Below are 72089 nucleotides of genomic sequence, written 5' to 3' on the forward strand. Positions count from 1 at the left end.
TTTTTCACTGTGTGCGGCGCAGTGGGGGGCTATTTACCAGGATGAGGGGGCTATATAGCATGATGGGGGCTATATAGCATGATGGGGGCTATATACCAGGATGAGGGGATATTTATCATGATGTATATCATGATGGGGGCTATATACCAAGATAAGGGGGCTATATAGCATGATTGTACTATTTACCAGGATGAGGGGGCTATATAGAATTATAGGGGCTATATACCATGATGAGGAGGCTATATAGCATGATGGGGCTATCTACCAGGATGGTGAGCTATATACCAGGATGGAGGGCTATATACTAGGATGAGGGGCTATATACCAGAATGAGGGAGGCTATATACAAGGATGAGAGTGCTATACAGCATGATGGGGGCTATATACCAAAATGGAGAGCTATATACCAGGATGAGGGGGCTATATACCAGGATGAGGGGGCCATATACCAGGATGAGGGAGGCTATATACCAGGATGAGGGGGCTTTATATCAGAATGAGGGGGCTATATACACAGGATGGAGGGCTATATACCAGGTTAAGGGGGCTATATACCAGGATGGGGGACATATTTACCAGGAAGCAGCCAAGGATGGAAGACATTAGTACAGGATGGGAGACATTACTACACAATGAAGGGGGAGGGGGGCAACTTGTATGTCTTTATAGGATTTAGAATGCTGCAATGGCCCATTCATCTAACAAATATATGGGGGGGCCCAGGCTCAAACTCTGCACTGGGGGCCATCAGACTCTTGTTACGCCACTGGATAGTGTTATACTGGCGCTGGAATGCTAATGCTATACATACCTTTAGTTGTGAGATCGGATGTATAGTTTCTGAAATACAGGCAAGTAAATCTTGTGAAATGCACTGTTACTTGATTGATAGGTGCTGCAGAATATCTAATAGGTGGGTGCGGTTTTGCTAGTTATTCCCGCCCCTGTCTGCCTGCATGTCCTTCCTCCCCCTGTCCGTCGTTCCTCCCTCCTTCCTCTGTAATAACAGAGACAGGGGGAGGAAGGACAGGCAACAAATAGGGGTGGGAATAATTAGCAAACCCACCTATTAGATATTCTGTTGCACCTATCAATCAAATAACAGTGCATTTCACAAACTTTACTTGCCTGTATTTTAGAAAGTATACATCCGATCTCACAACCAAAGGTATGTATAGAATCAGCATGATAGTGCCGGTATAGCACTGGCTTTAGTTTATATAGGAAAATCCTGGTGATTGGTCCTCTTTAAGTGAAATGATGGGAACTTCAGTATGAATCTACAATGCACATAGCTGTGTCAGTCCTGGAAGCTTCAATCCATTGCTCATTGGAGGCGGCGAATGTGACACCCCTACCAATCCCATATTGATGACCGTTCCTAAACTTCTGCAGCATAGGTCAATGTTCATATAGAAAAAATGTGCAGTGTATAAAAGAAATGGGTTGGTCACTATATGGTTTAGTGATCTACAGTATAGAAATAAAAACACAACTCTGACCAAGTATAAGAAAACACCATGTAAAATAACACTGCCATATAGACAACTAAATAATAATGTATACAGCGACATCACCACTATATTTAATAAAAGTGCCTAAGTAGCAGTTTCCATAATGCCAAAGTATATATATAAATAAATATATATATATATATATATATATATACATATATATATATATACATACATATCCTCCAATATGAGCAGCTGGTATATAATCTTGTCTCAACTCCAGGGTCAGGCTCTGCTTCCTTCTCCTATGGCTGTTGCCCTTTGCTGTGCTCCACAGTCTTTCATGGCCCACTTAGACACACATGAGGGATTTAAGTATTTAGTTAATGTTATCTTCAACAACGCTTGGCATTATTCAGTTTCTGTAGCTACAAGTGTCACGATTCCTCTGTGCAGAGCATCTTGCACTAGGAGATGCTCTGCTGGGTTTTCATGGGCTTACTGGCTGGCAGGATGATTGACAGCGCAGGACTCCATGCTGGTTCTGGGAGGTGCTGATTGCTCAGGTATTCCATCTTCTGGGTAATTGCTCTGCTTCTTTACTGAGCATGCTCTCTCAGAACCTTGCCAGTCGTGCATTCTGGTTCTGTTGTTGTGCTGTTGGCCTGTGTCCCTGTCTGTGCTCTGATCTTTGTTTCCTGACTCCGGACTGTTGACTGATTCCTCTCTGCCCACTCCCTATTCCTGTTGTGACCTCCTGGCTTTTGACCTCAGGCCATTACCTGACCACATCTCAGTTTTCTCCCTGAATCCATAATGTGCCTTCCCGGAATTCTGACCCTCGGACGGATCGTGACCTGACTACACCTCTGTGTACTCCCTGTGTACATACGTGTCCTCCTGTTACCAGACCCCAGCTTTCCTGACTACTCTACCATTTTTAGTACTCATAAGTAGTGACTAGCATCACACAATCATCTCTTCTACCTCCTGTGATTTCTACAACTCGCATCTACTGATCCTCAGACTTACTGATTATCCCATCGTTTGCTGTAAGAATTTGTTTGCTGTAAGCATCACATTCTGTTATTACTATTCACATTATGCTATAATTATCTCTCTAATCTCCTGTGGCTTCCACTGTATCCTAAATAAGCCAAAAGAAAAAATACAAGCCCATAGGAGAGAAATATGAAATTTTGTTTAGAATCATTTAAAATATGAAGAGATCCCAAACGCATAGCACATACAAACAAAAAGAAAAACAGGCAGATACCTGACATGTAATAAATAGGTGAAAATAATTTAGATCATATAAGTATAAAAGGGTATACAAATATATAGTGTGTTCTAAAATTTATATGTAGAAAAAATATATAATAACAATAAATATGTTCAAAGTTTTTGCCTAAAGAAATAGTACATAACACACCTTTATATAAGGAAGGAGGATATCCAAGCACAGGCATATCCCCTTAGTTCAATATATATCAAAGAAACATGTGCATAAATATACAGAAAGCCACACTATATATTTAAAACCCATTCAATTGAAGTACATTGTTGGGGGAGACCTCCAGGGGGTCTCTCTCAGGGTCTTGGAGGAGGATTCCAAATCAGAACTGCGCAGATGAATCAGGAGAAATGACCACACAGATGTGTCTCTATCTGGGAGAAGCTCAATGCTCTTCTGATCCTTGTATTCAAAACATAGCATATACTGTATATACAGCTTACTCAGTACATCCACATTATCTATTAACCAATCAGCTAGCTTGGGCATAGTTCATTCCTTGTTTGAACAGTCTTAGCAACATTCGTTAGCAAAACATTCAAGTGTGTCTAGACATAGACGAGAGTGTATGAATAGAACAATGTCAGTTACTTATTTGAAACTACAGATGAGCATCTCTTCTATTCAAGAATGTTAGTTACCTATTTGAAACTACAGATAAGCATCTATTCTATTCATGAATGTCAGTTACTTATTCATGAACTAAAACCTATTCTACATAGACCTAAGGATAATTCGTTTTGATTATACATTCCATTAATATTTCAATTAGGTATATGTGGAGAAGCAATACATAAAACATTCAAACGACAGATCACCTTATTATTATGCTGGACAAACGATTTATAGCCTAGGCCGTCACAACATCACCTAAGATAAGTAAATAAAGGCGCAAGGTCCTGCCTTACCCGACGCGCGTTTCACACCAAAATGTTTTGTCTTGGAGATTCCAGTCTATCCTGCTCTATGTTGTGGCTTGCCATCCAACATGGCCCATTTTCTGACCATCACTCTCTGTGTCATCGCCATTTTTCTGTGCGTACACTCCAACCTGCTACTTAGGGAATCCATCGTAGTAGGTGAGTCCAACAAACCTTATGTCTGGACCTGACCATAGTTGGGACTGAGACACCATAAGGAACTCCCTGCATTGTTATTCTATGCACCCAGTGTAGAAAATAAGTTTATAGAATGGGATTTGTTCTACACCAAGCTGCTTCTGCTTAATACTGTCCACATTATCATTACTAGGCTGAGTGGCTTCATATGGAGATTGCATTTTCAGGTTTTTCAGCCATTGGTATGTGAAAAAAGACAGTTCATTAGTCAGTTGGTGGGAGTATAAGGTTGTGGTTTTCTGTGTTCCCTTCGTCAGCTGGTCCATGTATAACACACACCCCACCCCGAGGCTCGTATCTGTAATCATTGGGCATATTCCAAGCCACCGAGCTTCTCCTAAATTTTTGGGGAAAGTATAATTAGTGGATAGGGAGATCCCAGCACATCTCCATCGAGAATGTGAAGACACATCTCCAGATATGAAGCATAGCCGCTAAGGTGGCGCAACAGCTTGGCTTATTTACATTGTCATTCAGTTCAAGACCTCCGAAAATTAATTAACACACAATAAAGTTCAGTGACTCTAGTAAATCCCATAAATCACAGGCGAGAGGTTAATCAGCCAAGAAACCTCGAGAGAAAATGTCATAGACAGAACTGAATAATGGGTACAAAAGGGTTTTTTACTGGGGGATTGTTCTTTTTCTTTTCGTTTTTAGTAATTTTCATTATTTTTTTAATATTTAACTATTTTTTACTGTTTTAAAGAAGTAAGAGAAACACGGTAACGACCCCAATGTAAAGTGTTGGCTTCATCTACAAGTGAGCAGCGCTGTCCTCGGAAACTTTTATCAAAAAGTTCTGAAAAAGTATAAAAACTTTTGTTAGGAGAAGAGTCAGCGACATTCCTGAATGTATACATACTTTATCCCTATGGAAACTGTAATGACCCTCAATCAATAGCGGGGGATTCTTTTTGTTGGCCCAGCTTTGCTCTTCTTCTAAAAGCACTTAGCTGCAAACTGCTGCGAGCGAGATCCAAAATTCTGAAGAGCAAATATAAACAGCACATCGCTCATTACACTTCGGCTGTCAGACCACTGTCAATGGTGTATTATATGGAAGCACTCCGGGGAGGGTGGGCACTTACATCTGGCGCACTGTTAGTCTTAAGTCTTGTGCATTAAGGGATTCCTGTCTGTACTAATAGATGAATCTCCATGCAAACTTTAAAGTATCGGGTGTACATGGCCAAGCATGGATGCAAAGATATATACATTACATGATCACCAAATCATTTATACCCCTATCATAACTTAGCCCTGTCATCTGATTGTAAAGTGGGGTGGACTAGGAGTAAAAGCAGTTCAGCCGTCTGTACAGGAAAGACAGTAACAGGCTGTGTATGGTAAGAGGGGTGATAACATAAAGAAAAGCTCCTGTATTCTCCCTGGGGTCTCCGAAGTCTGTACAGGAAAGACAGTAACAGGCTGTGTTTGGTAAGAGGGGTGATAACATAAAGAAAAGCTCCTGTATTCTCCCTGGGGTCTCCGAAGTCTGTACAGGAAAGACAGTAACAGGCTGTGTTTGGTAAGAGGGGTGATAACATAAAGAAAAGCTCCTGTATTCTCCCTGGGGTCTCCGAAGTCTGTACAGGAAAGACAGTAACAGGCTGTGTATGGTAAGAGGGGTGATAATAACATAAGGGTATCTGAAGTCTGTACAGGAAAGGGAGTAACAGGCTGTGTTTGGCAAGAGGGGTGATAACATAAAGAAAAGCTCTTGTATTCTCCCTGGGGTCTCCGAAGTCTGTACAGGAAAGACAGTAACAGGCTGTGTTTGGTAAGAGGGGTGATAACATAAAGAAAAGCTCCTGTATTCTCCCTGGGGTCTCCGAAGTCTGTACAGGAAAGACAGTAACAGGCTGTGTATGGTAAGAGGGGTGATAACATAAAGAAAAGCTCCTGTATTCTCCCTGGGGTCTCCGAAGTCTGTACAGGAAAGACAGTAACAGGCTGTGTATGGTAAGAGGGGTGATAATAACATAAGGGTATCTGAAGTCTGTACAGGAAAGGGAGTAACAGGCTGTGTTTGGCAAGAGGGGTGATAACATAAAGAAAAGCTCCTGTATTCTCCCTGGGGTCTCCGAAGTCTGTACAGGAAAGACAGTAACAGGCTGTGTTTGGTAAGAGGGGTGATAACATAAAGAAAAGCTCCTGTATTCTCCCTGGGGTCTCCGAAGTCTGTACAGGAAAGACAGTAACAGGCTGTGTATGGTAAGAGGGGTGATAACATAAAGAAAAGCTCCTGTATTCTCCCTGGGGTCTCCGAAGTCTGTACAGGAAAGACAGTAACAGGCTGTGTATGGTAAGAGGGGTGATAATAACATAAGGGTATCTGAAGTCTGTACAGGAAAGGGAGTAACAGGCTGTGTTTGGCAAGAGGGGTGATAACATAAAGAAAAGCTCCTGTATTCTCCCTGGAGTCTTGGAAGTTTGTACAGGAAAGACAGTAACAGGCTGTGTATGGTAAGAAGGGTGATAATAACATAAGGGTCTCCGAAGTCTGTACAGGAAAGACTGTAACAGGCTGTGTATGGTAAGAGGGGTGATAACATAAAGAAAAGCTCCTGTATTCTCCCTGGGGTCTCTGAAGTCTGTACAGGAAAGACAGTAACAGGCTGTGTATGGTAAGAAGGGTGATAATAACATAAGGGTCTCCGAAGTCTGTACAGGAAAGACTGTAACAGGCTGTGTATGGTAAGAGGGGTGATAACATAAAGAAAAGCTCATGTATTCTGTATTCTTCCTGGGGTCTCCGAAGTCTGTACAGGAAAGACAGTAACAGGCTGTGTATGGTAAGAGGGGTGATAACATAAAGAAAAGCTCCTGTATTCTTCCTGGGGTCTCCGAAGTCTGTACAGGAAAGACAGTAAAGCGGCCTTTACACGCTACGATATCGTTAACAATATATCGTCGGGGTCACGGTGTTTGTGACGCACATCCGGCGACGTTAACAACATCGCAGCATGTGACACGTACGAGCGACCTTAGTCGATCGCAAAAGTGGCCAAAATCGTCCGCCACGGACAGGTCGTCCTGAATCAAAAAATTGTTAATTGCTTATTAGCGATGTTGTTCGTCGTTCCTGCGGCAGCATACATCGCTATGTGTGACACCGCAGGAGCGACAAACATCTCCTACCTGCGTCCACCGGCAATGAGGAAGGAAGGAGGTGGGCGGGATATTACGTCCCGCTCATCTCCACCCCTCCGCTTCTATTGGACGGCCACTTAGTGACGCCGCAGTGACGTCACTATGACGCTGAACGCACCTCCCGCTTGAGGGAGGTATTGTTCGGCAGTCATAGTGACGTCGCTGCACAGGTAAGTGCGTGTGACGCTGCCGTAGCGATAATGTTCGCTAGGGCAGCGATCACACAATATCGCACGTACGACGGGGGCAAGTGCAAACGCACTCGACATCGCTAGCCGATGCAAGCGATGTCGCAGCGTGTAAAGCCCGCTTATCAGGCTGTGTTTGGTAAGAGGGTTAATAACATAAAGAAAAGGTCCTGAATTCTCCCTGGGGTCTCTGAAGTCTGTACAGGAAAGACAGTAACAGGCTGTGTATAGTAAGTGGGGTGATATAATGAAAAGTTCCTGTATCTCCATGAGGTCACTGGAGGCTCTACAGGACAGATAGTAACAAACTGTACTTGGAAAGAGGGATGACATCATAAATAAAGGTTCCTGTATCTGACTCATGGTTGGTTGCCTAATGCAGGTCATGAACCGCGAATTGTCGCCCTTGGTGTACGTGTGTCATGCGGCTGACCTCTTGGATGGCGGGTTTGTACTTGTTCAGTGGCGCCAGGTAAGAATACTCTTCCTAATTATAAAATAACACGCAGCTGTCATGTCTCTATATAAACCACATCCCTCACCTTTCCACTTCCCTCCCTGACAAAGCGGTAGCGAAACGGCCGTTGGAGTGGTGTGTGTGGGTCTATGGTCTGCATCATTTGGGTAACTATTTCCTTGTATTGTTATTTCTTCATGATTTTGGCTTTCTGCCTTTTAGGGTAAATTCTGTTGTTATTCTTGATTAACATATTTGGGAGCTGATTGGTACATTAGGGCATACTTACTTCATTGTAATGTAATTGCATATGAACTAAATGTCGAGGCAATTCATTCCAATATGTGTACATGTGGATTAATTATATTATATTGACCCATGCAGATCCATGTCCCTCACCCCCTTTTTCATCTTTCTTGTTTTTAATTCTGCTGTCTAGTGTTTTGTATCACTTGTGTTTTCTATATACTAAATAAAATGTGAGTTTTTATCTTTTTTCTTGTTTACTTGCTGTACAGGGAAAATATAACAGTAACAGGCTATGATTGGTAGGAAGGTGATTACATGAAGAAAGGTTCCTGTGTTCCTTCTTTCCCTGTAGTAAGATGGCCGTAACAGGCTGGGATTGGTAAGAAAGTGATAACATGAAGAAAAGTTCCTGTATTCCTTCCCCTGCAGTAACTAGTGGATATACAAGGAAGAGATGACAGTAACAGGCTGGGATTGGTAATAAGGTGATAACATGAAGAAAGGTTCCTGTATTCCTTCCTCTGCAGTAACTAGTGGATATACAAGGAAGAGACGACAGTAACAGGCTGGGATTGGTAAGAAGGTGATAACATGAAGAAAGGTTCCTGTATTCTTTCCCCTTCAGTAACTAGTTGATATACAAGGAAGAGAAGACAGTAACAGGCTGGGATTGGTAAGAAGGTGATAACATGAAGAAAGGTTCCTGTGTTCCTTCTCCTGCAATAACTAGTGAATGTACAAGGAAGAGATTACAGTAACAGGCTGGGATTGGTAAGAAGGTGATAACATGGAGAAAGGTTCCTGTATTCCTTCCCCTGCAGTAACTAGTGGATATACAAGGAAGAGAAGACAGTAACAGGCTGGGATTGGTAAGAAGGTGATAACATGGAGAAAGGTTCCTGTATTCTTTACCCTGCAGTAACTAGTGGATATACAAGGAAGAGAAGACAGTAACAGGCTGGGATTGGTAAGAAGGTGATAACATGGAGAAAGGTTCCTGTATTCCTTCCCCTGCAGTAACTAGTGGATATACAAGGAAGAGAAGACAGTAACAGGCTGGGATTGGTAAGAAGGTGATAACATGGAGAAAGGTTCCTGTATTCCTTTCCCTGCAGTAACTAGTGGATATAAAAGGAAGAGAAGACAGTAACAGGCTGGGATTGGTAAGAAGGTGATAACATGAAGAAAGGTTCCTGTATTCCTTCCCCTGCAGTAACTAGTGGATATACAAGGAAGAGAAGACAGTAACAGGCTGGGATTGGTAAGAAGGTGATAACATGAAGAAAGGTTCCTGTATTCCTTCTCCTGCAGTAACTAGTGGATATACAAGGAAGGGATGACAGTAACATGCAGGGATTGATAAGAAGGTGATAACATGAAGAAAGGTTCCTGTGTTCCTTCTTTCCCTGTAGTAAGACGGCCGTAACAGGCTGGGATTAGTAAGAAAGTGATAACATGAAGAAAAGTTCCTGTATTCCTTCCCCTGCAGTAACTAGTGGATATACAAGGAAGAGATGACAGTAACAGGCTGGGATTGGTGAGAAGGTGATAACATGGAGAAAGGTTCCTGTATTCCTTCCCCTGCAGTAACTAGTGGATATACAAGGAAGAGAAGACAGTAACAGGCTGGGATTGGTAAGAAGGTGATAACATGGAGAAAGGTTCCTGTATTCTTTACCCTGCAGTAACTAGTGGATATACAAGGAAGAGAAGACAGTAAAAGGCTGGGATTGGTAAGAAGGTGATAACATGGAGAAAAGTTCCTGTATTCCTTCCCCTGCAGTAACTAGTGGATATACAAGGAAGAGAAGACAGTAACAGGCTGGGATTGGTAAGAAGGTGATAACATGGAGAAAGGTTCCTGTATTCCTTTCCCTGCAGTAACTAGTGGATATAAAAGGAAGAGAAGACAGTAACAGGCTGGGATTGGTAAGAAGGTGATAACATGAAGAAAGGTTCCTGTATTCCTTCCCCTGCAGTAACTAGTGGATATACAAGGAAGAGAAGACAGTAACAGGCTGGGATTGGTAAGAAGGTGATAACATGAAGAAAGGTTCCTGTATTCCTTCTCCTGTAGTAACTAGTGGATATACAAGGAAGGGATGACAGTAACATGCAGGGATTGATAAGAAGGTGATAACATGAAGAAAGGTTCCTGTGTTCCTTCTTTCCCTGTAGTAAGATGGCCGTAACAGGCTGGGATTAGTAAGAAAGTGATAACATGAAGAAAAGTTCCTGTATTCCTCCCCCTGCAGTAACTAGTGGATATACAAGGAAGAGATGACAGTAACAGGCTGGGATTGGTGAGAAGGTGATAACATGAAGAAAGGTTCCTGTGTTCCTTCCCCTGCAGTAACTAGTGGATGTACAAGGAAGAGATGACAGTAACAGGCTGGGATTGGTAAGAAGGTGATAACATAAAGAAAGGTTCCTGTATTCCTTCCCCTGCAGTAACTAGTGGATATACAAGGAAGGGATGACCGTAATAGGCTGGGATTGGTAAGAAGGTGATAACATAAAGAAAGGTTCCTGTATTCCTTCCCCTGCAGTAACTAGTGGATATACAAGGAAGAGATGACAGTAACAGGATGGGATTGGTAAGAAGGTGATAACATAAAGAAAGGTTCCTGTATTCCTTCCCCTGCAGTAACTAGTGGATATACAAGGAAGAGACGACAGTAACAGGCTGGGATTGGTAAGAAGGTGATAACATGAAGAAAGGTTCCTGTATTCCTTCTCCTGCAGTAACTAGTGGATATACAAGGAAGGGATGATAATGGGAAGAAAAGTTCTTGTATTTCCTCTTGCATTATCAGAGACTGTACAGTTAAGATATGATAGTAATAGGCTGTGATTGGTAAGGGGGTGATAGTATGAAGAAAAGTTCTTGTATTACTTTTGGGTTTATTGGAGACTGAACAAGGGCGATCTGACAATAATAGGCGGTGATTGGTAAGAGGGTGATAATATGAAGAAAAGTTTTTTGTATTTCTTCTGGGATTATTGGAGGCTGTAGAAGGGAGATCTGACAATAATAGGCTTTGCTTGGTAAAGGATGATAATGTGAAGAAACGTTTTTGAATTTCCTCTTTCATTATTGGAGACTGTACAGTTGAGTTTTGATAGTAACAGGCTGTGATTGGTAAGGGGGTGATAGTATGAAGAAAAGTTCTTGAATTCCCTCTGGGATTATTGGAGACTGAACAAGGGCGATCTGACAATAATAGGCGGTGATTGGTAAGACGTGATAACATGAAGAAACGTTTTTGTATTTCTTCTGGGGTTATTGGAGGCTGTACAAGAGAGATCAGACAATAATAGGTGGTGATTGGTAAGGGGGTGATAATATGAAGAAAAGTTCTTGAATTCCCTCTGGGATTATTGGAGACTGAACAAGGGCGATCTGACAATAATAGGCGGTGATTGGTAAGAGGGGATAATATGAAGAAAAGTTTTTGTATTTCTTCTGGAGTTATTGGAGGCTGTAGAAGAGAGATCTGACAATAATAGGCTTTGATTGGTAAGGGGGTGATAATATGAAGAAAAGTTCTTGAATTTCCTCTTGTATTATTGGAGACTGTACAGTTGAGATATGATAGTAACAGGCTGTGATTGGTAAGGGGGTGATAGTATGAAGAAAAGTTCTTGAAATCCCTCTGGGATTATTGGAGACTGAATAAAGGGCGATCTGACAATAATAAGCGGTGATTGGTAAGAGGTCATAACACGAAGAAAAGTTTTGTATTTCTTCTTGGGTTATTGGAGGCTGTACAAGAGAGATCAGACAATAATCGGTGGTGATTGGTAAGGGGGTGATAATATGAAGAAAAGTTCTTGAATTTCCTCTTGCATTATCGGAGACTGTACAGTTGTGATTGGTAAGGGGGTGATAATATGAAGAAAAGTTCTTGAATTTCCTCTTGTATTATTGGAGACTGTACAGTTGAGATATGATAGTAACAGGCTGTGATTGGTAAGGGGGTGATAGTATGAAGAAAAGTTCTTGAATTTCCTCTTGTATTATTGGAGACTGTACAGTTGAGATATGATAGTAACAGGCTGTGATTGGTAAGGGGGTGATAGTATGAAGAAAAGTTCTTCAATTCCCTCTGGGATTATTAGGGACTGAAAAAGGGTGATCTGACAATAATAGGTGGTGATTGGTAAGAGGTGATAACACGAAGAAACGTTTTTGTATTTCTTCTGGGGTTATTGGAGGCTGTACAAGGGCGATCTGACAGTAATAGGTGGTGATTGGTAAGGGGGTAATAGTGTTTCATTGCTGTACATGGGAGACAGTAACAAGCCGTGATAACGTAAAGTAGGATTTGGGTCTGCAATATTATACAAGATCTACATGAAATAAGTAAAACCTGTAAGGTAGAATAAGATAAGCTATAAAGGGTCGGCAGGATGACGCACATGACAACAGAAGAACAAAGCCTCCCGCTGTCCTGGCTCGGTGGTGACTGTGCGCCGCCTCATTATCTGCCCGTTGCGACACAATCAGGTCTGGGAAGCAAATTTAGAAATTAATTGTATTAAAGCCAGAAGTTGTCTCTACCCAATTAGATAGTTATTAATAAGTGTCGGATGTAGCGACGTCTCATTAAGGACGAGTGCTGGAGTCTTCTCGCTATAATTAATTGTACTTGTCACAAACCTCAACGTCTCCTCCTCAAACCCTCGTTACTTCATCGTTCATGAGGCGCCTTGTGCCAAAATTCTTCAATCACATTTATAAGGGCAAATAAACAAACAATACACATAAGTGTAATCGGAAGAGAGGATTTTAGGCTTTGCTGAGGAGGTGGCTCTGTTCACACCGGTGTTAGGGTCCATTACACAACATGTGCACCCCGGCAGTAACCGATGGTTTTTGTGCCTCGAGCTGTCGTTTTTATTGGCACCATTGTGTTATAGCGGATGCCAGGGCAGAAGGACGTGACGTAAATACCGTGCTCAGTGATTGACAGCTGCATTTAAGCGGTACAAACAGCAGCTCCTGAGCCCTCTGCACACGCCCCGACCTGCTCCATGGCGGATACACAGTGAAGGGGTTAATAGACGTGTGATCGCGCTCCGGTTTGCGATTATCCAGGCTCCTGACGACTCCAACATGTCTGTTTTATATCAATGTGTTTTGTCTTCTGTGACCCTCCAACCATTGGATCAATCATTCCTGCGGCCTGCAGAATATCACTCCACAGTAGCCTCCATTACAAGGAAGGTGAAAATGTGCGATAGCGACGGTGTAAAATAAAGCCGATAGGTCCGTGCAGAGAGCGGGGTGCTGCACGTGACACGTAGGGTCTCGGAAGGGACACACCATGCCGTTTGCTCTCTTTGATGCCCATTTGCCTATCTGTAACATGGATGGAGGACTCGTACATTTTCGGGTGCAGAGGTAGCAGATGCACCCAAACCTTGGCACCTGCCAAAGGTGACCCTGGCACATGGTAAGTGGTGACCCCTCAAAACAGTTTTGCATTTGGAAAGAAATCTTGCTTGAAAATTGGGGACCCTCATTCTCATATATGTGGTTACCAAAAAATTTGTGAGAGGCGAATACCTCTTTAAGTTATCTGCCGATATATACTGTATGGGGGTAGATCACCTTTAAAATAAACATATAGAGCGAAAGATGGTGGCAAAGAAACCACTGAATAGATGCATTTGAAGACCTAGTGGCGTAATTAGAGTCTGATGGCCCCCGGTGCAGAGTTTGAGCCTGGCCCCCCCATATGTTCATCAGATGTATGGACCATTGTAGCATTCTAAACCCTATAAAGACATACACGTTGCCCCTCCCCTTTCATTATGTAGTAATGTCTCCAATCTTGTTCCTGGTAAATATGTCCCCCATTCTGGTAAATATGCCCCCCATCCTGGTAAATATGTCCCCCATCCTGGTAAATATGTCCCCCATTTTGGTAAATATGCCCCCTCAACCTTGTATATAGCCCTCCATCCTGGTATATAGGGCCCTCATCCTTGTATGTAGCTCCATCATCCTGGTATATAGCTCTCCATCCTGGTTTACAGCCCCCTCATCCTGGTATATAGCCCCCATCATGCTATATAGCCCTCTCATACTAGTATATAGCCCTCCATCTTGGTGTATAGCCTCCATCACACTATATACCCCCTCATCCTAGCATGTAACTCCCTCATTGTGATATATAGCCCTCCATCCTGGTATATAGCACTCAATCCTGGTATAGAGCTACCCATCCTAGTATATAGTCTTCCATCCTGGTATACAGCCCCCATCATGCTATATAGCACTCTCATCCTGGTATATAGCCCCTATCATGCTATACAGCCCCATCCTGGTATATAGCTCCCCATCCTAATATATAGCCCTCCAACCTGGTATATAGCCCCATTATCCTGGTATATAGCCCCAATCATTCTGTATAGCCTCTCATCCTGGTATATAGCCCCCATCATGTAATATAGCACCCTCATCCTGGTATACAGCCCTCCATCCTGGTATATAGCCCCCATCATGCTATATAGCACTCTCATCCTGGTATATAGCCCTCCATTCCGGTATATAGCGCCCTCATACTACTATATAGCCCCCATCATGCTATATAGCCCCCCCATCATGCTATATAGCCCTTCATCCTGGTATATAGCCCCCCCATTCTGGTATATTACCCCCACCACACTGCACACAGTAAAAAAAAAATGATTGTACTCACCTACCCTGTGCTCCCCCAGTGTCCTCCTGCGATGCTGTCATGCCAGCAACTGACCACCATTTAAGCGGTGCAGCGCATGACGTTAGTGTCATGCATGGCCACTTACAGCACCGGCAGCTGTCAGCATATTCTCTGCTCCCCATGCCCAGGATTGCGTGTGTGGGGAGCAATGAATATTCATTGGCGGCCAGCACATCTCAGTGCAGGGACCCGACGAGTCTATGCACTGCGATGTACCTCAGCTGGATGCATCTGAATTAGGGACTGGGGCAGGCGGGCCCCCTGCAATCCCGGGCCCGTTCGCAGTTACGACCTCTGTGACCGCGGTAGTTACACCCCTATGAAGACCCTTCAGGAAACAACCGCCATCATTTTCCTTTTTGCTTTTGGAAACTTGGATGTTCTGCCAGTGTCTTAAAGACCCTAGGACCAATCAGTAAATTAAAAAGTTCTGCAAAAACTGCACAAAAGAGACGCTTCTCCTGGAGCAGATTCCACTAGAAAATTCATCATCTTTGATCATCTCCAAAAGAGGAAAGCTCCATGTCCACGCTCCCTAAGGGCAGGTTCACAGTGAGTTTTCCAATGAGTTAGAAACTGAGAAAAAACTCTCCAAAAACTAAAATAAAATCATCAAAAAACTTGATGTTTCTGCTCAGTTTTTGCTCCAAAACTCACTAAAAGTGTCGGAGTTTTGACGTTTCAGCGGCCGGCTCCATGTCTCCCATCCTGCATTTGTTGGAGGAGAGTTGAGATGAGTTTGCTCGGAGCCGTCCTGCACAGCGCGGCGATTGTCACCAGAGCAGATCTATCCGCTCCATGGATTTCACACAATCGGTTGACTGCTGCCAGCGTTATCTGTGCTGCTATTTTAGGATCTGTTCCATTACAAATCTTGCGAAATCCAGAAGGAACCTGTATCCCGCCGTCCCAGTCCGGAGAGAGTCGCTCATCCGCTTCCTCTTCACTTTACTTGCTGATTTCTTAAATTGTAATAATAAGAGATGAGCAAAACAATTTGAAAAGATCTAAAAAATTCAACATTTTTTGGATTTATTTTGCCCAATTTCAGCAGCATGGCGATCAGGCTGGCGTCAGTGCCGCGCGTCGCTCCCCGGTGACCCCGTCAGGACTGGTCAAGGGGCAGACCCGGAACAAGAAGATTTCCAAAGAAGAGTCCATGCGGGAAGATGGTATATTATTAACCGTTTCCTGCCAGATTCAACTTATTCGATGACAATCAAATCTTCCCATATGAATTGAGAAAATCTGCCCGAATCAGCTTTGGAGAGACCGGCTCATGAGTAGTAAAGTTTCTTACTACTGTATATATTCATGATATAAATAATCCCAATTATGTCCTTAATGAGGGGTCAGGTCAGCGTCACGACATTAATGTCATGCTAAGTACGGGGAAGTATCAAGTGCATGACGAAAGGGAAGGGAAACCCTGTGTCTAGAGAAGGGGAAGATGGTGACCCTACTGACTGAACCTACGCTGGTGTGATGCCCTGGACTAGCCAGGTAGTCACAGATAGCGCCCCGCACAACACCAGTCCCCTCACTAGGTAACACCAGCCAACCACATAAACCCTAGTCACCTCCCTCAGGGCTGGATAGACACACCATGGGGCGGAGCCAGGCAGTTGGACACGCCCACCGAGGAGTTCAGAGAGCCTGAGGCAGGAAACCACAGTTAGGCGGCTTTCACACTACGTTTTTTTAACACGCGTCATGAACATTTTTTTAACGCAAAAACGGATCCAGTGCAAATGCGTTTTCATTTCAATGCATTTGCAATGGACTCGCGTCAACATGCGTTCACCTGCGTTTGCGTGCGTTATAGTGAGGATCCAGCGACTTGCAGTTTTTTAACTTTTTTCAAAAACGCTACTTGTAGCGTTTTTGAGCTTCGTCCAAATACTGCAAATTGCTGGATCCTGACTAAACAGCATGCAAACGCATGTGAACGCTGGCATGATGATAGACAGGATCCTGCTTGCTCTACTGAGCATGCCCATAAACCAGCCTGGCGTGGTCAGTCTCTCTCTCCCCCTCCCTCTCTCCCCCTCCCTCTCTCCCCCTCACCCCTCTCCCCCTCCCACTCTCCCCCTCCCACTCTCCTCCTCCCACTCTACCCCTCCCCCTCTCCCCCTCCCTCTATCCCCCTCCCTCTCTCTCTCCCCCGCCTGAGAACAGTGGACGCTCGTAACCAAGGTAAATATCGGGTAACCAAGCAAAGCACTTCTCTTAGTTACCCGATGTTTACCTTGGTTACGTGTGCAGGGAGCAGGCAGCCCGGCTTCTAGAAGCTGCGGACGCTCGTAACCAAGGTAAATATCGGGTATCCAAGCAAAGCACTTCGCTTAGTTACCTTATGTTTACCTTGGTTACCAGCGTCCGCAGCTTCCAGACGCCGGCTTCCAGTCTATCACGTTCAGTTCCCCTCACTCCCGATCACATGACTTCAATGCCCGCCCATAAACTTCAAGTGACAGGATCCTGCAAAATAACACACGCGTTTTTCTTTGTAAAAAAAGGATCCATTTTTACAGCAAAAAAACGTTCATGGCGCATGTTAAAAAAACGTAGTGTGAAAGCAGCCTTAGTTCAAAGTGCAGTTTGAGAGTGGAGTGGAGGAGGTCAGGCCTGTGTGTCAGACCTGTGACAGACTGACAGGTGCCAGGGTTGGAGCCCGGGCACCTTTGGCTAGGAGGCATACGGAGGCCTCTGTCTGCAGGAGCCGGGAAGACGGCTCGGTGGAACAGTGGTGGACTGGGACAGGGTAGTGGCCCGCCGGTACCGACCCGGGGAACCGACTCGGAAACCGGAGCACAAGAGGGGGTACTCAAACCCTGAAACAAGGTCTAGAAACTACTTGACTGAGTTAATTAACTGATTGCGGTCTGGACTTTAGGTCCTTTCCCACCCAAAGTCCCTCATAGAAGACAACAGCCCAACGAGGGGGATAGAAAGCCACCGCACAGGCAGAGAGATCCCACGGGCCAGCGTCTGCGGGCAAACGGGCTCTTCCGACATCCACAAGCAGGGGAGCGGACTCCTGACACTGCAAGTAGTCCAACGACTCAAACAGGTGCAGGAGAAAGGCAGAGACCACCAACCGGGTGGGGGAACCCTACTACAGCCGGCTGCGGGCACCAACCACCATCATCTTGGTTTACCAGAGACTCGAGTGTTTCATTCTAATAGTGAGTACACCAGTGCCCTCCGGCCGCCCATCTCCCTGCACCGCCAAAACACCCCCAATGGGTCCCCGGGGCCACCATCCCTGCCCACGGAGGGGTTAACAACTTGCTGCATACCATCTCCCCTGGGTGCCCCGTAACTGCAGCGGTGGTGTCCACCTTCACCACATCCCGTGGGTGGCGTCACGAACTTAAAACACGGCTGCGGCCGTACACCTACGTCCCCAAACAGCCAACCCCTTTTTGGTCGGAGTGACCACAGGACACCCTCCGGAGACCCTCGAGCCACCCACTGAAGGTCCGGACCCGAGCGGCTCGGTTGCAGCCGAGCACGGGGCGGCACACTGGTCCCTGGGGTCACTCACCACCCTAGATAGGTTCCGCACCTATGCGCTGAGACGGATACCTGACCCTAGCTATCCCTAGTGCTGGGCCCTAAATAGCAAATGGGTGGGATGAGCTCTTCGTCAACCCCACTAAACACTAGAGAAGACACAAGGAGGACACACAGGGGAAAATGCTTGAACCTCTTATCCACAGATGACTCAGGTAGACGTTCAGCAGAGCTTTCAGCAACGATACCACAGAGGAGTACAAGTCACCTGCTTACAACCAAGGCTTGAAAGAACTAAAAATATCACCAGCACCAGTCCGAGGAAGGAAGGGGTATATAAACACCAAGGGAATACTGACAATCAAAACAGTTGGGTGGAGGGCAAGCTTCTGCTGGGTCTGAATCTAGAAGGAAAGCTACCTATACCGATGAATACTGACAGCAGGAACAATGGAAATCAGGGAACATTCTGTGGAGCCAAACGCTGTGACCTTCTATGGCCAGAAACCACATGACTGACTGTCACACATGACACACCGGTGACACCGAGTTTGGGTCGGGGTGCACACACCGGCCACCGATTTCCTGACTCAAACTCATCATCCTGGCGTTGAGTTTGGGACAGAAGACCCATGCCCGGTCAGTTCATCCTTATCCATACTCAGACCATTAATTTGTGAAGCATGAAGCCAGCCTCGGCAATAGGAGTCTCTTCTTCCATATCTCTTGGTATCTTAGATCTACCGGGTCATCAAATTCTACAAATGGAAGAAGAGTTGGCAACAAGTTCCCCAACTTTAGCTCTTATTGTAGCCGGTTCTGGAGGTTTTTCTTAAGTTTCATCCCCCAGAAACCACAAATAACGGACGATTCTGCCTCATATATATTCTTGATCTTTTTTGTTACCGGCCTCCATTACAGAAGAGGCTTTGGACATCTCTAGAGACCGGTTGGATGCGCTACAATTCTTGCGTCTTAATTTTTGGGTGGGAAATTCTCTGCCAAAAACGTGCCGAGAAACGAAGAGTCTAAAAAGCCTTAAATGTTTAATGAAACCCAATTATTTTTGGCGCGTGAACTTAAATTTTCAAAAATTGTCATTGGAAGCTTCAAATTCCATTTTTAATTGGGCTTGAAAGCCCCTCAAATGGAGGCCACGTGGAAGGGCTCTAAAGAGGAGGATATCTACAGTGGGCGCAGGATCTTCATAGCACACGGGTCCTGGAGCTCAGGGGGGCCCATATGGGTCCATAGGAGGAGACGGATACTGCTGAAGAGCATTGATAGTTGGGGCCACGCTGGAGACTTTACATTAGGGGCCACAACCTTTACATTTACCAGTAAAGCTCCAGGCGTAAACTCCAGACTTATCCACGAAGCTTCTTCCGGCTGACCGAGGTCTTCTGGCCTCCAATGGACAATGATACATCAATATACTGGATAGAAAACTGTAAGTCTGTGTTCACACGTAGCTTATTTGATGCATTAAACAATGTAGACTATGGCAAGAAAAGCACAGTGGACATGACGTGCATTATTGGTGAGTTTTTTATGTTTTTGTTATGTTTTTTTTTACTATTAAGCCAATCTCAAAGGGGAAAAACAGTAGTAAAAATGTGCCGTGTGCCTATTTGACAAATGTTGTTGTTATTGTTAAATAAATAATCTAAATATTCCGTATAAAATCACCATTAGAAAGTCATGAATATCAAAAAACCTTTAAAATGTAAAACTAATACGGGTTCAAAATAAAGTGTTCATTTCATGATAAAATATTAATATTATTTAAATTGTTAAAAATAACATATATTACATATTCATCAATAATATAAGACTGGATCAATTTGCCAATACTACTAGCAGCGTTTTTTCAGGTAATAAAAGTGCCTAGTGCAGTGACCAATCATATATAAATATCAGTTGATTCTATATAACATATAAATAATAAAGTGCTAAGTGCAAAACTATATGTAGTAATATATAATATTAGATGAAAGGTATAAATGATGTGAGTTATTGCAGTAAAGTGCTTGTGAAGTGCAAAATTGGTTAGGAGTTTAGTATACCTTTAAATTGGTCAGTTTCCTGCGTGCCGCTATGCCCCGACGCACGTTTCAAGCGTTCTTTTCCTTAGGGGGTGCACCGAGCCCGGTATATGTGCAGTGCTCCATCCTCGTTCTGCAGCTCAGATCACATTCACTTCAATAGCAACTGAGCTGCAGTACCAAGAACGGCCACTACACGGCGCTATACTGACCCGGTTCTATAAATTGGGGCCCTCCAGGAGCTGCAAACAACTGATCAGTGGGGGGGTGCCAAGTATCAGACCCCAAACAACCTGATGCAGATGACTTATCCCATAATATGTAACCAATAGGGGTGTAGCATGGGGAAAAGTGGGGTAAGGTCAATTGCAAAATTCATAGGGGTGGAAAATTTGGATAGAAAATAAAAAAAGTGCACATTCCCCAGACTTCTGGCCGAATGCCCTGGATCTCCAAGCAAACATCACCTGGGTCATCATGACACCAATATACTTGGATCCTGTCGTACCGCCCTCTATTCCATAGGCTGCAGGACTACAAGATGTCGGCAACACTTGGTCATTGCATTGTGCCGCCGGCGCTCTCTGTGTACAGCATGTTAGGAAAGAGTTATTTTTTTGAGGGTGGCATAAAAGTGGCACTAAGGCGGGCTTTACACGCTGCAACATTGTTAGCATTTGCTGGCGATGTCGAGTGCGATTGCACCCACCCCCGTCGCACGGCCGATATGTGGTGATCACTGCCGTAGCGAACATTATCGCTACGGCAGCGTCACACGCACTTACCTGCTCTGCGACGTCGCTGTGACTGGCGAACCGCCTCCTTTCTAAGGGGGCGGTTCGTTCAGAGTCACAGCAACGTCACAGCTGCGTCACTGAACCGCCGCCCAATAGAAAAGGAGGGGAGGAGATGAGCGGCCGGAACATGCCGCCCGCCTCCTTCCTTCCTCCTTTTCCGGTGGACGCAGGTAAGGAGATGTTTGTCATTCCAGCGGTGTCACACGTAGCGATGTGTGCTGCCGCAGGAACGACAAACAACATCGTACCTGCAGCAACACCGATATTATGGAAAGGAGCGACATGTCAACAAGCAACGATTTTGCGCTCGTTGATCGTCGCTCATTTGTATCACACGCTGCGACGTCACTAGCGGCGCCGGATGTGCGTCACTAACGACGTGACCCCGACGATATATCGGCATCGATGTTGCAGCGTGTAAAGTACCCCTAAAGGCCACTTTACACGCTGCGATATCGTGACCGATATCACTAGCGTGCGTACCTGCCCCCATTGGTTGTGCGACATGGGCAAATCGCTGCCCGTGGCGCACAACATCGCACGGACCCGTCACACAACTTACTTAGTTGCCTAGCGACGTCGCTGTGACCGGGGAACTGTCTCCTTTCTAAGGGGGGCGGTTCGTTCAGTGTCACAGCGAAGTCACAGCAGCGTCACTGAACACTGAACCGCCGCCAAATAGAAGCGGAGGGGCGGAGATGAATGGGACGTAACATCCCGCCCACCTCCTTCCTTCCTCATTGCGGGCGGCCACAGGTAAGGGGAGGTTCCTCGTTCCTGCGGTGTCACACATAGCGATGTGTGCTGCCGCAGCAACGAGGAACTACATCGCTAGCTGCAGCAGCAGCGATATTCGAGAATAGGGGGGCATGTCACCGATGAGCGATTTTGACCGTTTTTGCAACGATTCAAAATCGCTCATAGGTGTCACACGCAACGACATCGCTAAAGCGACCGGATGTGCGTCACAAATTCCGTGACCCCAACGAGATCGCTTGAGCGATGTCGCAGCATGTAAAGCAGCCTTAAGGCTCATTAATACTTTTAATACTTTGTGGTTCAATATCTTTTATTGACTTTATTGGAATAAACTGAATCACAGCAAATATCGTAAACCAAAATCCACCATCAAGAGATCAGGAATGCAAAAAAAACAAAAAAAAACAGTCCACAGGCATTTATTAATCAAGTGCATCCTACAGATAAGTGGGAACAGATGTAAAAATTTGGAGGTCATGGATTAGCCCAAGATGAAAATCTCCAGAAAGTAAAAAGAAAAACAAAAAGTTGGATAAAGTCAGAGGAAGAAGATAAGACAAAGGTCAAACTGATAAGGACATGATTACTGACTGATTCAGGGTTGGGATCCCTCATTCCAATCTGGGACTTCACATTTTAATGTGGCTTCTTTTCTTTCAGTATATCAGGAGTTAATGTCAGTTTTTTTTCTCCAGCAGTTCCTACCTGAGTGTGCTTTGTAGCCACGTCCCTTCAGGATTAAATAGAGCTGTCTTCCCAGCAATCCTTACTGAAGATACAAACTCACTGTTCTCTGACCGCCTTGGTGGAAGGTTCTGCTGAGGAGTTGTCTTGAACATGGACTTCATCCTTTTTTTGTGCTGTTTCCTCAGTTTGTTTTTCCTTCCCTTGTGTCTTATTAGTGCAGCGGTGGGTCTAGTAAACCTCACCTGCCTCTCCCTAGCCAGGGCCACTAGAGGGTTTTCTCAGGGTCTCAGGTTCCTGTTCGGCGACAGTTGGGGAGACTGTATAGGGACTAGCTAGGAAGTGCCCATCTACCCCTCTCACTAGCTCCAGGGACCTCCATTGTTATCATGTCCCTGGTGTCCCCTTTATTTGTTGTGTTTTTTGCTGTGCGTCAGACGCCCGTATGTCTGAACACTTGAGCCATGCTCGCCACATTTGGCAAGTTTGACACTAACGAAGGGTTGGGGAAGACCTGTCCTCCAGCCAAGACCAGCAAAGAAATCTTCTACCCACATATCATCATCCACTTTAATCTCTTCCGTGCACATTATTACGTTTAGCACCTCCACCTACAACAATCTGGGAAGATTTTAAAATTTGGGAACGGTTTGGGGTGTTGCAAGTATGAAGTACCAGTAATGTTCTGGTAATTGTGTTGCAAGTATGAAATTTAGTAATGTTCCTGGGGAACATGGAGAGCAGAGCTATTTTAGGGGTCACATGTAGCGGCAAACAATGGGGACTTTCTAATGTGGGCATTATCACTGAGTGCAAAGCTTGGTCGTCAATATATTAGTCTCCAACATCCCTATTATCTATGAGTTTTCAGGTCCTACATCAGGTGATGATGATACTTTGTGTCTTTTTGGATTCTCTCCAGTGCACAATGGCACCTCTTCTAGAGTCTACTGACCACACCGGACCCAGCACCCACACTAGGGTCACAATGCACAACCAAGCACCGTACCCCGATAACTCTATGTACTCTGCTTATGGAGAAATGATCGGGACCCTGGTGCACATACATTATGGCTCACCGACCCCCCTCAGCCTCACTGACAAGTCAGAAGACGCTTGGAGGTGCACATTCCCTGTAACCACTAAGCTCCTGTAATGAGAAGATGGAAACCACAAGACGTGCCGACTGTTCAAACACAACCATCACAGACGGCAAATATCCAGACACTAAAGACCCCAAATCAGGAAGCAACGAATATCGACCACAGAAGAGGCTGAAATTCATCATTTCTGAAGCCTTTCATGACCGCAACCTCTAATGTCATTTATGGATTAAAGTCTGCAGACTGATACATTGTAACAAAGCAGCAGAGATCTGTGCAGCCGCTACTGATGTGTTTTCTCACAGAGCGTTGTCTGCATTGGATACAATGTATCAGTCTGGAGTCCGGGGTGTTTAGCTCACAGAGCATTGTCTGCACTGGATACAATGTATCAGCCTGGAGTCCGGGATGTTTAGCTCACAGAGCGTTGTCTGCACTGGATACAATGTATCAGCCTGGAGTCCGGGATGTTTAGCTCACAGAGCGTTGTCTGCACTGGATACAATGTATCAGTCTGGAGTCCGGGATGTTTAGCTCACAGAGCGTTGTCTGCACTGGATACAATGTATCAGTCTGGAGTCCGGGATGTTTAGCTCACAGAGCGTTGTCTGCACTGGATACAATGTATCAGTCTGGAGTCCGGGGTCTTTAGCTCACAGAGTGTTGTCTACACTGGATACAATGTATCAGTCTGGAGTCCGGGATGTTTAGCTCACAGAGCGTTGTCTGCACTGGATACAATGTATCAGTCTGGAGTCCGGGATGTTTAGCTCACAGAGCGTTGTCTGCACTGGATACAATGTATCAGTCTGGAGTCTGGGATGTTTAGCTCACAGAGCATTGTCTGCACTGGATACAATGTATCAGTCTGGAGTCCGGGGTGTTTAGCTCACAGAGCATTGTCTGCACTGGATACAATGTATCAGCCTGGAGTCCGGGGTGTTTAGATCACAGAGCATTGTCTGCACTGGATACAATGTATCAGCCTGGAGTCCGGGATGTTTAGCTCACAGAGCGTTGTCTGCACTGGATACAATGTATCAGTCTGGAGTCCGGGATGTTTAGCTCACAGAGCATTGTCTGCACGGGATACAATGTATCAGTCTGGAGTCCGGGGTGTTTAGATCACAGAGCATTGTCTGCACTGGATACAATGTATCAGTCTGGAGTCCAGGGTGTTTAGCTCACAGAGCATTGTCTGCACTGGATACAATGTATCAGTCTGGAGTGTGTGATGTTTAGCTCACAGAGCATTGTCTGCACTGGATACAATGTATCAGTCTGGAGTCCGGGGTGTTTAGCTCACAGAGCATTGTCTGCACTGGATACAATGTATCAGCCTGGAGTCCGGGGTGTTTAGATCACAGAGCATTGTCTGCACTGGATACAATGTATCAGCCTGGAGTCCGGGATGTTTAGCTCACAGAGCGTTGTCTGCACTGGATACAATGTATCAGTCTGGAGTCCGGGATGTTTAGCTCACAGAGCATTGTCTGCACGGGATACAATGTATCAGTCTGGAGTCCGGGGTGTTTAGATCACAGAGCATTGTCTGCACTGGATACAATGTATCAGTCTGGAGTCAAGGGTGTTTAGCTCACAGAGCATTGTCTGCACTGGATACAATGTATCAGTCTGGAGTGTGTGATGTTTAGCTCACAGAGCATTGTCTGCACTGGATAAAATGTATCAGTCTGGAGTATGGGATGTTTAGCTCACAGAGCGTTGTCTGCACTGGATAAAATGTATCAGTCTGGAGTATGGGATGTTTAGCTCACAGAGCATTGTCTGCACTGGATACTGATGCCCCCATGGCTGTTATGAATCCTGTCCCTCTGGCTGTTATAACCTTTTGCCCTTATAGTGGTTATTACCTGTTGCACCTATAGCTTTTATGATCTGTGGACCTCTGGCTGTTATGGTCTTCTATGCTTCTGGCTGTTATGACCTGCTGCCCCTCTGGCTGTTATGACCTGCTGCCCCTCTGGCTGTTATGACCTGCTGCCCCTCTGGCTGTTATGACCTGCTGCCCCTCTGGCTGTTATGACCTGCTGCCCCTCTGGCTGTTATGACCTGCTGCCCCTCTGGCTGGTATGACCTGCTGCCCCTCTGGCTGTTATGACCTGCAGCCCCTCTGGCTGTTATGACCTGCTGCCCCTCTGGCTGTTATGACCTGCTGCCCCTCTGGCTGTTATGACCTGCTGCCCCTCTGGCTGTTGAGATATACTGCCACTTTGGCTGTTATGACCTGCTGCCCCACTGGCTGTTATGACCTGTGTATATAGTTATTATGACCTGCTGCCCCTATGGTTGTTATGAGCTGCTGCCCCTATGGCTGTTATGACCTGCTGCCCCACTGGCTGTTATGACCTGTGTATATAGTTATTATGACCTGCTGCCCCTATGGTTGTTATGACCTGCTGCCCCACTGGCTGTTATGACCTGTGTATATAGTTATTATGACCTGCTGCCCCTATGGCTGTTATGAGCTGCTGCCCCTATGGCTGTTATGACCTGCAGCAGACAGGATGAATTGCCAGACACCAGCTTCGGGCACTTTTTCTGGGGAATCCGAGCCCGTTTCCCATAGGCAATTGCCACCTAATGGTGACTAATATTTTTGTGTCTGTGGCTACAAATGTCTGTTTTTTTACATTGCGACAAATATTTTCAATGGGGGTGAAATCAGGTGCCAGTGACGACTGCTGCAGAATCTTCTGGGACTTATTCTTAAAACAAGGCTCAGTGGACTTTCCAATCATTGTCTTGTTACTACATAAATTTGGGATTTTAAGCATTTTTAATTCTACGGCAATTTTTTTGTTTTTCGGCAGCATTTTTATATTAGCTTTATCAGTCATTTATGGGGTTTTTACTCAACAATTTGAACGAGGTTTTCATTATCAAGCTGTTTTTGGCTATTTTATCATTTGTAGAAATAGAGTGCAAAATCTGATGTCTTTGGTTTTTTGCATCATATCCATTAAACATCATACGGATTTTGATAAATTTAGTGTAAAATCCCCCAGCAAAAACAGAGAAATGATGATTAAACATTGCAATTGATGAATCAGGGCCCCGGTATAGTGGGAAATTGTAGAATTTTCAATTATATGGTGATTCAATTATATTTGTGTGAATCCAGTCTTTGGGTAATCATCCCATGCTGTCCAGTGTCCGCCCAAGGAACTATGTGCAATTAAAAGGATAGTAATAACGAAACAGGCGAAAAATGGAACCATCAGATCCCTGCTTCATTCTTCCGTCTATGTAGAGACTAATGGACTTCCAAGTCATATGACGTTCTGCGTTCATGTAAGCGGGCAGCAGAAACCAGTTGTCGAAGGAGCAGAAATGCTTACATAAGGGTATCATACTGCATGTGGGGTGATGTGGTGGCATCATACTGTGTGCGGGGGCTGTGGGGAAATCATGATATGTATTGGAGAGCTGTAGAAGCTTTATAATAATATGTATTGGGGATTGTGGGAGCATCATACTTTGGTGGGGGCTATGGAGGGCAATATACTGTGTGTTGGGGGTGTGGATGCAGTATTCTATTTGGAGACTGTGGGGGCATCATACTTTGTTGGGGGCTATGGAGGGCAATATGCTATGTGTGGGGGTTGTGGATGCAGTATTCTATATGGCGGACTGTTGGGGCATCATACTTTGTTGGGGGCTATCGAGGGCAATATATTGTGTGTGGGTGCTGTAGATGCAGTATTCTATATGGGGGACTGTGGGGGCATCATACTTTATTTGGGGGCTATGGAGGGCAATATACTGTGTGTGGGGGCTGTGGATGCAGTATTTTATATGGTGGACTGTGGGGGAATCATACTTTGTTGTGGGATATGAAGGGCAATATACTGTGTGTGTGAGGGATGTGGATGCAGTGTTCTATATGGGGGACTGTGGGGGCATCATACTCTATTGTGGGCTATGGAGGTCAATGTACTGTGTGTGGGGGCTGTGGATGCAGTATTCTATATGGGGGACTGTGGGGGCATCATACTTTTTTGGGGGCTATGGAGAGCAATATACTGTGTGTAGGTGCTGTAGGTGCAGTATTCTATATGGGGGATTATGGGGGCATCATATTTTGTTGGGGGCTATGGAAGGCAATATATTGTGTGTGGGGGGGCTGTGGATGCAGTAATTTATATGGGGGATTGTGGGGGGCATCATACTTTGTTGGGGCTATGGAGAGAAATATGCTGTGTGTGGGGGCTGTGGATGCAGTATTCTATATGGGGGACTGTGGGGGCATCATACTTTATTATGGGCTATGGAGGTCAATGTACTGTGTGTGGGGGCTGTGGATGCAGTATTCTATATGGGGAAGTATCATTCTTTGTTGGGGGCTATGGAGGGCAATATATTGTGTATGGGGGCTGTGGATGCAGTATTCTATATGGGGGACTGTGGGAGCATCATACTTTGTTGGGGGTTATGGAAGGCAATATTCTGTGTTGGGGTTGTGGATGCAGTATTCTATATGGGGGACTGGACTGTGATGACGGCATCATACTTTGTTGGGGGCTATAGAGGGCAATATACTGTGTGTGCAGGCTGTGTATGCAGTATTCTATATGGGGGACTGTGGGGGAATCATACTTCGTTGGGGGCTATGAAGGGCAATATATATTGTGTGTGGGGGGGCTGTATATGCAGTATTCTATGTGGGAGACTGTGAGGGCATCATACTTTGTTGGGGGCTATGGAGGGCAATATACTGTGTGTGGGTGCTGTAGGTGCAGTATTCTATATGGGGGATTGTGGGGGGCATCATACTTTGTTGGGGCTATGGAGAGCAATATGCTGTGGGGGGGGGGCTGTGGATGCAGTATTCTATATGGGAGGTTGTGAAGGCATCATACTTTGTTAGGGGCTTTGAAGGACAATATATGTGTGTGTGGGGGCTGTGGAAGCCGTATTCTATATGGGGGACTGTTGGGGCATCATACTTTGCTGGGGGCTATGGAGGGCAATATATTGTGTGTGGGGGTTATGGATACAGTATTCTATATGGGGGACTGTGGGGGTATCATACTTTTTTGGGGCTATGGAGGGCCATAGACTGTTTGTGGGGGCTATGGATGCAGTATTCTATATGGGGGATTGTGGGGTATCATACTTTGTTGGGGGCTATGGAGGGCAATATACTGTGTGTGGGGGCTGTAGATGCAGTATTCCATATGGGGAGTTGTGGGGTATCATACTTTGTTGGGGGCTATGGAGGGCAATATACTGTGTGTGGGGGCTGTGGATGCAGTATTCCATATGGGGGACTGTGGGGGCATCATACTTTGTTGGGGGCTATACAGGGCAATATACTGTGTGTGGGGGCTGTAGATGCAGTATTCCATATGGGGAACTGTGGGGTATCATACTTTGTTGGGGGCTATACAGGGCAATATACTGTGTGTGGGGGCTGTAGATGCAGTATTCCATATGGGGAACTGTGGGGTATCATACTTTGTTGGGGGCTATGGAGGGCAATATACTGTGTGTGGGGACTGTAGATGCAGTATTCCATATGGGGAGTTGTGGGGTATCATACTTTGTTGGGGGCTATGGAGGGCAATATACTGTGTGTGGGGGCTGTGGATGCAGTATTCCATATGGGGGACTGTGGGGGCATCATACTTTGTTGGGGGCTATACAGGGCAATATACTGTGTGTGGGGGGCTGTAGATGCAGTATTCCATATGGGGAACTGTGGGGTATCATACTTTGTTGGGGGCTATACAGGGCAATATACTGTGTGTGGGGGCTGTAGATGCAGTATTCCATATGGGGAACTGTGGGGTATCATACTTTGTTGGGGGCTATGGAGGGCAATATACTGTGTGTGGGGACTGTAGATGCAGTATTCCATATGGGGAGTTGTGGGGTATCATACTTTGTTGGGGGCTATGGAGGGCAATATACTGTGTGTGGGGGCTGTGGATGCAGTATTCCATATGGGGGACTGTGGGGGCATCATACTTTGTTGGGGGCTATACAGGGCAATATACTGTGTGTGGGGGCTGTAGATGCAGTATTCCATATGGGGAACTGTGGGGTATCATACTTTGTTGGGGGCTATACAGGGCAATATACTGTGTGTGGGGGCTGTAGATGCAGTATTCCATATGGGGAACTGTGGGGTATCATACTTTGTTGGGGGCTATGGAGGACAATATACTGTGTGTGGGGGCTGTAGATGCAGTATTCCATATGGGGAACTGTGGGGTATCATACTTTGTTGGGGGCTATGGAGGACAATATACTGTGTGTGGGGGCTGTGGATGCAGTATTCTATATGGGGGACTGTGGAGGCATCATACTTTGTTGAAGACTATGGAGAGCAATATGCTCTGTGTGGGGGCTGTGGATGCAGTATTCTATATGGGGCACTGTGGGGGCATCATACATTGTTGGGGGCTATAGATGGCAATATATTGTGTGTGGGGGCTGTGAATGCAGTATTCTATATGGGGGACTGTGGGGGCATCATACTTTGTTGGGGGCTATAGAGGGCAATATACTGTGTGTGAGGGATGTGGATGGAGTATTCTTTATGGGGGACTGTGGGGACATCATACATTGTTGGGGGCTATGGAGGGAAATATACTGTGTGTGGGGGGCTGTAGATGCAGTATTCTATATGGGGGACTGCGGGGGCATCATACTTTGTTGGGGGCTATGGAGAGCAATATACTGTGTGTAGGTGCTGTAGGTGCAGTATTCTATATGGGGGATTATGGGGGCATCATATTTTGTTGGGGGCTATGGAAGGCAATATATTGTGTGTGGGGGGGCTGTGGATGCAGTAATTTATATGGGGGATTGTGGGGGCATCATACTTTGTTGGGGCTATGGAGAGCAATATCCTGTGTGTGGGGGCTGTGGATGCAGTATTCTATATGGGGGACTGTGGAGAAATTATACTTTGTTGGGGGCTATGGAGAACAATATATTGTGTGTGGGTGCTGTAGATGTAGTATTCTATATGGGGGACTGTGAGGGCCATCATACTTTATTAGGGGCTATGGAGGGCAATATGCTGTGTGTTGGGGCTGTGGATGCAGTATTCTATATGTGGGCTGTGGTGGCCATTATACTGTATGGGCTGGCTGTGTAGGGCAACATACTGTGTGTGGGGCTGTGGGTTCATTATAGCGTATGGGTGGCTGGGGGAGCTCAAACTGTGTGGGGGGGCTGTGGAGGGCCACATACCGTCTAAGGGTCAACCAGTGGCATACTGTTAATAGCGACAGACTATGCATCCGTAATGGGGCATGTTGTGTCCCATGAATGGGAACAACCTGTTGTACATATTTCTTGTATTGCATATTTTTCTTCCTATCAGGAAATTCCTTATTGTTACTAGGTAGGTTTAGACTGTATGAAGTTTGTCCCTATGTTCCTCCCTTAGTTGGCTTCTGTATGGAATGCTCCTCCCTTTCTTCCTCAGTTTAGTCTAGAGAGGAATCATTGCTGAAGACATGTTTACAGCCCTGTACAGATTATTCCTTTTCACCTGCCTTTACTTTGTACTTAATACAAGATTCTAGAAGAAAACTACAGCGTTTCTCCTGGTCTTTCTACAAGTCATCGTTTTAGGCTGAGTTAAAACTATCTGTTGATACCAGTAGTGTGAGTACAATCATACAGTTATCTAAGGGACTGATAATTAGAGTGCTTGGGATTCATAGCTACCAGGAAGAAACAAAATAGGGCACATGAATTTGGGGGCCAAATGCCAGCACCGCCCCCCCCTGGAATGAATTATGATTTCAACTGTAGCTGCAACACAGATACAGATACAGTTGAAGGCGATGATGATCAAATTTGTTACAATGTTTTATAGTTTTATAAATCTTTGTATTTGCCAGGACTGGGAAAGGATTGAAATGAAAAATTATATAGAAAAACCCCTTTATGCTCCAAATCTGCCCAAACTAAATGTTAGGAGACATAGTGCTTCCACAATGGTTGCAAAAAACGCGCTCTCGTACCCATAGCACAATCTTGCAGACGTTCACATCCACACAATGTTAATGCAGCAACGTTCTCAGATTTCTTTGCACTAACTTCAATAAGGAAAAAGCCAATTTAAGGAAAAACTGCGAATAACATTGGAAATCTACCAGTATCGTCAGCATCACTGCTCCATCTGGCGACACGGCAGAGCGCAGTCTCACCGCGGCCTCTAATGACAATTATAGCTGCAATTTTCAATTAACATAAATGCAGTTGGGCGTGAAAACCTTCAAAATGTTAATTAGCGAAATCCGTGTGTCGCCGGCAGTCTGAGCGCTGGTATCGGAGGCTCCTGCCGGCAGACCTTTTTGGTCACCAGTTAAATTTAGATCTCTGGATAATTCCAGTGGACAAAACAGGATTAAAGCAAATAATGGGAAATGAGTCACCCGGTGTCATGAGGTTTGTAAGGCTGAGAAAGCTAAAAAGACGGTAATGATAGAACTATTTGGTAGGAGTAATTAGATTGGACGATAATCTGTAAAATCGGTGACTGAAAATTTCTAGGATTGATGATCAAGAAAAATGCTCATTTGTTGGGTTGTGGCCCCCATAATGTCTTCCAGCTATGGCATCACATTGTATAGTGCAGATAATCAGGAGGGACTATTGTAGTCTGTATAAAAGCAAAGACAGGGAATGCAGCGGCCACTTTATGAAGAATCTGGATAGTGAGAGAGTTCATTGATAGGGAGAGAAATAGAAGAAGCAGAGGGTTACACACATCTTTTCAAGGCAATTCAAGCTTTGGAGTAGTTTCACTTTGTAATCAATTCATTGCAAATAAAATACGAGGGGCTGCTGATAAGTCTTTGGCTTTATCAGAAAGAAACGAGCTAGGATGATGAAACTTTCCATTTATTCCACATACTCTCCACTGATGACAACACACTTCTTACATCGGTATTCCAAGTTCTGTAAGCCTAGCAAAAAGAAGGATTTCTGTTGTACCTTAAACCAGGCATCCGTAGCAGCCATGGCATCAGAAATGGTGTGACATATGGTACCCTTGAGGTGTTTCTTCAGGTTTGGAAACAGATAATAGTTGGAGGGAGCTAGATCTGGTGAATAAGGTGGGTGGTCACCAGCTGGAAGCCCAGCTCTGCCAGTTTTGCCGTGGTCTCTTGTGCAGTGTGAGCAGAGGCGTTGTCTTGCAGGAACAAGATTCCTTTGGACAGCTTGCCACGCCTTTTGGCCTTCAGAGCCGCTGTCAATTGGTCCAAAAATTCAATGTAATATCTTGCATTGATGGTGGAACCCTTTTGAAGGTAGTCCACTAGCAGCACGCCCTCCTTATCCCAGAACACAGACGCCATCACCTTAGGGGCTGATTTTTGCACCCTGATCTTCTTTGGATGAGGAGAACCACTGTGCCTCCACTCTTTTGACCGCTCCTTGTTTTCAGAGTCATACAATTAAATCCAAGTCTCATCCATAGTGACCAGTCGATCCAGGAAGCTCTTATCAGTCCGGAAACACTGACAAATGGACCGAGAAGTTTTCCCTCGCTGCTTCTCTGATCTGTCGTCAGACAATTGGGGACCCACTTTGCAGAAGCTTCCTCATGTCCAAATGTTCATGTATAATGACACAAACACGTTCACGGGAAATCCCCATGATGTCTGCTATTGCTTTAGCTGAAATTGGTGGATTCTCCAGTATGAGGTTGTGCACAGCATCGACGATCTCCGGAACAACAACCACTCTCGGGCGTCCAGGACGTTCCTCATCATTGGGGCTGAAGTGGCCCGTATTAAATTTAGCAACTTAGTTCTTACCTGTGGAATATGAAGGGCATTGATCCCCCAATGTCTGCGACATATCACCATGGATATCCTGTGCGGACTTTCCTCGCAGAAACTCTCAGTTGCTGTGAATATCGCATTAGACTCCGCCATTCTGTTTCCCGCGTGCATAGAACACTGTTGCCGTAAGCAACAAACACAACATTTTGAAAACATATATTAGACACATAAGGCTTTCATGTGATGTAACATTAGTTACCATAGAAACAAACAAAGATCACAAAGCCAAAGACTTATCAGCAGCCCCTCGTATTTTGGAAAAGTTCATCAAAGCTCCCGAATCTGAAAAGCTTTGTTCATCTCTATAGGAAGGTAATGTATTTACAAAGTAATTGTTATGAAAAATGGAAACTGTATCTGCAATTAGTCTGATGTTATCTAAACTAAGAAGCAAAGATTTCCATGGGGTTTATCTGTAACACCAGTGTGTACTTTCCCAGTTGGGTTCATGGTTCCCAGAGTCGTCACCAGTTGGGGACAGGTACAATGTATTAAACCTTGTAACCATGTGGAGTCAAGGTGAAAGATAAAAAAATACCTTAAATATAATATAAGACAGAATAATAAACCATCTGTGTCTGAAAAAAGGAACTTGATAGTTTAAAGAGTCCGGTGATTACAGCAGCATCAGCAAGTCAATGTCATGGATATGTCCCGCTCTGGGGGGATCTCTGGCAAGTCTAGGACCAGAAGGTAATGGCACCTTATTGTGCACAAGTCTCCATCTGATGTTTAAATGTATTTGTTTTCCTTTGGTGCTCCAGGGGTTAAGGACTCTTTCATATCTGGCTATCCTTTGCAGCCTTAATTTCAGGTGCAGTGCTTTGTGACTATTCCCTTTTGCTATAGTCAAGTGCCTTAACATCTGATGTCCCACATCTTAAGCCTGCTTTGCACGTTGCAATTTCGCATACGATATCGTATGTGATTTGCAACGCCCCCATCGTATGTGCAGCACGTTCAATTTGTTGAACGTGCCGCACATACGAGTAACCCCCGTCACACGTACTTACCTGTCCATACGACCTCGATGTGGGCGGCGAACGTCCACTTCCTGGAGTGGGAGGGAGGGACGTTTGGCGTCACATCGACGTCACGCGGCAGCCGGCCAATAGAAGCAGAGGGGCGGAGCTGAGCGGGACGTAAACATCCCGCCCACCTCCTTCCTTCCGCATTGTGGGCCGGGAGCCGCAGGAGGCAGGTAAGATCTGTTCATTGTTCCCGGGGTGTCACACACTGCAATGTGCGCTACCCCGGGTACGATGAACAATCTGACGTTCAATTCGTCAGGAATGAACGACGTGCGTGCGATGAACGGTTTTTCGTTCAATCGCAATTGCACGACGCTGTCACACGCTACAACATACCTTACGATGCCGGATGTGCGTCACTTACGACGTGACCCCGCCGACACATCGTAAGATATCTTGTAGCGTGTAAAGCGGGCTTTAGGTGTCCATTTTGGAAGGAGAAAGTCTCTGGAAGAAGCCTGAAGCTTGTGACAGTTGCAGCTGTTGTTTTAGCTGCTTTGGAGGAGCTTGGAGTGTTTTCCTTTTGTGTCTATTTCCCGCTGTCTTTTTTCATACTTTTGTGTTTGATTATTGCATTGGTGAGACTAGTGTTCTCGCCAGCCTTCTCATTAGCCAGGGTGTGTTCAGGGCAAGCCAGGGCCTAGGCACTTGATCAGCGAAGGGGGAAAGGACCTGTATAGAGACCCTAGGGAGTGCAGGGATCAACCTTAGATGAGTTGCAAGAGGTGACCCCGCTCCACTCTCCCTGGCACTAGGGCCCACCCTTGTATCATGTTCCCGATGTACTCTGTTTGCATTTTCTGGGGTTCCCTTATTCCTGGCACAACCCCGGTAGATACTGCGGGACAGTCAAGTTGTATATAAGATGAAGGAAAAGAGTTGAAATATAATATCTTAAACAGGTGTTTCCAAGACTGAAAGTTAGGCCTAAGCCACATGGCATGAAAATCGGACTGAGTGGCATGCGATAAAACATCGCATTCCACTCGGACCAATAGTAGCCTATGTCCCAGTACCCATGAGGGATTATTTTCTTGGCCCCAATTGGACCGAGAAAACAATCGCAGAATACTGCGAGTGTAATGCGAGACTCTTTCTCTCGCACCCATTCAAGTCTATGGGGTGAGAGAAAGATCGCACTGCACTCGCGGTGCACCGGTGTAATGCGAGTGCAGAGCGAGAATGGCAATAGCCGGCAACGGAGGCAACGGAGGAGAGAGATAAATCCTTCCCTCTCCTCCTCAGTGCTGGCCCGCCCCCCGCAGCTGTGATCCGATTCCATGATCGGACCTCAGTTGCAGGGACACTAGCATGACACTCGGCTCCCGCTGTGTGGCCAGCGTGAGCCGAGTGTCATGCGAGGATTGCACTAGAGCCCTGTGTGGCCTCGGCCTTAAGATAAGGTAATACTGACTAATCACTGGAGGTTATCGTGAAAATCCTAATCCTTCTAAAGACCATGGTGCGCATCTTGTATCACCAATCCAAAGTAATTTTAACAAGAGTCCTGTATGTGATGAACATTACTGTCTCTGCTCCTCTTTTCTCTCTTGGGGGCAGCACCGACAGCTGAGGGGGCAGCGATCCTTTTTTTGCAGGCGGTTCACTTGCCATCTAGTAGACACGAGTGCCTGTAGTGTTCTCCGGGTGAGAATGGGATTAGTGGCTCTAATGGACCAAAGGTACCGATCACTGGCCTGTAGGCGCGAACTAGAATGGCTACCGAGTCTTCACCAAAGCCACCGGTGGTGGTGATAGACACACACGCTGGTAGGTAGCCTATAGAGCCTCAGGGGATCAACAGTACTTCCACAGGCTTGTGCCACAGATATGGACACAGTCAGTCTCTGATAGCAGAAGCAGTAGTTGGTGTTGCGAATTAGGCCGGCATGGATGGATGAAGAAGCAGCAGTCATAGGAACGGTTGGCATGGCTAGTTGTATCAGCAGCAGCAGATATCATTGAAGCAGCCGGAAAAGAAGTGTCCGGCATAAATAGTTGCAGCAGCAGATAGGAATCAGCAATAGCACACATCACAGTAAAAGCAGCATCAGCACACAAAGGGACCTGAGAACTAGCAACGTATAGATCTCGTTGCCCAGTCACCTCCCTAAAGGAAAAGGTGCCTTAAATATCTGATGCCTCTCAGCCATGCACTTTCTGGTCAGGGTGTTCTGGCCCTTTAAGAAAAGGGGTGTGTTTGGTGCGCACCCTACGGGTACTCCTGGGAGGCCTGTGCAGCATGCACAGGCCCTGGGAGACTGCAGCAAGAGCCGAGTATGGATCAGTCACCATTGAACAGCCTGGAAAGTCAGAGTGTCAGAGACTCCATTGGGGGAGGGGGGCAGGACAACGCAGGCAAGCCGTTTTGGGTGTTACAGTCCCCTTCCTCTGAAATTGGAGTACTTTCTGAATCAGATGAGCATGCTTTCCACCGAGCCAAGAAATAACTAAAGCTTGAAGAATTCAGAATCCAAAACGAGCTTTTGAAGTCTCCTAATCACTCGATTTTGGATTTGACCTTAGACTCGCTGCACTTTCTGCCTGACACACTACACTTAAAGTTTTCTGTATTCGGACTTCACTTCTGGATCTGTTTTTGCTACATTTGCTGTCATTATTCCTTTAGCAAATTCTATTGGCCAGCAGCTACTCCATGGATACAACTCAAGAGCCCCTTTTCCTTTAGCTCTTTTGATTGGTCAGCTGTTATTTCCTGGATACAACCCAGGTGCCCATTTTCCTTTAGCTAATTCCATGAGCAAGAAGCTACTCCATGGATACAACTCAAGGGCCCCTTTTTCTTTAGCTAATTGTATTGGCTAGTAGCTGCTCCATGGATATAACCCAGAGGCCCCTTCTTTTTTAGCTAATTCCATTGGCCAGCTGCTACAGCATGGATACAACTCAAGAACCCCTTTTCCTTTAGCTAATTCCATTGGCCAGTAGCTACTGCATGGATACACCCCAAAGGCCCCATCTTCTTTCGCTAATTCTATTGGCTAGTAACTGCTCCATGGATAAAACTCAGGGGTCCCTTCTTCTTTAGCTAATTCCATTGGCCAGCAGTTACTCCATGGATATAACCCAGGGGCCAATTTTCCTTTAACTAATTCCATTGGCCAGCAGCTACTCCATGGATACCACTGAGAGGCCCCTTTTCCTTTATCTAATTTAATTAACCAGCAGCTACTCCATGGATAAAGCTCAAGAGCCGTTTTCCCTTTAGCTATCTTGATTGGCCAGCAGCTATTTCATGGATGCAACCCAGGGGTCCCTTTTCCTTTGGCAAATTCCATCAGCCAGTAGCTACTCCATGGATACAACCCAGGGACCGCTTCTTCTATAGCTAATTCCATTGGCCAGCAGCTACTCCTTGGATATAATCCAGGGGCCAATTTTCCTTTAGCTAATTCCTTTGGCCAACAGCTACTCCATGGATACCACGTAGTGGTCCCTTTTCCTTTAGCTAATTCGATTAACCAGCAGCTGCTCCATAGATACCACCCAGCAGCCCCTTTTCCTTTAGTTAACTGCATTGGCCAGCAGCTACTCCATGGATAAAGCACAAGGGCCCCTTTTCTTTAGCTAATTCTATTTGTCAGCAGATACTCCATGGATACAACCCAGGGACCCATTCTTCTTTAGCTAATTCCATTGGCCAGCAGCTACTCCATGGATATAATCCAGGAGCCACTTTTCCTTTTTCCTTTAGCTAATTCCATCGTCCAACAGCTACTCTATGGATACAACCCAAGGGCCCCTTTACCTTTAATCTATTCCACTGGCCAGAGGCTACTTCATCGATGCAACCCAAGGGCTCATTTTTCTTTATCTAGTTCCATTGACCAGCAGCTACGCCATGGATACAACCCAAGGGCCCTTGCAGTGAAGAGCAGATTGCCATATATTGGTGAATGCGTAAACAGCAGGGAGCCTATGTGAGCGACCTGGGCAATGTTGGTCTATGGATGGCCATTGGACTTGACTGATTTTTTACACTATGGTTTTGAGAATCAAACAATGTAAAGATCTGTCCTATAGAAAAAAATAGTGCACATGCTCGGTGTGTAGAGGTCACTGGCAAGGGGAGCATTAACAATCAGTTAACAAAAAAATGGTTAACTTAAGAAAAAGAAAAATGTTAATAATTGTAATGTGTTTGTGCATAAAGAATCTTATCTGGCACTATATGCATTACCTATGATTATAATCTTAACCTGCGGGACTCTCTTTCTATAAAAGCGAGCAAACAAACCCATGAGCGCACATAATACACAGGTTTACATTCGTCGTTTGTTTGGTTTCCACTCTTCCCACGGATGTAGACAGAAATGTTCGATTTCTCATACTTTCCAACAAAGATCATTTATCATGAAGGTGTGCTCCGAGATCTCAGCATGGAAAATGTTTCTTAAAGAAGTCAATGGAGCAGCAGGAATTGGGATTATGGAGGAGGCGAATTGGAGCACAGTCTCTATGGCAGCCATACAGCTCTTACAACAGATGTCCTTGCAAGGTGGCACAGAGAAAAAAGACTAATTACTGCAGTATTTAATTTACTTCCTCCTTGCTTAAAAAAAGAAATGTCCAAAATACTGGGAATATCTTACAAAGTCATCTGTTCATCTGTAGAGGGAACTTGGTAGTTTTAAAAGTCCTGTGATTACAGCAGCATCAGCACCAAGAGAAGTTATATATACGGTAAGGGATGTCTTAACCAGGGAAATTAGAAATGGAAAGTGGTAAAAGTTTAAGGTCAGCTTGGAGGCAAAATTGCAGGCTTGTCCTGTATCTCGTCACTTCCAATGAGAAATTAAGGGTTAAGCTGCAGACTAGGAACAAAGCTGAATCAGAGTACATAAAGTTTAATATAATAGCACCAGTAAAAAGTAATGGGAAAAGGGTCAATGTGTGCCTGTCACGGTTAACAGACAGTCTTGTGGTGTCCGGCTGTAGAAGGTCGCGGTGTTTGAATTCACAAACTATTCCATGACCTTCTATTTTTCCTACTCTGGTGTAAATGGTATCTTATGTATCTTCTCTGTTTTAGGTTAATCCTTTTCCTCTTAGGACCCTGCGGATATCCTCACCTCTCAGCTTCCACTTTTATCCTTAAATACCTGTATTACTCCTTGGTGTTTGCCGGTGAGAGAGTTAATTTTCTGTACTTTCTTGAGTGCAAGCAGTCAGCTTGCAATCATCTGGAGAAACATTGTTGTGTGTTGCTGTTCCTCTCCCTAAGTCATCCTGGTGATAAGTTATTTGTTTACTTTCCATGTTTGTGTTCCCAGTGTCTTCTTTAGAACTTAGTGGAGTTGACTAAGTGCTCATCCCATCCGTTCCTTACCTAGTGGCCAGTTCAGGGTCAGCCAGGGCCAGGTATCTTGCTCAGTACATGGGTGCGGAACCTATAGGGTGGTCAAGGGACCAAGGGGGCAGTGGAAAGTTTGATCAAGGATCACCATCTCCCTCTTCGCTAGTCACAGCCTCACAGGGTTTCCCTCTTTCCTTTCCTCCTTTTTCGCCATTTGCTTGGTATTTCCCCATACCTAACATGACAGCGCCCCTCATGACTGCCAAACCTGCCCTCTCATTGCTCCACTGACAGTAAACAGTCATTTAGCCTTCACCGGTCTTCTTTGGTTTGGTCACAATTCTGGTCTTTGTCACTGGGTCATCATTGGCATCTACTGGCACCTGGAGTCTTTGCCATCTCCTGTACTGACTAGACCTCAAAATCAACACATCACAAGGTCATCAGCCCAGGATACATTGAAGATGACAGGGAATAGAAGATGCTGAAGATAGAGTGAAGACAACACTGGTGATTTGACCAAAGATTATGATTGGATCAGAGCAGGGCTGCTCAGCCAAAAAGGTAAGGGTTGGGTCAGTATGATTTTTTATTTTTTCTACATATGTTTCTTGTGATCTGGGTTGTTTACAAACTTGAAAACATGATGTACTGTAATGTATTATACTTAAAAAAATAAAGGTACTTTATGCATAAATTGGTCAATTCATGTGAGCCCATCGACCACGGCAAGGTGACCTTTCTATGAGGGGACCCAGAGTGCTGCTGTATTCGTTTGTGTTTCATGTAGTCATAGCGGCTGCCACCTGTTCACACATGCTCTATTTGGAGATGCAGTTTTTTGCAGTATATAGTGGAGGTATACACGGTCTCCTATTCTGACTATGTGCTCTTCCTATCAGCCCCAGGGTGTTATTAATTAGTGCAGGATCCTCTGTCATGCGATGCTTGTCTCTGCACACACTTGCTGGTTTGAGAATACAAAATATTTTTCTATATGCTTTTTACTGTGAAAAAAATAAATATATACTGTGTATATATATATATATATATATATATATATATATATATATATGCTTTTCTATAACCAAACTTTCTTTTTTATATGAGTAAGAAGGAAGAGCCTGTTTTCTGATTACTGCTGGTATCAGTAAAGCAAGTATGTGTATACCAAGGTCAGCAGCTGAAGACTGATACAAAGGAATGGAATGCAGATATTGATAACAAAGACTGCCTATCTGCGCAAGTCCAAATTTCTGGCCTGATGTGCTACATGCCAAAAAGTCTGCAAGATATCGGGCGGCACTGTGGCTCAGTGGTTAGCACTGCAATCTTGCAGTGCTGGGGTCCTGGGTTCGAATCCCACCAAGGACAACATCTGCAAGGAGTTTGTATGTTCTCCCCGTGTTTGCGTGGGTTTCCTCCGGGTACTCCGGTTTCCTCCCACACTCCAAAGACATACAGATAGGGAATTTAGATTGTGAGCCCCAATGGGGACAGCGTTCCTGATGTATGTAAAGCGCTGCAGAATATGTTGGCGCTATATAAAAATAAAGATTTTTTTTTTTTTTTAAGATATCGAGTTGGAGACACAGGAGGGGCTGAAGGGGAAGTCCCAAGAAATGCATAAACGCCACAGGTTTTCTGCATATGCTTTAATATAGCCAATGGCATACTTAGGAATTTTACTAAAAGATTAACTTATTACTGCTCTATAAAAGGCTTGTGTAAATAAAATTAAAGTACTTGGGTGTGCACCTCCTAATATTACTGAACGAGGAGCTTATACCAACAACATTTTGCGTGGTCTAATTTCCTCCTTGCTAGCATTCAGTAATGCTTGATTTGAGATTTCAGCAGACATTCGCTGTTAAGAAGGAGACGTCCGAAACTATGGAATTTATCCTTAACACTGGCATGGCATCGTCAGCCTCTGTTCACACTACAGAGTCTGACAAACAACCTGAGGCTTTTGTATTGTCGACTGGTTCAGGTTCTCTGGTCTTCAGCTCTGCAGGAGTTATTTCCTGCAGACTGATGAGCAGGACCTAAGAGCTCAGGTTGCTAATTGTCACATTCAGCTGTCTCCTCCCTATTTAAAGCATGGCTTCCTTCCAGTATGTGCCGATGATAGCATCATCATAGGCTCTAGCAATCCCAGTCTTAGTAGTTACCCTGTTAATGGTGATCCTTGTTGTACTTCTGAGTGGTGTGAGCTTTCCCCTGTTGTGCGTTACTTCCTCCCCTTTTTCTTTGCTCCCCTACCATCGACCAAAGACCGTGGAGGAGATGGTCTCTGTCTTTGAGTAGAAAGCCATACGGAAAGTGGACCATCTCCTGGAGAGCTACATGGGCATCAGAGACAGTGATCTTGCTGGCACCATGGTGGAGCTTGGCATGGATAAGCATAACCCTGACAACTTTTCCCAGGACTTGGACCGCATGCTAGGGGACTTCACTTTCCCAAGTTTACTGTTAAGATTTAAGAAAACCTGCACTCGCAGGGGGTTGGACCTGATGGCCCTTGAGGTCCTTTCCACATCTATCATTCTATGATTTTATGATTCTATGATTTTGTACACAAAGTCTCTCCTGTGTGTTTTCAGTGCAGTGTGGATGAGTTTCTGTTCTGTCTGTGTCATTTTTCTTTGTGTTTTCCGTCGGAGAGGGGGAGTAAGATCAGGGCTCAGACAGGAGTTAGGGTCACGCTGGGGGCTCGGACCTGGCTACCATCAAGCCTACCTTCGACATAAGGGACAGAAGAGGGTCTTAAGTCTGGGTAGCAGCCTAGGAGCCCCTGTTCTGTCATTACACACCCCGTGACATCCTGCCCACATATTTGTAGACTTTTAGTCCAGGAGATGTATGAAATTAGGAAAGAGTCCCATCAAAGACAGATCACCTTGCCGTTGCTGATGGGCTCTCATCAATTGGCCAATTTATGCCCTTATTATCTTCATTTTTCGAAGTATATTCAATATATAATGTATGCAGATTAAATGTCATATATTCTATGTTTGCATATACATTAGTGCTTACAGAGGCTGCTGTATTCTTTTGTTTGAGTTTCATGTAGTAATAGCAGCTGGCACCTGTTCATATTTGCTATTTTCTATTTTGGAGATGCAGGACAGGTTTATTTGTTTTCACAGCTTAACTACCATGTGTAATTCATAGTACTGCAAGCCTCCTATGTGGTATAGTGAACCACTGAGGAGTGTTGGGGACAAATGCAACCTCGGCACTGCCTACAATTATGCCTCTGACTGGTGACTTATTGGAACAGTGACTGCGACCGGACACCTCAGCACTGCCTACAATTATACCTCTGATTGTAGACTTATTGGAACAGTGACCGTGACCAAAAACCTCGGCACTGCCTACAATTATGCCGCTGATTGCAGAATTATTGGAACAGTGACCGTGACTGGACACTTCGGCACTGCCTACAGTTATGCCTCTGATTGGAGACTTATTGAAACAGTGACCATGACCGAACACCTCGGCACTACCTATAATTATGCCTCTGATTGGAGACTTATTGGAACAGTGACCGTGACCGGAAACCTTGGCACTGCCTACAATTATGCCTCTGATTGGAGACTTATTGAAACAGTGACCATGACCGGACACCTCGGCACTGCCTAGAATTATGCCTCTGATTGGAGACTTATTAGAATAGTGACCGTGACTGGTGCAAATCTGGTGATAAGACCAGCGATGGGATCAATCCCTACCGTTGCCCATTGTTATAGAATGAAAAGGGTGAGACGTTCAAGTGTCTACAATGCTCGGTCATGTAGATTATTAGTAATTGAAGATGAAGTTACTTCCGGAAATGTAGTCTGTGTGTATCAAATGACAGCCCTTACAGTCTTGTTCGCCTTCCTCTCAGTGTTGGATCTGCATCCATCGTCCTATTCTCTTGTCTTCACCTTATGTCACTCAGTGACTACCGGAGTTCCGCCAGGTACACGGGAACCCCCGGCAAGTGCAGCCACACACAGGGTACATGATACAACGGTGGGCCCTGGTGCTAGAGACCAGGAAGCGAGGTCAACTCCTAAACTCACCTGAGACTGATCACTGCACTCCCTAATGTCCCTATACGGGTTCTTCCACCCCGTCGCCGATCATGTGCCTATCCCTATCTTTCACTGGACTCAGCCCTGTATAGTGTGCAGGGCATTAGGAACACTAGTCCCTCTCTAGGTTAAAGACACACAGCAGATAAGACAGACAGGGGTCAACTAAACAGCAACCATACAAAGCGCGTCAAACCACAAGAGGTAATTAGGAATGGACCAGAGGGGCAAAACCAAAAAGGACTAAGGAAGGGAAAACTCAACACAGCTTTCACACAGCAAATGTTCTCTGAATGGCTTCCAGGTCCACAGCTCATATGTTCCCTCTACAGGCAAGGTAACCAGAAACTATCACCAGCGATTACCTGTGCTATTAGGGAAGTCTTTATAGCAGAGCTAATTAGCAGTAAAGAACAGCTGGCTCTAGCTTTCATCCAGAGTTCAGGAGACCAGAGTATCTACTTAACCCTAGCAGTGCTGGATAAAGGAGAATCAGCACAGCCAGCAATATTAACCTCTTGTCACCATAAATAGATGGGACCACTCTCCATCATGGTGCCCTCATGACACTTTACTTGTGCTCTAAGTTCCACTAATCATCTAAGATGAATCATTGCTCAGAAGAACGGATAATGCACGATCCACCCTTAAGATTGATCCTTCGCACATGCGCCACTTTTCTCATCAATGGTGCAGGCGCAAAACACGACTGGTTCTGTGGATGAAAAGTTCAGCGAGTCCATAGGAGGCACCATGCATGGTCCACAGACGATGATTGGACGACATATAGTAATCAAATCAAGCATGAAAACTTCAAATTGCTTTCCCCAAGGTTTGCGTACAGCGGAAGTGAAACAGAAGTGATAACTTGTTTCCTTTCAGCATCCTCCATAGTCTGAACCTCTAAGACTTTTCTTCTGCTGCACCAGTTTTCTGGAATGCGCTACCCTACACTATCAGATTAATTCCCAATGTTAAGAGTTTTAATTTTGCTCTAAAATCATTTCATAAATATTCTTTTATCAGCATTATTCCTCAAAACCTCGTCCCTCTATTCAGTAGCTGGGAAGATGTTGTGAGCGCGGCCATCGCTCCTCTTGCATGAATTGTTGATTCGTTTCTTCTTAGCTCAGAACTTGAATGTAACCATCGGAATAAGAAGTGTTCTATCATGGAACGGGTCAATACCGAGCATTGGGCACAAATCTCCAGAGACAATGTGACAATAATGCAAACGATACAACCCGAGCTGTATACATCTGTAACTACAAGCAGAAATGTGCTGATGTCAGTACACTGCATCGATCACAGCGGGCAGCACAACCATCGCCTCTTAGATTTTTGCACCTGCAGCATTTGCACTCGGTAAATGCTTTAAATCATGTCCTGAAAATATTTCACATTAACAGAACACATTTTTCTGGAGGTCGTTATGCGTTCAAGACAAGGCTGTGCTGTAATACAGATAGAAAGGTTCTCTTAACCAGTTGGATTCTGGGTCGGACACATTTTCTTTTTTTTGTTCGTACATGCTATTTTTTCTCATTTATTTATTTATTTATTTATTTATGATACGTGGAGCAAAATTTTATTTTTAATTTCTATTTTTTTTGTTTGCCTACACTATTTTTTCCTCATTTATTTATTTATTTACTTATTAGTTCATGATACGTGGAGCCAAATTTTATTTTTAATTTCTATTTTTTTTTCTTGTTCATCCACACTATTTTTTCTCATTTATTTATTTATTTATTATTTTATTACAGGTGGAACCAAATTTTATTATTTTATTTTTAATTTCTATATTTCTTATTTTTATTATTTTGTTTGTCCACACTATTTTTTCTTATTTAGTTATTTATTATTTCCTGATACGTCGAGCCAAATTTTATTTTTAATTTCTATATTTATTTTTATTATTATTTTTTTTTGTTCCTCCACACAGTTTTTTCGCATTTATTTATTTATTTATTATTTCATGATACGTGTAATGTGGAGCCAAATTTTATTTTTAATTTCTATATATTTTTTTTGTTCATTCACACTATTTTTTCTCATTTATTTATTTATTTATTTTTTCACGATACATGGAACCAAATTTCATTTTTAATTTTTACATATTTATTTTTTTGTTCGTCCACACTATTTTTTCCTCATTATTTATTTATTCATTATTTCATGATGAATGGTTAAAAAAAAACCACACAGTTTTTTCGCATTTATTTATGTATTTATTATTTCATGATACGTGTAATGTGGAGCCAAATTTTATTTTTAATTTCTATATTTTTTTTTTGTTCATCCACAATATTTTTTCTCATTTATTTATTTATTTATTTATTATTTCACGATACATGGAGCCAAATTTCATTTTTAATTTTTACATATTTATTTTTTTGTTCGTCCACACTATTTTTTCCTCATTATTTATTTATTCATTATTTCGTGATGAATGGGTAAAAAAATATTTAATTTCTATATTTCTTTTTATTTTTTTTTATTTTTTCTTGCTGGTGTCAGGAGAAATGTAGAGGAAAAAATACATTTGTTGTTTACTTTTTTTTTTTTTTACAAACCACAAAAGAAAACCAAAATATATTTTAGATTGTGTTCCCCTTTTAAGAGCAACAATTTAAGGTGTATCTTTTTATTTGTCTTTTTTTTATATACTTATTTATTTATTTTTTAAAGGGCTACTAACCTTGATTTGGAATTGGCAGCTGCTTCTTCTTTTTAAACGTTGGTTTATTTTTTTTTCCAGCTTCTTATTTTTTTCCTTCATTATTTTGTCATTTTCTGATGCTCATTAAGTTATAAAGGTTCTTATGGAACATTTCAACGTATAAATACATTTTTATATTGCTGACTTTCCCTGTAACTTGGGTTGGCATACTGGCCCCAATTACAGGGCAGCTTCTGCCTTCTGAGTCCCCTGCAGAGATGATCATGCTCCTGAAGGACCTAGTAGCACTAGCTCTTTCCGGACCGGCGGTCACATTGTTTCAATAATTGGGAGGAATAAATACTGCTAGCATTTCCAATATTGTATACAAAGTAATTGTTTTAAACAGCAATCGGAAAGGCAGAGGTGATAATAAACCCTTTCTGTCTTCTTTGGAGGATTCCAGCTTTCTCTGACTGCTTTCTCCTCACTCCTGCAGCTGCTAACTCTGTTTTAGGCCTTACGCGTGGCACGTTTCGTTTTTCGGGTCCGTGTTCCGTTTTTTGGGGGCGTTTCTCCGGTGCGTATGACATCCGTGTGATGGCGTATGCTATCCGTGTGCGCGTGTGGAATGTCCGTGTGTGCGTGTGCAATGACGGTGTATGTGTACGTGAAATGTCCGTGTGAAATGTCCGTGTGTGGTAAAATGTCGTTGATACATGGCCGGCTGACAGCAGACAGAGTCGCGCGCTGAGAATGAACTCAGGTGAACTTCACCCGACTTCATTGTCATACCGCGGCTCTGTCTGTGTCGTGTCCTGATTAACGGTCACCCGTGAAGGACTCACCGATGACCACTAATCCCCTGAGTGACTGAAGTGAGCAGCGCGCTTAGCGCTGCTGTCACTCAGGTTACCCGCGGCTAGCTGGATCCTCCACCCGAGACCGCAACTAACCTGTGACTTCATCACTGTCACTCGGGCGACTTGCTGTCACAGTTGGAGAATCCAGCGGTGGCCGCGAGTAACCTCAGTGACAGCTCAGCTGATCGCGCGGCTCACCTCAGTTGCTGCGTGGAGCTGACAGGAGCAGCGGTGTCTTCTGCAGCTCCTGTCACCTTCATGTAGTAGAGCTGGCAGCAACACGGGACCTCCGTGGATTACGCCGGACATGGATGGGTATTTGGGGCATAATAAATTGGTGAAAGAGGGTATTTGTTATTGTTTTTTATTTCAAATAAAGGATTTTTCGTTGTGTGTGTTTATTTACTGTAACGTGCAGGTTAATCATTGTGGGTGTCTCATAGACGCCTGACATGATTAATCTTGGACTTATTGGCAGCTATGGGCTGCCATTAACTCCTTATTACCCCGACTGACAACGCACCAGGGCAAAATGGGAAGAGCCGGGTAGAGTCCCAGAACTGTCGCATCTATTGTATGCGGCAATTCCGGGCGGCTGCTGGCTGATATTGTTAGGCTGGGGGGCTCCCCATAACATGGAGCTCCCCATCCTGAGAATACCAGCCTTCAGCCGTATGGCTTTATTTTGGCTGGTATTAAAATTGTGGGGGACCGCATGCCGGTTTTTTAAATTAATTATTTATTTATTTCACTGCACAATATAGACACGCCCACCGGCTGCTGTGATTGGGTGCAGTGAGACATCTGTCACTCAGCGTGGGGGCGTGTCTCACTGCAACCAATCATAGACGCCGGTGGGCGGGGGAAGTAGGGAATAGTAGAATGATTAATGAGCGGCCGGCATATTCAAAGTAATTGTTGCCGCGTATTCTCTGCACAGCTGTTCCTCGCCGCGCTGGGGATCGGGGATTGGTAAGTATGAGCCGGGGGAAGAAACAGACCGAGCGCCGATGTAGGTATGACTGAGAACAGCAGAAAAAAAGGTAAGTATACTGACTTTAATAAAAAAAAAAAATAGATCGCTCGTTTAAAAACGCACACGCACGAAACGTGCTGAACACGGACATACTCCGTGTGCGGTCCGTGCAGGCACGGACCCATAGACTTTAGCGGGTCCGTGCCTGCGTGCTGCCGGCCAAAAACGGACATGTCGTCCGTGCGGGAAAACGCACACACGTACTTATCACACGGACACACATTCCGTGTGATTTTACGCGTGTGTGCCATCACCCATAGAATAACATGGGTCTCCGTGTCGGAGGCACGGATGTGTGTTGCGGGCCTTAAAACGTTCTTGCTGAGATACATGAGGACATTTTAAGAAATCGGTCGGTCCACAAACACTTAAAGGTACAGTACAGTGTTAATTTATCCATTTATATTGATATTTATTTTGTTCACTTAGGTAACACCAAGATATTCCGCAGTGCTGCACAGAGATGTCGTCACTCAGGTTGATCCCTTTCCCCATTGGGGCTCTAAATCTACATCCCAAATGAACCTTTCCGGATCCTTTCAGGCGAGCACAAAGGGCAAAATCTAGAGTAAAAAAGTTGGAAACTTTCTAAAGTCTTAGCATCTACTGGAACATCATGTAATAACCAGAAATGCTCTTTCTTATCATTAAATAGAACAACATCCACTTACTTGAAGAACTTTTGCACTATAGACCCCCGAAAAAGACCCCTGTGCAAGTCGATCTGTGACCATTGCACAAACCATTGCATTAGGGAATAATTCCTCTCTCCCACCCGCCCACCTCAGTCACTAACTAGCCCTCAGGCAGTCACACGTCTTTGATGAAGCCTAGTCAGTGACAACTAGTGACAGAATTGAATAGTTCTGAATCTTTTTTATCTCTAGTCATAAATCTACTTGGAAGATTCAGAAGACAAGAGATAAGAGTCACCAACCAGAGAATGAGCTCACTGATGGATTCCCTGCTGACTCATTCAGCAGCCTGCTATGTTGTCACCACCATCTCTCTTCTATATGAGACTAGTGATACAGTAGGTTCTTGCATTTGCTGCGGAGGATAAGTTTATCCGAGTCACCAGCCTCAGAAATCGCAGGTTAACAGCAGCTCAGATTAGAGACCAGGTCAATGCCACACAGAGTTCTAGCAGCAGACTCATCTCTAGAACAACTGTTAAGAGGAGACTTTGTGCAGCAGCCTTCATGGTAAAATAGCTGCTAGGAAATCACTGCTAAGGACAGGCAACAAGCAGAAGAGACTTGTTTGGGCTAAAGAACACAAGGAATGGACATTAGACCAGTGGAAATCTGTGCTTTGGTCTGATGAATCCAAGTTTGAGATCTTTGGATCCAACCACCGTGTCTTTGTAGAAAAGGTGAACGGATGCACTCTACATGGCTGGTTCCCACCGTGAAGCATGGTGGAGGAGGTGTGATGGTATGGGGGGGGCTTTGCTGGTGACACTGTTGGGGATTTATTCAAAATTGAAGGCATACAGAACCAGCATGGCTACCACAGCATCTTGCAGTGGAGTGCGATTCCATCCGGTTTGCGTTTAGTTGGACCATCATTTATTTTTCAACAGGACAATGACCCCAAACACACCTCCAGGCTGTGTAAGGGCTATTTGACAAAGAAGGAGAATGATGGGGTGCTACGCCAGATGACCTGGCCTCCACAGTCACCAGACCTGAACCCAATCGAGATGGTTTGGGGTGAGCTGGACCGCAGAGTGAAGGAAAAAGGGCCAACAAGTGCTAAGTGTCTCTGGGAACTCCTTCAAGACTGTTAGAAAACCATTTCCGGTGACCAGGGGCGGACTGGCCCACCAGGAGATCGGGAGAACCCCCGGTGGGCCCCTGCTATTGATGGCCACGCCCCCTAGGCCCCGACCCCGTACCCCCCTTGGGCCCCTATGGATATGTGTGAGAGGCCCTCCCCCGGCCGGTAATTTCACTAATCATATCGGCACATTGCCGATATGATTAGTGACAATCCCATTGCCTCTGCAGCGGCAAGCAGGGAGAGCGATCTCCATCGCTGCCTGCTGTCACTGTCAGTGCCGCGCGGCTCTGACTCATCTGCGCAGCCAGCGACACTGCAGGAGGAAGCAGTCTCAGAGCGATGACTGCTTCCTTCCTGTGCAGGTGCTGGCAGCATCGCGCTGCAAGGACGGACCCGGCGTCGCCACAAGCCAGGCTGCAGGAGCAGCAGCACATGAGTATAGAAGTCGGGGGCCCCGGGGGGGGCGGGGGCCCGAGAAGCGAGCAGGGGCCCCGGGGGGTGGGTGCGGGGGCCCAGGGGGGGTGTACGGGGGCCCAGGGGGGCAAGCAGGGGCCCCGGAGGGGAAGGGTGCGGGGGCCCAGGGGGGCAAGCAGGGGCCCAGGGGGGGTGCGGGGGCCCAGGGGGGGTGTACAGGGGCCCAGGGGGGCAAGCAGGGGCCCGGGGGGGTACGGGGGCCCGAGAATCGAGCAGGGGCCCGGGGGGGTGCGGGGGCCCAGGGGTGGTATACGGGGGCCCAGGGGGGCAAGCAGGGGCCCGGGGGGAGGGGCGGTTGGGCATGTGGAGACTGTGGGCAATCAGATCAGTAACATTAACCCTTATTCCATTCAAATGTCTGCACAGTCAGGGGTGGGATTCAGCCGGTTCTGTCTGGTTCTGGAGAACCGGTTGTTAAAATAGCAGCCGGTTCCCAGAACCAGCAAGAAACAGCTCCAGCGATCCGGTTCCCTGTATTCATTTTGTTTTAGTGTCTCTTTAAGACACTGACACAAATGAATCCCTGTACCTCCGTATGCGCCGCACTTCCGGGTTCAGTGGACCCTGACCCGGCGTGCAGCGATGTGCAGCAATGTCTATGGGTTTTCAGAAGTGCTGTCCGCACACAGCGCTTTTTTGCGTTTTCACTGCGTTTTCCACCCACTGAGTTCAATGAGATGTTCAAAAACGCAATGAAAAACGCATATTGCAAATATAGCTGCGCTTCTATGACTAAAAACGCGGCTGTAAACGCAAGGGGTGAGAAGTACAGTGACGTGTACAGGAAGAGGATTCCTTCTGTTGGTAAACACAGAAGCGTGAATCCTCCCAGTACCGGCACCGCTACTTCCATCTCCCGTCCTGTGCCACGTCCGCTCCCGTGCGGCGCCATGTACGGGCAGGAGTTGGAAGCAGCTGCGAAGTCAAAAGTGAACAGTAGAGAAAAAAATGTCATACTCACCTGTCTGCAGCCTCCCGGTGCCATGTCCGCTCCCAGCTTTTCTCCCGATACCGCCACCCCTGCTCCGGCTGTGTGCAGACGGCCGGGACACCTCCGATAGCTGCAGGACATGGCGCTGATCACCTGGTGCGGTCACCTGACGGAATCAGCTGACAGTGACAGTGGTGACGCCGGCTTTTTACTAGCCGGCCGGCTAAACTATCAGCTGATGCCGTCAGGAGACTTTATCAGCTGATTACCGCCGGGTCCTGCATTGATCGGTCTGACAGGAGTCTGCACTGAAGTGTGTAGTTTGTTGTTTTTTTTTTTTGCACTGATGCATTAGCTGATTGCATAAACGGCTTTGATACAATCAGCTGATATGTGATGTGATTCAGGCCTTGATCCTGACACATCATCTGATCGCTCTGCCTTCCAGCAAACCGATCAGAGGATATTGGATCCGGATTGGACGGCGCGGGACCCTGACCCAGGATTACTGCGGAGGGGGGTTCTTTATTTCAATAAAGATGGAGTCACTAATTGTGTTGTGTTTTATTTCTAATAAAAATATTTTTCTGTGTGTTGTGTTTTTTTTTTATCTTTACTAGAAATTCATGGTGGCCATGTCTAATATTGGCGTGACACCATGAATTTCGGGCTTAGGGCCACTTGATAATATACAGCTAGCCCTAACCCCATTATTACCCAGCGAGCCACCCGACATCAGGGCAGCTGGAAGAGTTGGATACAGCACCAGAAGATGGCGCTTCTATGAAAGCGCCATTTTCTGGGGTGGCTGCGGACTGCAATTCGCAGAGGGGGTGTCCAGAAATCTTGGGCACCCTGCACTGCGGATTCCAATCCCCAGCCGCCTAGTTGTACCTGGCTGGACTCAAAAATTGGGCGAAGCCCACGTCATTTTTTTTTTTAATTATTTAATGAAATTCATGAAATAAAAAAAAAAAAAGGGCTTCTCTATATTTTTGGTTCCCAGCCGGGTACACATAGGCAGCTGAGGTTTGGGGGCAGCCCATAGCTGCCTGCAGTACCTGGCTAGCATACAAAAATATGGCGAAGCCCACGTCATTTTTTTGGAGGGCAAAAAACTCCTGCGTACAGTCCTGGATGGAGCATGCTGAGCCTTGTAGTTCTGCAGCTGCTGTCTGCTCTCCTGCATACACTAGTGGAGAATGAAGAACATATTGAAGAAGGAAATGACATCAGACCTTTTTTTCAACAATCTTTAATGGCATTGTTCACTGATAAAAAAACGCATAAAAAAGCAGTGAGCAAAAACGCAGCCAAAAACCCGGTAAAACGCATCGCGTTTTTAGCGTGGGTGAGCTTTTGTGCCACAAAAAATGCGGTGTGAAAAAAACACCTAGTGCGCACATACCCTTAGTGTGCAGAGAGCCGCGGAGGACGGAAGACAGAGGAGAGGCCACCGGTGCTTGGAGCAGGTAAGCGCTCAGTGAGCCGAAGATGCAGGGAGAGGGGCCACATAAGATGGCAGCTATATGTGCCTATATGGGGAGAGGGGCCACATTAAAATGGCAGCTATATGTGACTATGGGGAGAGGCCACATAAAATGGCAGCTATATGTGGCTATATGGGGAGAGGGGCCACATAAAGATGGCAGCTATATGTGGCTATATGGGGAGAGGCCACATGAGATGGGAGCTATATGGGGAGAGGGGCCACATTAAGATGGCAGCTATATGTGGCTATATGGGGGGAGGGGCCACATAAGATGGAAGCTATATGTGGCTATATGGGGAGAGGGGCCACATTAAGATGGCAGCTGTATGTGGCTATATGGGGAGAGGCCACATGAGATGGGAGCTATATGGGGAGAGGGGCCACATTAAGATGGCAGCTATATGTGGCTATATGGGGAGAGGGGCCACATTAAGATGGCAGCTATATGTGGCTATATGGGGAGAGGGGCCACATAAGATGGCAGCTATATGTGGCTATATGGGGAGAGGAGCCGCATTAAGATGGCAGCTATATGTGGCTATATGGGGAGAGGCCACATGAGATGGGAGCTATATGGGGAGAGGGGCCGCATTAAGATGGCAGCTATATGTGGCTATATGGGGAGAGGAGCCGCATTAAGATGGCAGCTATATGGGGAGAGGGGCCACATAAGATGGGAGCTATATGGGAAAAGGAGCAGATGGGATGGGATCTGCTGGGGAAAGAGGCCATAATGGGATGGGATCTGCAGGGGAAAGAGGCCATAATGGGATGGGATCTGCAGGGGAAAGAGGCCATAATGGGATGGGATCTGCAGGGGAAAGAGGCCATAATGGGATGGGATCTGCAAGGAAAAGAGGTCATAATGGGATGAGATCTGCAGGGAAAAGAGGCCATAATGGGATGGGATCTGCAGGGGAAACAGGCCATAATGGGATGAGATCTGTATCGGGAAGGTTGTTCATTCCAATTTTAGCAGGGCTCCTTTAGTAATAATTTTTAAAAACTGTATAAAAATAATTTAATACAATAAGACTGACAGTGACTGGAACAACTGGTGCTGGACAGGACAGTGACGGTACAGGAGGGGATGGTAATTTTACTTTAAATTACTTGTATTTTTTGGTTGAGGAAATTGCGTGAAAATGGGTGTGGCTAACAGAATGGGTGTGGTTACAGAATGGGTGTAGTTTTCAAATGGGCGGGGTTTACAGAGAACCTGTTAAAAATTTGAATCCCACCCCTGCTATATACAGTACCGTAACTGCATGGTGCTGGTGGGCCCCAAGATTGATTTTTCCTGGTGGGCCCCAGGTACTCCAGTCCGCCGCTGCCGGTGACTACCTCTTGAAGCTCATCAAGAGAATGCTAAGAGTGTGCAAAGCAGTAATCACAGCAAAAGGTGGCTACTTTGAAGAACCTAGAATATAAGACATATTTTCAGTTGTTTCACACTTTTTTGTTAAGTATTTCATTCCACATGTTTTAATTCACCGTTTTGATGCCTTCAATGTGAATCTACAATTTTCAGTCATGAAAATAAAGAAAACTCTTTGAATGAGAAGGTGTGTCCAAACTTTTGGTCTGTACTGTATGTATATATATATATATATATATATATATATATATATATATATATATAATTATTTATATATATATATAGACATATATACCCTCTTATCCCAGTAGAGGGTGCATTTGGATGCTTGGCCTGGAGGTGGATGGAGCTGGTGGAGCCCTCTGTGAAAGTTGCTGTGTAGGCTACAGTTTTGGTGCTGATTGCAGCAGTCTGTTGTTGTATTTTCCCCTGTTTGTCTTTCCTTCCCTTGATGTGTTATTAGTGTAGCAGTGGGGCTATCGTCCCTGACCTGCCAGCTCACTAGCCATGTCTATTACAGGATTTGGCAGGGCCTCAGGTATCCTGTTTGGCGACAAGTGCAGAAGCTGTATAGGGACTGACTAGGAGTGTAGGGTACAGCTGCAGGTGAGTGAAGGATGTGTCCCATCTTCCCCCTCACTAGCACTAGGGCCCACCGTTGCTAAAGTGTCCCCGGTGTACCTATTGTGTTGCATTGTGCGCCATACTTCCCTGTCACTCGTGTGACATAGGTACACTGATGCAGAAGGCAAATTCAATATTATCAATGAAATCCTTTTGTAAAAATGCTTTTTAGCCAAATATAAATGCATTTGCCTCAAAAATGTCCTTATCCCTTACAGATTACAATAAATATGATGCTGCAGGACGCCAAAGCGACCACGGGGCTGTTTCTCCAGGGTGGGAGATTCTCTTAGCAGCATCTTATTGCTGGTAGACAGGAGTTCTGGAGGTAGTGTATTGCCATTATGTGTTCCCATTGTTATTGTTGTGTCCGTCCGTACGGTCGGGATGGCGCAGTGTCGTGTCGGCGCGGCCACTTCATATTCTCCTAGATTTACATTCCATTCATGGGAGGGAAGATCCCACATTAATCACGGCCTTCTCTGTGGCAGATTGGAACTTGCAGAAACTTAGCAAATAAAGGAGGAAACGCTCCCCCCGGTAAATGGAGCCGCTCTATTAGCGCGGAAAAATAAACAGAGACCGCAAGAAGCGCCGGGACGATAGAATGAAGAGTTATACCGCGGCCTCGGATTCTGTGTACATCTGCAGGTTTTTCCCTCTGTTCTCTATACAGACACATCTGCAGGTTTTCCCTCCGCTCTCTATACAGACACATCTGCATGTTTTTCCCTCCACTCTCTATAATGACACATCTGCAGGTTTTTGTCTCAGCTCTCTATGCAGACACATCTGCAGGTTTTTCCCTCCGCTCTCTATACAGACACATCTGCATGTTTTTCCCTCTGCTCTCTATAAAGACACTTCTGCAGGTTTTTCCCTCCGCTCTCTATACAGACACATCTGCAGGTTTTCCCTCCCTCTCTATACAGACACATCTGCAGGTTTTTCTCTACGCTCTCTATATAGACACATCTGCAGGTTTTTCCCTCTGTTCTCTATACAGACACATCTGCAGGTTTTTCCCTCCGCTCTCTATACAGCCACATCTGCAGGTTTTTCCCTCCGCTCTCTATACAGACACATCTGCAGGTTTTTCCCTCCGCTCTCTATACAGACACATCTGCAGGTTTTTACCTCTGCGCTCTATAAAGACACATCTGCAGATTTTTCCCTCCACTCTCTATAAAGACACATCTGCAGGTTTTCCCCTCCCCTCTCTATACAGACACATCTGCAGGTTTTTCCCTCCCCTCTCTATACAGACACATCTGCAGGTTTTTACCTCCGCTTTCTATAAAGACACATCTGCAGGTTTTTCCCTCTGGTCTCTATATAGACACATCTGCAAGTTTTTCCCTCTGGTCTCTATATAGACACATCTGCAGGTTTTTCTCACTATCTGACATGAAATCAGAATAAACCATTCCTGTTTTAAGTCAATTAGGAACCAAAATTATTTATATTTGAAAAGGCCAGAATAATGAGAGAGAGAAAAGGTTTTCAGGCATTTTTAAGAGTACTATGCTTTTAAACAATATGGCACAGCCCATATGATGATGTCATGTCTTTGGAAGCTTCTGATAGGTTTATTAGCAATATCTGAGTTAATTAGAGACACGCCTGTGGATGTATTTTAATGCACACCTGAAACACACTGCTTCTTTGTGTAGCAGCATGGGAAAGTCTGAAGGTGCCTCATTCATCTGTACAAACAATTATACGCAAGTACAAACAGGATGGTAATGTCCAGCCATCATACCGCTCAGGAAGGAGTCGGGTTCTGTGTACCAGAGATGGACGTGCTTTGGTCAGGCATGTGCACATCAACCCAAGAACAAAAGCAAAAGACCTTGTGAAGATGCTGGTGGAAGCTGGTAAGATTGTGTCATTAGTCAAAGTGAAACGAGTACTGTATCAACATGGGCTGAAAGGCCGCTCTGCCAGGAGGAAGCCATTACTCCAAAAGAAACAAAAAAAGCCAGATTAATGTTTGCAAATGCACACAGGAATGAAGACCTTAATTTTTGGAGATGTCCTCTGGTCTGACGAAACTAAAATTGAACTGTTTGGCCATAATGAGCATCGTTACGTTTGGAGGAAAAAGGGAGAAGCTTTGATGCCTAAGAACACCATTCCAACCTTGAAACACGGGGGCTGCAGCATCATGTTGTGGGGTTGTTTTGCTGCAGGAGGGACTGGTGCACGTCACAAAATAGATGGCATCATTAGGAAAGAAGAGTATGTGGCAATACTGAAGAACATCTCAAGACATGAGCCAGGAACTTAAAGCTTGGGTGGAAATGGGTCTTCCAAATGGACAATGACCTGAAGCTACTGCCAAACTGGTTACCAAGTGGTTTAAGAATAACAAAGTCAATGTTTTGGAGTGGCCATCACAAAGCCCTGATCTCACTCCTATTGAAAATCTATGGGTGACGCTGAAAAGGCTGGTGTAAGCCTACAAACATGGCTCAGCTACACCAGTTCTGTCAGGAGGAATGGGGCCTGATATCTGGCCGGACGCCAGTCCCCATATAAATCTATGGGGACCGAAATCCAGCGCTTTAAAATGGCCATAATAATGCTGACAGCTGGGGGCTGGTAGTATTAGGCTGGGGAGACGCATGCTTATAGCCCCCCACAGCCTATAAATAGCAGCCTGCAGCCGCCCAAAATTGTTGCATTCATTAGATTCGACAATCCTGAAACTTTACAAGGCTCTTCCTGATTTCCCTGGTGAATTGGCAATCGGAGTAATAAGGGGTTAATAACAACTCACACCTGCTACTAAGCCCTAGATTAGTATGGGAGGTGTCTATGAGACCCCCCTCTATTACTAATCTGTAAGTGAAAATAAATAAACACAAACACAAAAAAAATCCCTTATTTGAAATAAAATACAAGAAAGCACCCTCTTTTTCCAATTTATTAACCCCCAAAACACCCAGTTCCGGCGTAAACCACAAAAGGTCCCACAACGATTCCAGCTCTGCTACATACATACTGAAGTGACAGCATGCGGGCACACAACTTGTCCTCACACTGTGGCTTCAGGCAGAGTTGTAGTGATGAGTGGTGACATCACTCTGTTTATTTGCGGTCATAGCTGGAGGTTCCAACGGTACCCCACCTGTGACCACAGGTAACCTGACCTCAGGTGATCTCATTAAACTCAGTGACCTAAGGTTTTCTGTCAGGAGATGGAGGTCTGTGAACTCAATTCACATGAGGTGAGATCACTGAGTTTAATGAGGTCATCTGAGGTCAGGTTACCTGTGGTCACAGGTGGGGTACCGTGGGAACCTCCAGTTGTGACCGCAAATAAACTGAGTGACATCACCATTCATCGTCACACTAACCTAAACCACCAGCAATAATTTGGTTAATGCTTTCACTACTCTATACAACCAGGGATGTCACAACTACCCCAGAGCACCAGGGATGTTATAATTAATGCATTCACTACCGTAAACAATCAGGTTGTTACAATGAACTACCCCAGAGCACTTGGGACAGGGATGAAATCATTGGAAGTTATTACTAATTACTTCATGACCTTAATTCATCAGGGACGTAATAACTAATGCTTTCACTATCCTCTACCACAAGTATGGTATCATTGTTTCTTTCACTACCTCAGACCATAAGACATGTTATTATTAATAACTTCAAGACACTAGACCACCAGGAATGTTAATAATACACTAGACCACCAGGAATGTTATTAATAAATCACTAGACCACCAGGAATGTTATTAATAATTCACTAGACCACCAGGAATTTTATTAATAACACACTAGACCACCAGGAGTGTTATTAATAATACACTAGACCACCAGGAGTGTTATTCATAATACACTAGACCACCAGGAGTGTTATTAATAATACACTAGACCAATAGGAATGTTATTAATAATACACTAGACTACCAGGAGTGTTATTAATAATACACTAGACCACCAGGAATGTTATTAATAATACACTAGATGACCAGGAGTGTTATTAATAATACACTAGACCACCAGGAATGTTATTAATACTACACTAGACCACCAGGAGTGTTATTAATAATACACTAGACCACCAGGAATGTTATTAATAATACACTAGACCACCAGGAGTGTTATTAATAATACACTAGACCACCAGGAATGTTATTAATAATACACTAGACAACCAGGAGTGTTATTAATAATACACTAGACCACCAGGAATATTATTAATAATACACTAGACCCCCAGGAATGTTATTAATAATATACTAGACCACCAGGAGTGTTATTAATAATACACTAGACCACCAGGAATGTTCTTAATAATATACTAGACCACCAGGAGTGTTATTAATAATACACTAGACCACCAGGAATGTTATTAATAATACACTAGACCACCAGGAGTGTTATTAATAATACACTAGACCACCAGGAATGTTATTAATAATACACTAGACAACCAGGAGTGTTATTAATAATACATTAGACCACCAGGAATGTTATTAATAATACACTAGACCACCAGGAATGTTATTAATAATATACTAGACCACCAGGAGTGTTATTAATAATACACTAGACCACCAGGAATGTTATTAATAATACACTAGACCACCATGGATTTTAAAGCCCCAAACCACCAAGGAAGTTGCTATTCACTTTCTAGACCATCAGGGATATTATCAATAGCTCCTTCGCTACTCTAGACCACAGCAAATGTTTACTACTGAAGATCAGGTGGGATGCATCTATTACCTAATTCCACTCTAGACCACCTGGGAGGTTATCAATAACCCCATTCTTGTTCCAACCCCCCCCCAAAAGTGTTATCAATAACTTATTCTAGAGGACCGAAGATGTTAGCATTAACCCCTTCACTGGGAATGATACCACTAACCCATGCACTGCCCTAGTTTACCAGGGCTAATATTATTAACCACTTGCAGGTCCTTGCACATTTTTTTGCACTGGGGCCCTTAATAATAGTCAGAAATACGACCCTTTTGGGATTGGATCATAATGTTCCGGATTTTTTTCTATTTTTATATATATATATATATATATATATATATATATATATATATATATATATAAATGTTTTGTAGATTATCCATGGAATTACTCCCCTGGATGAAGAGCTCTCATTATTGTTACATTCTGCAAATTAAACTTCTTTATTTAGCCAATTAAATGGTATTCCCCTTCCTCCACTTATCAGGTTTATGGCTAATTTGGTGTTAATTTAGTGCTGGACGTGTACGATAATGTAGCGCAATCAGCCTATAAATTACCCTTAATCACTAGGAACAAAAAGCTGCTAATAAAGGATAAAGAGGAAATCCATTAATTACAGAAAACGCCGGGCAGAATAACGGCCATTTATAATTATAGGTCGCAAGACTCCAGCCTTTCCGTGCTCGGGAAGCGCCATGCCGTGTACAAAGCTACCGTCTTTCGAGGGACTGGTCATGATGTGACTACAGGTGTCACGCTAGCGGTCACGAGTCCTGGTGAGCAGCGCAACACAGAGGGAACACTAGGGTATCAATACAACGGAACGATGGGTTCTTTCCCCGTGTGCCGTCACGTGCCCAGGCCCTTGCTGGTCCTGAACTCACCCTGACTAGTAAAGACCAGCAAGACTATAGTCTCACCACTGGAATAAGACAAACAGATGGGGAAAGACACAACAAATAACACTCCATGGCTTCTCCAGAAAAAACTTCTCAGCTGCAACAGAAGTGACACCTCAGCTTCTCCAGAGACGGCCTCCTTCAAAGTAGACAGTGTTGTGAATACATTTTCCAGTTTGGGGCTCCCTCTTGTGGTCAGTGCTGGCGGTGCAGTTGACTTGTGGAATGAGAGCCACACACCTGTGGAGGACTGGCAATCAGGTCTTCCAGATTGGGACGATATAACTGAGTAGTTTTCTCCTATTACTTGCCGGTGGTCAATTGATTTCCTGTCTGTTAAGGATGTTCTGAAACCAGTCCTGCTCTCTACTAGAACTCCTCTCAGATAAGTTGGTCTTTGTACCTCTGCTTATTGTTTTCACTTTCTTGTTGTTTTTTTTTGTTTTGATACTATTGCTTGATTCCTATTTTGTCTGTGTAGAGTTCCTGGTGGAATTGGATCATTCCCTGCTGGGAGTGTCTGTATACCTAGCTCCATGTTCTGCTATGTATTGTGTTTTGTCATGATTGGTATTAAATTCAGTCCCTCATCTATATTAGGGCCACTTTACACACAGAGATCAATCTGTGGCAGATCTGTGGTTGCAGTGAAATTGTGGACAATCAGTGCCAGGTTTGTGGCTGTGTATAAATGGAACAATATGTCCATGATTTCACTGCAACCACAGATCTGCCAAAGAGTTATCTCTGTGTGTAAAGTGGCCTTTAGTGTTTTTGGATCCCAGTAACATCAGAGTACTGATATAGCAGGGGAGAGGCCGTGTGGTCTCAGGGTTTTTCCATATCAGGCGTGCTGAGATTTTTTTAGGATTTTTACGGCTGCAGACAGTTGCTCTTTACTATCTGTTCCGATAAAGATAGTTTGCGCCTCATCTTTGCTGAATCTGTTTTCTAGCTTTGTATTGTGTTTTCCTATATCACAGTTGCCTTTACATATGGGGGGCTATCTATCTATATCTTGGGGATTGCTCCGAGGCAGATTAGCTTTTCTTATATTTCTATCTGTAAGAATATTTAGTTCTCTAGCTGTGTCGACATGACTAGGTCATCGTAGGCTCATCCCACGGCTACTTCTAGTTGTATGTCAGTAATAGGTCTGCAGTCCGTTAAGGTTCCAGCCACTCTGGTTACTTTTTGGGTTTCCGCATTTTTTGATCCTCCTCGGTCCCTGAAACATAACAGGACAGCATAGCCGGCATAGGGAGGAGGGAGGGGCATAAACATAGCAGAAGAGAGTGGCAGCAGCTGATGTTACAGCTACCTGTTAGATCACTGCAGGATAGAAAGGAACCTTAACCCCTTCAATACCGGATGGAATTTAATACGCCCCCAACTCAGAGTAAATCGTGAGCGGGCACTAAAGCGGATCTGCGATCAACTTATACGTTGTGACCTTCTGATCTCAGATCCTCCTGAGAACACATCATTCCGTGAGAGACTCATGACTGGGCCTTTGTCTTTGCTCACCATACTGTTCTCTTTTTAGGTTTCCATTTATTCCTGAGATTTTTTTTATATTATGCCCCTTATAGAATTTGACCACATTCAGAGGCATTTTTGTACTTAAAAGGGAACTGCACATTAAATCAGTAGTGCAGGCAAAAATAAGAAATTTGTAATATATCTTATCAGAGAAATCTGCTTCTTTCTCCACTTATGAGCCACTTCTACGCTTCCCTCTCCACCTCTTGAACTTATCATTCACTCTGAAAATCAGCTCAAATCCTTCTTGTACAGATAAGACATTATGAAACCTCACTGAGGAGTCGTATGACAAATTATACTTCATAGAAGCGGAGGAGGAATGAAGAGCAGAGTGAGGAAACAGGCAGAGGAAGATGCAAAAAGATTGTGCTGAGCTTTCTAACAAGTCTTTTACCTCGCTCCAGAGCTGGATTCACATCTACACTGCTGAGTACTGCAGAATAATGACATCCATGCTGCTGATGTATGGGAATATGTGCTACATAAAGAAAGGAGGTGGTCATAAATCAGCTGAGAGGAGCTCAGAATAAGGACGCTAAGAGTTGCAAACTCTCCCGTCAGAAAGAGCTCAGTTAACTTGCAATAGATAATGAAGGGCAAATGGTGCACAATTTTTCAACAGTTTCATGTATTTTTTTTTTTTTTTGCCTTAACGTTGTCCATGCCCTTTATTATATGACGCATTTTATCCTGAGCTGCAGTTTTTTGTCCCGGCACCGGATGATCATCGAGATACGACGAGAGCCGGAAAAAAGAAAAGAAAGAAAAGAAAACAAATGATATAATAAAGCGCAGGCGTTATCCTATACACATTCCTCTGCCATTTCACGTGTGACATCTACCATCATACAGATGTGAGGATGGAGGAAGGCGTCCTGCCACGTTCTGCCACGTTCTGCCTGACTTAATACTAATAGCTGGAACTGCGGAACTTTCCCGGGGAAGATCCAACATAAAAAGAGTGTGTGTATTCTGGGGATTTAGTTATAAAATCAAAAAATTAAAACCTAGGGTCCCCCCATATTATGATACCCAGCACAGCTAATGCCCACGGCTACAGGCTGCAGCCCGCAGACATGCGCTTATCTTGGCTGTGTATTAAAATAAGAGGAATCGCATGCAGCTTTTTTTAAATTATTTAAATAAATAATTTAAAAAACAGCGTGCGGTCCCCCCCAATTTTGACACCCAGTCATGATAAAGCCGACAGCTGGGGGCTGGTATTCTCAGGCTGGGGAGACCCATGGTTATTGGGGCCTTTCAGCCAAAAAATAGCAGCATGCAGCCACTCGAGATTGCTGCATCCATTAGATAAGATAAGCTTAGCACTTTACACTACTCTTCCCAATTGCACTAGTGTGGTGGCAATCAAGGTAATAAGGGGTTAATCACAGCTCACAGTTGCTATTAAGCCCTAGATTAGTAATGGGAGGGGTCTATGACACCCCCATTACTAATCTGTAAGAGAAATTAACACCAAAAGTAACACCAAAAAATCCTTTATTTGAAATGAAATACAAAAAAAAACCCTCTTTCACCACTTTATTAACCCCTAAAACACCCAGTTCTGACAGTTCTGATGAAACCCACATGAAGTCCCATGACAATTCTAGCTCCGCTATATCTGAATTCACACCGAACGGTCATTGGACATGACCACCCACTGTAACTTCAGGCAGAGACTGAGCTTCAGCTGTGAGCAATCACGTCACTCAGGCTAGCCGCGGCCACAGCTGGAGGTTCCCATGGCCCTCCACCTGTGACCTCAGGTAGCCTGACCTCAGGTGACCTCAATGAACTGAGTTCACAGGCCTGTATTTCCCGGCAGAAAACTACATTTTTTGCCAAGAGATGCAGATTTGGTGCTGAAATGTTTACACCATATTCCTGCACCCAATCTACACCTTGGGGCAAAATATTGCATCACTATCGCATGCGTTACGATGCGCTTTTGACACATTTTTTGCCAGTAGGTGTAGATTGGGTGCAGGAATATGTTGTAGAATTTTCAGCATCAAATCTGCATCTCTTGGCAAAAAATGCAGAAAACCGGTTTTGACACCGTTTCTGTGCAGTTTTCTGCCAGGTGGTTCAAATGTGGTCCTGAAATCTGGTTCAGACAGTTCAACACCAAATTTTCACCTCTTGGAAGAAAACTGCACTGAAATGGCGTCAAAACAGTTTTTTTGCGTTTTTTTTGCCAATAGATGCAGATTTGATGCTGATTATTTAAATAATTTTTTAAAAAGCCGCATGCAGTTTCTCTTATTTTGATACACAGCCAAGATAAGCGCAAGTCTGGGGGATGCAGCCTGTAGCCGTGGCTTTATCTGCACTGGGTATCATAATATGTAAATAATAATTTTTATTTATTTATTTTTACACCATTATAGACCCGCAGAGAGAAAAATGTTGAAAACTGCTGGATGAATCGGCCCCTAGAGGTCTGCACAATGTGAGAAAAGAAGGAAGAAGGAAAGAAACAGAGAAGGAAAGAAGAAAGTAAGGACGAAAAAGAACGGAAAGAAAGAATAAATGAAAGAAAGGATGAGGGAATGAAGGAAAGACAAAGAGACAAAGAAAGAAAAAGATTAGGGAAAGAAAGAAAGAAAGAAAGAAAGAAAGAAAGAAAGATGGAAAGAAAGAAAGAAAGATGGAAAGAAAGAAAGAAAGGGAGAAAGAAAGAAAGAAAGGGAGAAAGAAAGAAAGAAAGAAAGAAAGGGAGAAATAAAGAAAAAGAAAAAGAAAGAAAGAAAGGGAGAAAGAAAGACAGAAAGAGAGAGAGAGAAAGAAAGAAAGAAAGAAAGAAAGAAAGAGAGAAAGAAAGAATGAGAGAGAGAAAGAAAGAGAAAGAAAGAGAGAGAAAGAAAGAAAGAGAGAAAGAAAGAATGAGAGAGAGAAAGAAAGAAAGAGAAAGAAGAGAAAGAAAGGAAGAGAGAAAGAAAGAAAGAAAGAAAGAAAGGAAGAGAGAAAGAAAGAAAGGAAGAAAGAAAAAGAAAGAAAGAAAAAAAGAAAGAAAGAAAGAGAGAGAAAGAAAGAGAAAGAGAGAGAGAAAGAAAGAAAGAAAGAAAGAAGTTGAGAGGGGAGGAAGGAAGAATAAATTACATAATTACATGAAAAAAAAAATTAAAGAAGTCACTGCCAGTGCAAAAATAAACATGAAATACAGAGGAATAATTGTTACAGACAGGGGTAAACAGTTTATCACGTATTTTAGTTCCTTCCTTAAAAAATAAACAGAAAATTGTGAAAAACGATACTTTCTTCTTTCCATTTTCTTACAATGTCAGCAAAAAAATCTGAATATAAAAATCACGTCTCACATATCACAAAAAAAGAGGATAAAATTATTTAAATACCCAAAGAACAAAACAATGTACAGCTCATAAAAACTGCACGAATGGGAAAAATAATCATGCCTGGTAATGAATGGAGGAAAATGTCTGGAGCGTGAACTCGTCGTTACGCATCTCAAAAATGCAAAACAAAATAATAATAGTGAAAATCGAAACAAGTTGGAGCTGAGCCCCCGGTTTTGTGTTGCCCCTGGCTTTGTATCGGCCCTCGGCTTTGTATCGGCCCTCGGCTTTGTATCAGCCCTCGGCTTTGTATCGGCCCTCGGCTTTGTATCAGCCCTCAGCTTTGTGTCTGCCCCTGGCTTTGTATCGGCCCTCGGCTTTGTATCGGCCCTCGGCTTTGTATCGGCCCTCAGCTTTGTATCAGCCCTCGGCTTTGTATCGGCCCTCAGCTTTGTATCAGCCCTCAGCTTTGTGTCTGCCCCTGGCTTTGTATCGGCCCTCGGCTTTGTATCGGCCCTCGGCTTTGTATCGGCCCTCAGCTTTGTATCAGCCCTCGGCTTTGTATCGGCCCTCAGCTTTGTATCAGCCCTCGGCTTTGTATCGGCCCTCGGCTTTGTATCGGCCCTCGGCTTTGTATCGGCCCTCGGCTTTGTATCAGCCCTCGGCTTTGTGTCTGCCCCTGGCTTTGTATCGGCCCTCGGCTTTGTATCGGCCCTCGGCTTTGTATCGGCCCTCGGCTTTGTATCGGCCCCCGGCTTTGTGTCTGCCCTTGGCTTTGTATCGGCCCTCAGCTTTGTATCAGCCCTCGGCTTTGTATCAGCCCTCGGCTTTGTATCGGCCCTCGGCTTTGTATCGGCCCTCGGCTTTGTATCGGCCCTCGGCTTTGTATCGGCCCCCGGCTTTGTGTCTGCCCTTGGCTTTGTATCGGCCCTCGGCTTTGTGTTGTCCCTGGCTTTGTGTTGTCCCCGGCTTTGTGTCGGCCCCCAGGTTTGTGTCTGCCCCTGGATTTGTATCGGCCCTCGGCTTTGTTTCGGCCCCCAGCTTTGTGTTGGCCCCCGGCTTGGTATCAGCCCTCGACTTTGTATCGGCCCCAGTCTTTGTGTCTGCCCCCGGCTTTGTATCGGCCCCAGTCTTTGTGTCTGCCCCCGGCTTTGTATCGGCCCCAGTCTTTGTATCGGCCCCCGTCTTTGTGTCTGCTCCCGGCTTTGTATCGGCCCCAGTCTTTGTGTCTGCCCCCGGCTTTGTATCGGCCCCAGTCTTTGTGTCTGCCCCCGGCTTTGTATCGGCCCCAGTCTTTGTGTCTGCCCCCGGCTTTGTGTCTGCCCCCGGCTTTGTATCGGCCCCAGTCTTTGTGTCTGCTCCCGGCTTTGTATCGGCCCCAGTCTTTGTATCTGCCCCCGGCTTTGTATCGGCCCCCGTCTTTGTGTCTGCCCCCGGCTTTGTGTCTGCCCCCGGCTTTGTATTGGCCCCAGTCTTTGTATTGGTTCACCAGCTTTGTATCTGGCCCCGACTTTGTGTCGGCCCCCGGCTCTGTATTGGCCCCCAGCTTTGTATCGGCCCCCGATGTCTTCTTCTCACTCTGATGCTTTCCTCGCTGGGAGCCGCTCGGTGCCGGGGGGAACAGGCGGTTTTGATTTGGCGCAGTCTGTAGGCAGAATCCCCGCTGGAAAGAAATCAGCAGGAATTTAGAAACAATAATATTGCCTGGAATATGGGAATCAGAGACATATTCCCATCTGCCCTCAGTACATCATGTGCAGCAAACAAAGGATCTGAGCGTCTCCTCCACCCACATTTCCCACTTTCATGACGTTTTGAAGTTGCCCCCTAATTCTAGTGCCTCTGCAAAACAATTCCGAAGAACCCATAAAATCTGATACAACGAGAAACTACTAAAAATTGGAGGAAAAATAATGATGGGAAAGGAATTGTCTAGGATTTGAAAAACATTGCTACTTTCTTATAAAAACAGCGCCACTTTTGACCACAGGTTATTGCTGGTACTGCAGCTAAACCATATTAACTTCAATGGTGCTGAATCGAGATAAGCAAATCTGTGTGTATCAAATATGGTCACATTTTCAGGATTAGATTTCCATGGCTCAACAACACTGATATCAATGACATGCGTCACCACCCATAGTCTTAAAGGCATTTTCTCAGGCTCCCCATAGAAATTTAGGGAAAAAATGTATCGAAAAACGCAAAAATCAACAGCGCCTTTAAATGCATAAGTGAGAATTTTATACATATATAACAGGCTTGAAATTGTTCCAAAAAATTAAGTATTTCTCCAGAAAATTATTGCAATTACACGTTTTGTTATACACGTTTATTTCCTTTTTGGGTATTTGAAAAACAAGAAAAAACAGAGAAAAAAGCAAATTAGACATAAATTCACACAAAAAAAAAAACAAAAATGGACCCGGAACACCTTTTCAAAGTTGTCAGTAAACAATTTTATTTCAAACATGATGTTCATTCAAACTGTGGCAAATAACAGGTGTGGGCAATATGAAAATCACACCTGAAACCAGATAAAAAGGGGAGAAGTTGACTCAATCTTTGCATTGTGCGTGTGTGTGTGCCACATTAAGCATGGAGAATAGAAAAAGGAGAAGAGAATTAAAATTGTTGAAAAATAACAACAATCTCAAGGTTACAAGTCCATCTCCAGAGATTTTGATGTTCCTTTGTCCACTGTAAGCAGCACAATCAAGACGTGTACACCCCATGGCACTGTAGCTAATCTTCCTGGCCGTGGACGGCAGAGAAATATTGATCAAAAGGTTGAAACTATTCTGCGTTTCAACCTTTGATCAATATTTCTCTGCCATCCATGTCCAGGAAGATTAGCTACAGTGCCATGGGGTGTACACGTCTTAATTGTGTTGCTTTGTATGGTGGATAAGCCCCAATCAAGTTCCAAAGAAATTCAAGCCGTCCTGCAGCTTTGGGGGCATCAGTGTCAGCGCAAACTATTTGTCCACATCTAAATGAAATGAAATGCTTTGGAGGAGAACCAGGAGGACCCCATTGCTGACACAGAGACAGAAATAAGCCAAAATGCACATAAGTAACAAAAATCCTTCTGGGAAAGCGTCTTGTGGACAGATAAGGCCAACACAGAGCTTTTTGGTAAAGCGCATCATACTACTGTTTATCGAAAATGGAATGAGGCTATAAAGCAAAGAACATAGCACCTACAGTCACACATGGTGGAGGTCAGAGATGTTTTGGGGTTGTTTCGCTTCCTCTGGCACAGGAAGCTTTGACTGTGTGCAAGACATAATGAAATCTGAAGATTAACAAAGGATTCTGGGTTGCAATGTAGTGGCCAGTGTCAGAAAACTAGGGGTGCATCTTAGGTCATGGATTTTCTAGCCGGACAATGACCCAAAATATTTCAAGAAGCCTTTAGAACATAGATTTAGACATATTTGTGCACAATGTTTCAGAGAAAAAACCCTTTGTGTACATACAGTGCCTTGTGAAAGTATTCACCCCCTTGGCATTTTTCATGTTTTGCAACTTCACAAACTGGAATTTCACTTTTTTTTTTTAGAGGGTTTGCATCAGTTCATGTAAAGAACATGCCGACAACTGTGAACATTTGTTTTCTTTTTATGTTGACCCAAACAACAAAAAGGACAAAATAACTGAAAACGTCAGTGTGCATAACTATTCACCCCCCTAAAGTCAGTACTTTGTGGAGCCTCCTTGAGCAGAAATTACAACTGCAAGTCATTTTGGATAAGTCTCTATGAGATTTACACTATTTTGCCACTGGGATTTTTGCCCATTCCTCAAGGAAAAACTGCTCCAGCTCCTTCCAGTTAGATGTTTCCTCTGGTGAGCAGCAATCTTCATGTCTGACCACAGATTCTCTATTGGACTAAGGTCTGGGCTGTGACTCGGCCACTCCAATACATTTTCACGTTATCCCTTACACCCCTTGAGTGTTGCTTTAGCAGTAGCTTTGGGTCATTGTGCTGTTGGAAGCTGAAACCTCCATCCGTCTCAAATCACTCACAGACGAACAGGTTTTGCTCAAGAATATCTGTTTTTTTGTGCCATTCATCTACCCTTGACTTTGACCATTTTCCCTGTCCATGTTGCTGAAAAACATGACCTCAGCATAATGCTGCCACCACCATGTCTCACTGTAGGGATGGTGTTCTTGGGTGATGAGCTGTGTTGTTTTGGCACCAGACAATTAAACTGTGGAGAAAAGAAGCGCAATAGGGTCTTACCCAAGTAGCATTGGGGGAGAAATAGGTAAGGTACTACTCACCTATAGGGGTTGTGACAGTCACAACTCCTATAACAGCATATATGTAGATAGATAGATCCCAAGTCACGGCAGCGGTCCCTCGGTTTGGCAGATAACAGAGAGCAGTAGGATGAGGGTTTCAAATTTGATGTTTTCTTGCCATCTGGTCCTGAAGAAGGAAGGGGTGCCTTCCGAAACGCGTAGACCTGTAATTGGAATAAAAGCAACATTAATCTAACAGCTTAACGTTGGTTGTCATTGGCGCGGCCTGGAAACCCTCATCCTACTGCTCTCTGTTGTTTTGGCACCAGACATAACATTTACCTTGGTGGCCTAAAAGTTCAATTTTGGTCTCATCTGACTACACCACCTTCCTCCATACATTTGGGGAGTCTCCCAAATGTCTTTTGGCAAAATTAAAATGAGCCTTCCAATTTTTCGCTGCAAGTAAAGCCCGCTTTACACGCTTCAATATACAGTTAGGTCCAGAAATATTTGGACAGTGACACAAGTTTTGTTATTTTAGCTGTTTACAAAAACATGTTCAGAAATACAATTATATATATAATATGGGCTGAAAGTGCACACTCCCAGCTGCAATATGAGAGTTTTCACATCCAAATCGGAGAAAGGGTTTAGGAATCATAGCTCTGTAATGCATAGCCTCCTCTTTTTCAAGGGACCAAAAGTAATTGGACAAGGGACTCTAAGGGCTGCAATTAACTCTGAAGGCGTCTCCCTCGTTAACCTGTAATCAATGAAGTAGTTAAAAGGTCTGGGGTTGATTACAGGTGTGTGGTTTTGCATTTGGAAGCTGTTGCTGTGACCAGATAACATGCGGTCTAAGGAACTCTCAATTGAGGTGAAGCAGAACATCCTAAGGCTGAAAAAAAAGAAAAAATCCATCAGAGAGATAGCAGACATGCTTGGAGTAGCAAAATCAACAGTCGGGTACATTCTGAGAAAAAAGGAATTGACTGGTGAGCTTGGGAACTCAAAAAGGCCTGGGCGTCCACGGATGACAACAGTGGTGGATGATCGCCGCATACTTTCTTTGGTGAAGAAGAACCCGTTCACAACATCAACTGAAGTCCAGAACACTCTCAGTGAAGTAGGTGTATCTGTCTCTAAGTCAACTGTAAAGAGAAGACTCCATGAAAGTAAATACAAAGGGTTCACATCTAGATGCAAACCATTCATCAATTCCAAAAATAGACAGGCCAGAGTTAAATTTGCTGAAAAACACCTCATGAAGCCAGCTCAGTTCTGGAAAAGTATTCTATGGACAGATGAGACAAAGATCAACCTGTACCAGAATGATGGGAAGAAAAAAGTTTGGAGAAGAAAGGGAACGGCACATGATCCAAGGCACACCACATCCTCTGTAAAACATGGTGGAGGCAACGTGATGGCATGGGCATGCATGGCTTTCAATGGCACTGGGTCACTTGTGTTTATTGATGACATAACAGCAGACAAGAGTAGCCGGATGAATTCTGAAGTGTACCGGGATATACTTTCAGCCCAGATTCAGCCAAATGCCGCAAAGTTGATCGGACGGCGCTTCATAGTACAGATGGACAATGACCCCAAGCATACAGCCAAAGCTACCCAGGAGTTCATGAGTGCAAAAAAGTGGAACATTCTGCAATGGCCAAGTCAATCACCAGATCTTAACCCAATTGAGCATGCATTTCACTTGCTCAAATCCAGACTTAAGACGGAAAGACCCACAAACAAGCAAGACCTGAAGGCTGCGGCTGTAAAGGCCTGGCAAAGCATTAAGAAGGAGGAAACCCAGCGTTTGGTGATGTCCATGGGTTCCAGACTTAAGGCAGTGATTGCCTCCAAAGGATTCGCAACAAAATATTGAAAATAAAAATATTTTGTTTGGGTTTGGTTTATTTGTCCAATTACTTTTGACCTCCTAAAATGTGGAGTGTTTGTAAACAAATGTGACAATTCCTACAATTTCTATCAGATATTTTTGTTCAAACCTTCAAATTAAACGTTACAATCTGCACTTGAATTCTGTTGTAGAGGTTTCATTTCAAATCCAATGTGGTGGCATGCAGAGCCCAACTCGCGAAAACTGTGTCACTGTCCAAAGATTTCTGGACCTGACTGTATCTCACAATCCATCGTTGGGGTCAAGTTGTAAGTGACACACATCCGGCATCGTTCATGACGTATTTGCGTGTGACACCTACGTGCGATCAAGATTGAACGCAAATACGGTGATCGCATACACCTTGTTTATTCCTCATA

This window comes from Anomaloglossus baeobatrachus, chromosome 1 (assembly GCF_048569485.1).
Source record: "Anomaloglossus baeobatrachus isolate aAnoBae1 chromosome 1, aAnoBae1.hap1, whole genome shotgun sequence".
Lineage (NCBI taxonomy): Eukaryota > Metazoa > Chordata > Amphibia > Anura > Aromobatidae > Anomaloglossus > Anomaloglossus baeobatrachus.